Here is a 72,089-nt window from a genome sequence, read left to right on the forward strand (position 1 = left end):
TATAGGTGCCTGAATTGTAAGTCTAGTCAGTAATCTCTCTAACTTTGTCCACGTGCTGTGAAAAACCATGAGCCTGAGCACACACTGAAGTCCAGCCTCAGACATGACTTTAAGGCAACCTTTGGAGAATGCTACAGGAGAATATGGGAAACCATGAGCAAAATGCATCTGCAATGTGAATATTAACACATAACTTTTGCTTTCACTGATCAAATCTAGGATAAGAGCTTCTGCCATGCTCCAGCCTTGGTCAATGGGTCAATGCAGAGGCAATGCTTCCACCATTAATGGTGAGCTGGTTCATCTCTCACAGAAAGCTAAAAGTTTAGTATCTTTGCCAGCTGCATGGACAGTGGGATTGAGTGCACTCTCATCAAGTTTGCTTATAACACCAAACTGTATGGTGCAGTTGACATGCTGGAGGGAAGGGATGCCATCCAGAGGGACCTTGACACACTTGAGATGTAAGCCCATGCAAATCTCATGGAGTTCAACAAGGCCAAGGGCCATGGTCCTGCACCTGGGTCAGGGAAATCACAAGTACAGGCTGGGTAGAGAATGGATTGAGAGCAACCCTGAGAAGCAGCATTTGGGGTGCTGGTGGATGAGAAGCTCAACATGACCCAGCAGTGTGTGTTTGTAGCCCAGAAATCCAATGGTGTGCTGGGCTGCATCAAAAGGATCGTGACCAGCAGGTCAAAGGAGGTGATCCTGCCCCTCTACTCTGCTCTTGTGAGACCCCAGCTGCAGTACTGCACTCAGCTCTGTGGCTCCCAACACAAAAGGGACATGGACCTGCTTGAGTGAGTCCAGGGGAGGGCCATGAAAGTGCTCAGAGGGCTGGAGTACCTCTCCTGTGAAGACAGGCTGAGAGAATTGGGTTTGTTCAGCCTGGAGAAGGCTCAGGAGAGGCCTTCCGGTACCTAAAAGGGACTGACATGAAATCAGGAGAGGGACTTTTTACAAAATCGTGTAATGATAGTTCAAGGTTGGAATGGCTTTAAACTGAAAGAGAGTAGATTTAGATTAGATTTCAGGAAAAGATTCTTCACTAGGAGACTGCTGAGACACTGGTACAGGCTGCTCAGAGAAGCTGTCGCTGCTCCATCCCTGGAAATATCCAAGGCCAGGTTGGATGGGGCTTTGAGCATCCTGGTCTAGTGGAAGGTGTCCCTGCCCATGGCAGGGGGGTTGGAACTGGATGATCTTTAAGGTTCTTTCAAAACTAAACCTAACCATTCTATGATTGTATGATTCTAGGAGTGTAAGTTCTCTTGGATATTTTTCAATATCATTAGATAATATTTTCTCATGGAAAACAGTTCTTTAGTCCATTATTAATCAGAACAAAGTAGACCATGGGTAAGTTTTTAACTTTTTCTAAAGAAGACCTGGGAATCTAATTGCTAGCAAATTTACAGTTCCATTGAAAATTAGTTTCTTTTTTGACTGTTTAGCAAAAATCCTGCTGGGGATCCTTGTTATTTTTAATGATTCAGGGCTTGCAGAACATTACATTCTTAACAATAAGACAATTTAGTGTAGAGAACATTGTCTCATGGTGTTTTATCCTGTCCTGCAGGGTAATAAATCATATTTTACTGTCTTAGACATGGAAACTTTTCCCAGATAAAGTACTAAAAGCAAACGATTTTGCCTGTACATGACTGAAGTCACCAGTTTTGTCACTGGCTTCACCAAGAGAAAGACTGGAAACAGAATGAAAAAGTTTAACGGTAATTCTGTGGAGGGTGTATATTTAGAAGCCATTTAATTTCCATCAAGTCTTTCCTTCCTTATATCCTTGCCATGCACAGTGCTTTTTCAGTCCACTATCAGAAGAAATCTAGTGAACGGGTGTGAACTATGTGCTATATGCTGAATTTTTAAATCTAAACCAGAATGCACTGTTCCCAAAGAGCAATAAAAATGTTGGCATCCCAAGGGCATTTTGTGCTTGCATTTGGAAAATATTCCTCTTTTCACAGCTGTTACCCAGCCAAAAAAACAATGCGTGAGTATAGCCAACAACTTGGAGCAGAAAGGAGCTATTTATTTCCTTGCTGTGGTCCAAGGTGTTTTCAGGATTGCTGAATATATTTTCCTGTTTTTTAGACATTTCTTAAAAGTGGACCTCTGGGGAAGCAAATTATTCTGAAAGTTCTATTAACTTCAGAGTACTGTTGTTGATTTCCCTAAATTAGTCCTGGTTTACATCACTGTGGCTCAGTTTCTTTTGTATTTTATAAAACAACATGAAGTAACTTAATACACGCTAAAGTAGGGACATATCAAGTACTGCTGATATCCAATAATGGGAACAACTTCAATTTTATGAAGTCTTTGGACAGATGAGCATAACTGCAGATGACATTTGAGACAGAATCTGGTGTCCAAACATGTCTTCACCTTTTGCATTGCTCTATTTCATGACAAGAAAGAAGCATTTATTGCCAGGCATGTGTGTCCCTTTTGCCTTATTGCTGCACAACTTTTAGTAGGCTATTGGCAAGCCTTTGGAAGCCAAGCAATTTGTAGACTCATAGAATCATAGAATAGTTAGGGTTGGAAAGGACCTTAAGATCATCAAGTTCCAACCCCCTGCCATGGGCAGGGACACCTCACACTAAAAAAGGCTCTGTTCAACCTGGCCTTGAACACTGCCACGGATGGAGCATTCACAGCTTCCCTGGGCAACCCATTCCAGTGCCTCACCACCCTTACAGTAAGAACTTCCTCTTATATCCAGTCTAAACCTCTGCTGTTAAAGTTTGAACCTGTTACCTCTTGTTCTATACTACAGCCCCTAATGAAGAGTCCCTCCCCATCATCCTCATAGGCCCCCTTCAGATACTGGAAGGCTGCTATGAGGTCTCCACGCAGCCTTCTCTTCTCCAGGCTGAACAGCCCCAACTTTCTCAGCCTGTCTTCATACAGGAGGTGCTCCAGTCCCCTGATCATCCTCGTGGCCCTCATCTGCACTTGTTCCAACAGTTCCATATCCTTTTTATGTTGAGGACACCAGAACTGCACACAATAGTTCAAGTGAGATGTCACAAGAGCAGCGTAGAGGAGCAGGATCATGGCTTTCTGGGAAGACTCTTTATTGATAACCCACTAATTTATTGATAGTCTGTTAGGCTCTTTGACAGAGCATCTTTCTCAAAATATATCTCAGCAAATTTAAGGAGTTCTGGCATTTTGCAGAGCACAAATCTCTGAGCTGAATCAGAGATAAATTTGAATGTGTCACCATATTGCAATGTTTTAAATGAAGCCTTTTCTGCAGGTGATTACACAGTTTAAAATAATCCTAAATTATTAAGTGATATTTATGCACACAATTGATATTCTGTTCTCTTGAAGTGTAACACAGAGATATTACATCCTTTTTCATTTTGTTTGTATGATTGTTTTATTACCCCACAACACAGAAGTGCCTTTGGTCTGAGGTTTCTGCTGGTGGACTAAAAAATAAAACTTGGTTTTCATACTAAAGCAGCTCACACACAGGACTAGAAACAGACATTATGTTTTTTTCAGGTTCTGTGCAATTCAGGGCTCAGTATAGCTCCAACTGGGCACTAGGAAGCCTTTTCATGATATTTTTCCACACAGGTACTTTACCTGTAGTACCACATATCTATTGTCAGGCTTCATTAGTTACAAAACCAGGATGAAATTCTTGCAGACTTGGCACTGTAACAAGACTATAGCCCATCTTCTCTGTGCAACTTTCTCCTGAATTATATTTGGAATTCTTACAGCATTGATACTGCCTGAAGTTCACATAACTTCAGCTATAGCATGGCCTAATCGTTAACAATGACAGTTACAGTAAACACAGCCTAAATATAGATCAGTATATTAAATTGACCAAATTATGTTTAATAGTGATCAGGTTTAAATCTCACTAGGCACAGGGGAACCCCTGTTCTGTAAGCTTTACCAGTGAATTAGCTTGATTCCTGTATTTGGGTCAGTCACTCATGTCTTTATCTAAAAAACTATTCACATAAATCTGTTTATTTGTTAGGTCAACTTTTATTTTGGAATGTAAATATTTTAAGACCAAACAGGGACTGCTAATAGGTTGCAGTATTTTTAAAAATACTAAAATTCAACGAAAGATATTCTTGAAAGATGTTGCTCTTCAGGATGTTTGAATTCATGCATAATTCAAGTTTTACATTACCTGAAGGATTTCCTAGTATTTATGGAATCATAGAATCATCTAGGTTAGAAAATACTTTTAAGATCATCAAGTCAAATCATTCCCCCAGGACTGCGAAGTCCACCAAGGGCCTTGTCTACACGGTTTTTCTACTTCCAGGAATGATGATTCCACCACTTCCCTGGGAAGCCTGTTCCAATGCCTGAGCACCCTTTCAATGATCAACCCCCCATCAAGCACACACAGCCCTGAAGCCGGAGTCTCTCAGATCCAGCGCTCACCAGGATGACTGCTTTCCTGCAGCCAGCTTATAGAATTATAGAATGGTTTGGTTTGGAAGGAAACTTAAAGGTCATCTAGTTCCAATCTGTCAAGTTATCAGATAACAAAGAACTACAGAGCAAAAAACTCATCAAATGACAATGGTTTTAACTATTTTTAATACTGTGTTGCTTCCTTCTGTTAATATTCAATATCCAGTGGACATCTGAGGACAGTGCTGTCCTTTCAACAGGTTTGGTTTTCCTGCTTTCTCAGCTAACTTATGCAGACTCAGCACCCACAACCCTGAGGATCTGAGACTGTCCTATTGACAGAGTGCAGAATGGACCTTGAAAATGCATGATCAAAAGTTGGTGTTCAGTATTTTTCATTTTCATTACTTTTCTTAAGAAAAATGCATAAACCTTACACGCATACAGTTGTCCCACTGTTTTAGTAATTTTATTATTACCAGCAGTGCTTAATATTCTGCAATATTAAGCACTATTCTTCATTAATGTTCTGTAATATTATTAATATTCTCATTATCATTCTAATGATTTCTCATCACACTATGATTGATCAATTCTTATGAAGTAGAAAGCAATCATGTTACTGAGGAAAAAGTAAAAAATCAGAAAAAGTGGTTTCATGAATGATATTAATACCATAACATATTTGTTTAAGGGAATGACTGTTTTATTTTGCTTGTTTTACCAATCATCTGCAATTGAAACAATAAAAAAAATAGTCTGCACATCACATATTGTGAGGAAATGATAGGACTTCCTGTTCCCTCACATCTGGAACATTAGCAAGCTTAACCTCCAAAAAAATAGAGGCTAAATAATTTACCACGCTGTTTATTTCAAAGACCTCCTTCCAGAATTAAAGGAAATCTATTTGCATGTTTCTAAAGGCATTGTTCCTTCAGTCTGTGATGTTCATCAGGTTTGCTGCTTTTGTTTTTGTAATCTAAATAAATATAGTTCAATGGTTTGGAACTCCATGGCTATCCCAGTGGATTCCTCTATATCTATTGTGTAAGGCAGAACTAGGGGAAGCAAAGGATGACTAATTTTACGAACATGAGATGATGGAAGCAAGTGGAAATCTCAACATTCTGATACAATCTGCTACATTTTAAGACTCTTATAAAGCATAATGATCCAAGAGCTCCAGAATCTCTGACAACTGACTTTGTATTTTCCATTTTCATTGATTATCTCTACACTTTTGACTCATTAGTTGGTTAGATATTGCTAGAAATTTGGTGAAACACCTTTCATTTACTTGTGGTAGATACATGCACACAGGGACCTACCAAAACAACTGCTGGGTGTAAACTGGCACTTAGCTTGCAATAATATGTTCACAAAATCATAGCTTAAGCGAGAAACAAGTGTTGAGGTAAAGGAAAAACAACCATTCAGAAACAGTGGTTGAAGAGTGAAAGCCAAGGGAAATGCGACATAGTATGCTGACAGAAGGAGTTAAATGCAAATAGATTTAATTTCTCATATACTATATTTTTAAATAATTTTAAGATTGAAAAGAATCTGCAAAGCAATTACAGCTTAACTAAAGTAAGCTGTTTCAAATAACACCTAGTCCTTACTTGTCAATGGTTTTCACAGTAAAGCAAGTATCTGAGGTTTGTACCTTGAGCAGAGCTTTATAGGAATGAGATTTTTGATTTTGTGAAAAATTATACAAAATGTGTTTAAAACTGTAAGCATGGGATTTTAAAATTTGCTGTTATTTCTTGTCAATGAGCATGTTTCTGTATTTCCTACCAAAATGGCATTAAAACTGGTTTATACGTGCTGAATGTCACCACTTTAGCAAAATATAGAAAAAGATGATCGGGTTGATGCAAGCTGGATGTGGCCCAAAGGCACCACCTGTTCTTCCACCAAAATCAAGGTGACTGGGCAGGATCACACAGTGCACAATGCAGGACTGAGTCCAAGACTATACATGCAAAACCATGGAAGACAATGCATGACTGAAAACAGCTGTACAACAGCTGGATTTTTTTTAAGCTTGTCCCTTACACTGCCTACAGTCAAAAGAGAGAAACTGGCTCCTAAAGGTATTTCAGCCAACTATAAGACACACATCTAAAATAACTAGCTAAATCACCTTCAGAAGAGCCTTTCCTTCTACTAATTGTAGAACTAGCTTAGGCTAAATGTCTAAATTATAGAATTTCCACTTTTAAGACAGTTAAACTTGGAAGAGATAAATATTCAATTATTGTATGTTTTATTATTGAGTGAGATAGCTACAATTTCACCCAATCTTTTTGTGCACATTAGCTGTTGATGTTTATATATGTAGCTGCTGCCACCGAGAGAACTTCAGAGTTTCATAATATCACTGAAGACCAAATTCTTCCAGGGATTTCTAGAAAATATCTACAGTTCATAGCCATCCCCACGCTATCTCCTGAAAACACTTTCCAGAAGACAATGTTCACAGATATCTTGGGGAACTCTTTCTCACAATGTTGCTTAATGCAACATTTGTAATCATGAGAATTTTTATTCGCAATAAAAACGTAAAATGTAGTGGCATTTGGCTCCTATGAACACCATGAATAGCTGACTTAAAATTTGGTCAAAGCCATCACCACAGAATAGACATTGTATTTCAGCTTATAGAGGAAAGGTTTGGAACACAAAGGGCAAAGTTTGAATTGTCCTTAAAGCTGTGTGTAAGGCCAGTGCAAAGTGACTGAGGAGAAGGGTGGGACATTTCCATTTCCTTGAATAAGCCCATGATTTAGTCACTGAACTTTGGACGCTGAGAAGCTATGGGACTTATGAGCACAAAAGTGGCAGCAGGAATAGTTAAGATGGGAAGTAATTAAGGCATGAACAATATAAGGCTGGAAAGTACTGCAACAGGCCATTGGGAAATAGCAATTACAGTGTCAGCACTGAACTGCCAAATGTATTTTCTACTGACTGAAGAGGGACCCAGGATTTCTCTGTTGTAAAGCACAGTATTGCTAAAAATGAAATATTTGTCTCAATTAACAAATAAAAACTAAATAAAGTGGTGTTGCCTCACACCTTCTCAATGGACACATTTATGCTTTAGGTGGTTGTGGAGAGCAGCTCATCAGTGCTTGATTAATCATCAGACCAGGTTCCTCAAGGTAATTTTCTTAGTCCATGTTGAAGTGTTGCCCAAATGGTGAATACAAAACAAAGCAGTGTGCCTCAGCAACATGTACTGAAAATTCACTGGCAAATCAACACAGTATTTTTTATAAAAAAGGAATCACTCAAGGGGACCTTTCTCAAGACCAAAGTTTGTGCAATCTAAAACTTGGAAAGACATTTTGACTAGACTGAGCAATCTGCTGACCTTTCAGAGACATGCTCTTGATAAATTCATATGTACCAAAGGTACTGGAGCTGATTTACTATGAAGCAAGGCAATGACTGTTCAAGAAATGCCTCAGTTTCATGCAGAATGTAAATCTGCAATTTTTACAGGACCCTGAAAAAGCTACACAGCAATCTCATATTGTACAATCCTAATGTGCCATAGATACAAATTAGCATCACAGATGCTAAAATATTGACAGCATTCAGTCATCAAAAATGTTCTAGGCAAAATGTTAAGTTAAACATATGCTTAGAGGGAATGCTGGGGATGAAGGTGTCCCCATGTCATAGTTCTGTAGCATCAAAAGTTGTTCCATGGAGACAGACACATGCTCTGTAATAAAGGCATTTGGAGAAAACTTTCTTTTCCTCTGTAAATGAAATTTATCTTGTATCTTCTTACTGAAAAAATATCTTTAAGCCATTGTTCACACCCTGGCATTCAACATTTCAGTATTTTCTTTAATGTTTTCATGTCAATAATAATATTCTCAGTTCTCAGATGTAGCTACATGCATTCACAGAGAATTTACCACCACTTGAAAATGCTTTCCTGTTATTCAGTTGTCCCTAAATAAAAACTTTGCAGGTAAAAGCGAGTATCTTTAGAACAGATATCATGGCCACACCTCTTACAGTAAATCCAAATAGTTCCATCATAGGACATTTCATGAAGCCATGTACTTTTCCTTCTGACTTCTTAGATCACCTTATTACATCAAATTGATGGGAAGCAGTCCCTGTGTTCACTTCGGTGCAAGAACTGTGATTCAAATCACCCCTGATGTTGCAGCCTATGCAGGATTGAAACGTTTTTATCGCCTGCACCAGCACTGCCTCCCGTGTAAAGTTCTGTTTCATCCAGTTCACACAGGTAATGTCTCACCTGTAGGAGCTGGGAGGGTTCTGAGCTGCTGGTCCCACATCCCCAGTCCCTGCCTGGGAGGGTGCTGGGGCTGCCATGTCTCCCTCCCCATCACGATGTAGCTCCCATGGGAATGCAGCCAACCTAAGCCAGCTGGATAGGGCCTGCATCACTTCCATGACAGATCCAAGATATAAGGCACATAAAGAGGCAGCACAGCCCTTATTCTGCTAGCAGTTACCCAGACATCAAGCAATCTCTGAACTTCTACTGTGTAGAGATTGTATCTTGATGGGTAGAAGGACAAAGAAATGTGTCAAAACATACAGGCACATCTCTCCCAATATTCACATTTTTCTGAGTGTTAATTAAATAAGCTCAGATGGCTTTCCCTGTTTGTTTACACTTGAACTTTTCATCAGCTTAATACTCCATAATCCTGACTACACATGCTGCTCATTCATGGATTTTTAAAACGGGTGCATTTTGTTTTAAGATGCAAACGTTAGTATAATATAGTACTAAACAGATCTCTCAGTATGAATAAACAGGAATCTGTGTTTATGCATGATACAGAGAATTGTATAGGGAGTTCTCATTAAAACAGTAAACTAAGCCCAATTTAATTACAGCTTGAAAGCCAAAGGGAAGTATGTTACTATCTTATCTTGCAGGACAGAAAGTAATTTAGAAGAACAGTGCCATGCTAGTGATAACATAAACAGAACTCCAAAATCAGACCAAGCAGTAGTATTTGGCATGATTCATACCTGTAGATATCTTTTTTATTTCCAGTGATGATATTCTGACTTGGCTACTTATAAAAGAGATAAGTCAGTTTTTAAAAGCTGTCTTAAAGCACACTCCATGTCTCTCCACTACATAATACTGGAAGACAAACAGAAATCTGTAAAATATATATTTTTACTGTGAGACAGTTTATACATGTTCAAGATTAATGCTCTGCAATGAAACGCAAAGCACATGTAAAGACAACTACATTTTCTTTCTTATAGCAAGAACTTAGGAGCAAGAAATAAGCTTTCTGTTTCCTTGCTTGATGACAACAGGCTATAAACCAAGATATTAAGAAATTGGGCCAAAAATAAATCTGAGCACCAGGATGTGGAACTCATAGTAATGAACACTGCTGATGCTGTGAAAGGCAGAAGTTTGGACATGTGTTTGGTTTGCTTTATTTTTCTAAATGATCTTGTCTTTTGAAGGTGATTCCAAAGGAGCTGGTCACAGTTTGTGTCCCTTGCTGCTTAGCAGCAATACGAATTCACAGCCTAAGCAAAACCCCCTTTGAACTTTTAAAGCTAGATGTACAGTAAGCTATTCCTGTAAGTGGAAATTATGCACTATATTATTAGAATACTAGGTATCAAGCTTCTCCTATTAATTCATTCTCACCCAAAAGAATTCTTTTCTGGTTGAGTTAAAATACACATAATTTGCAAAGTAGGTATCCCCACAGTCAGCATATATTAATAGTTTTGAGACCAGAACAGCCTATGGTGCTGTTTAAGTTAGCACAATATCATTGTGGTTAGCAGAACCACTCTATAAATAAGCTTTGGGTTCTATGTTCTCAGCTTTTTCAGTCCCAGGAGGCTGAAAATTAAAGCCTGCAAATCACAGGGAAGTGCACTAGTCAGTAGTGGGGGAAGAAGTAGGATATTGTGGTTTTTACTGGCACACAATACAATAATCTAACTGTTCCCACCTCACTGAAAATTTTAAAAAGACCTGTTTTTATCAAAAGCATAAAAAAACAAAAAAATGGCTCAGGCAAAAAAAAAAAAAAGCAAAAAAAAAAAGCACCCAGAGTACACTTACTGAATTAAGCTGCTTACTGAATCAACACCCCTGTGAGTACAGCGGTTTATCAAACCTCACATAAACCAAACTTCAGATGTGGACAGCGTCACACAACCACATGAAAAAAAAATTACAAATATTTTTACATGCCACAAAATGAAACTGTAACCCCACCACTAACAATAAGGGTTCCCTTTACACCAGTGCAGAGGAACCAGAAACCACAACAGCCACCCCTAAGGCTGACACTTTGTTCTCCTGGCAAGAGTTAAGTCCCTGGAGTTAACAATGATTAATAACCATGCTGCAGGTCAGTACTTGGCCAGTCCCATCAAACAGTATTTACTTCTCTCTTATCTGGTCATACATTGTTAAACTTGGTCTCCTGGCATACCCCAAACAATTACCTGCACGCCATAAAAGTGTGTGGTTCATTGCTAGAGGCATAAAAGAGGTTCTATTATGTTTTTAAATTTGTGCTGGTAGATGGAGTTGGTAGACAGAGAGGCTGCCTTTCCTGAATGAATGGACTGAGTCTTCAATCTGTAATTCTGATCTGGTGAATGGAATGAAAATGCTTAACCAACCACCCGGACAGATGTGAGCAAGTTGTTATCAAACCTGGCCTGCTCCCAGAGCTCTTCAAAAACCACCAGTATCCCTTAGTGGTGAGAACTCTGTCTAGCAAGGGAATTACACTTTGATAGATCGCTATTTCCAAAGGTCATCTGCCAGACTGTTAACAACAGTGAGCATGCTGAAGCACATTTTAAGGCAAAAACACCTAATGTTATTTTTCCTTTCTCTTATTATCCAAAATCAGAATTCAGGGATTGTTGTTTCTCTTGGAACACCAGGCCCCACTGCTGCCTTATGGCCAGCAAGCAACAGGGCTGCAGTTTCTGCTTCAGTTACCATATGTGTGCCCCCGGTTCTCCTCAGTTCAGACTGCAGAGGTGCTGTGCAGGAACAGTGATACTAACTGATGTGCTGGCAGAGCTGACACCCTGCACTGAAAGTTATTGTGAATATATGAAACTTTATGCAATGATTTTAACAGCTTATTTTCACTATCAACTCTTTAACCATCAATAGAGAAAAAAATATTGTTTCAGTAGTTAACCTCAATTACTGCATTATACAACTAATAAACCTCAAGCTTCTTCTTTCATAGGGTATATTTACCTTACGGATTTCTGCTTCAGTACCTTTCAAATCCCTCTCACAGAGAAATCAGACCAAATAAGTCTGTCTCACATAGCAAAAAATAGGGGTAGGTGCTCTCAGCATTTTCAACTTCTCCATTCTTCAGTCTTTCAAAAGACAGAACCACCCTGATTTCCACCTGCAAAAGGGCAGCCCCAGAATGCAAACAATTTGTGTGTGCTGAATCTCTTATTGCTTTCCGTGAACTTGAGTTGACATGAAGTATTTGGCTGAGCAGACTCCAAAGGCCAAGCCCCCTTCTCTCTGCCAGGCACGCTGAGATAAAAACACAGATAACATTCGTTGTTCCTGTATCTTCTGCACCTGGGAAACATAAAACCTGGGCAGCGCTCAGATTCTTTTGGACCCTCTGAGTAAAAGCCAGCAGACCCAGAGCACATGAGATGTAAAATTCTCCATCTGGACTGTGTTCTATAAATTCATGATACGGAGATTATTAGTGGAGATTTGTATAATGTCCAAAGGGAAAAGACAATGCTGCTTTAATGCAAGGCTTTTTGCTCTCCCTACCTTTCATTTGTACCCATTCTCTACCACTTCAGCTTGAGTTGTGCTGCTTACATGCTTTTGTCACTGCATCTGCTTTATTGCAGCTGTCAAGACGTGGATGCCCAAAGCACAGACACTGCCAGGGCAGATAAGAGTGAGTTTATCAGTAGGAAGGATGGTGCAGGCATTACTGTACCCTTCTGATTCCTTATTTGTTAGTCATAGTTTGCAGATATTACAGGAAAAATAACCTTGCAACATCTTCAAACATTGCACACAGCTGAGGCATGTGGCACTTCTCTGCAAACGCAGGAATGTTTGGCCAGTTTTCCTCACTGCCCAACTGACTTGTACAGAGCACTTAACTAGCAGCAAAAGATTCCAGCTGTTCAGAACATACTAATCACAAAACCATGCTTCTGTTAATCAGGTCAGGCTTCAGCTCTGGTCCTGAGTTTCCTATAGGTTTTTGCTCTCTGCTTAATCCTTGGTAAACTCTGGGTAAATGCTCACATTGCCTGTTGTTAATCTTCTTTGCTTACATGATGATAGCTGGGTTTTGATCAGTGCCTGAACAAAGCCAACTTTTCTGGATGGGTCATGAGATAGGGTGGAATTTATGAGGCATCTCTCTCCAGATTATATTGCCTTCAGCTATGTTCTGTCAGAGATACTTTGTAATACTCATGCCCTTTCATGTCTCTGGATGGAACAAAACAGAAAGAAAAGCCATTTTCTCATAGGCCTGTCTTAAAATGGTATCTTTAAAAGTATCAGGATAATCTGTATCTTATGTGTGACAGGCAAAGATGAGCCTCTTGTTCTCCTGACACCTATTAGAGGGACAGTTAGACTACACAGCCCTTGTGTTGCAACTGCATTCTCTTTTCTTTTGAAAGATCCTTGCCAGCCAGCCTGTCACAGGAGGTCTTTCCAGGCAGATCGAGCATTTGAAGTAAAATACATCCTAGTCAATCTGCAGAATACCTGGCCCTAAAGGTTGCACTGCTATTTCTACTCATAACAGGTCTGGTCAGGCTTGTGCTTCAGCCTATGCATTCACTCTGGGTAGCAATGGACTCTTCTGTGTCTCTTTACACCTCAGCTTTCCTCCTAGCATTAACAGAGATCATCACAGGCAACAACACATGGTGAAACCAGTCATCTGCTTCCAATAATGGAATGCACAGGCTGTGAGCTAGGAAAAGAGTGGTGGTTTTTATGACCCTACCCATACCACTCATCTGATCTAGTGCAAATCAAGGACTGGAAAAAATACATCTCCACTGGAGCAAGAGAAGAAATGGTAAACAAGCTGATTTGTTGCTCTTTCATCAGACTTTATGTTTATCCTAGGGTTGAGTCCTTACCTATATTTTCAAACCACCATAAAGATATGGGCTGCATCCATCTTACCACACACAACAGGCAGAGTCTATTTAAAAGAGCTTTCACATTCCTCATAGCTTTCCCTACCAAGCGTGCTGAACAGTACTTTTCCTTAGTACAAATCAGTTCAAGAAGCAAAGGCTATACCAATAAGATGGTAATTAGATTATTAAAAGTTTTAACACACTGTTTCTGAGCATTTGGGTACTCATACAATGTTACCAGGATGTGGGTTATAAAATTAGTATGAGAGAAAAGGAGAGCTTGCCAGAAAGTTTTGATTTTTCATGATACAGCTGGAAGTTATGTATACAGTATTGTGCAGCACACACTAACAGGTTTTTAACGGCACACTGGTCACATATAAAGACAAATGTGTTCCCTGACATGCTTCACAGGATTAATAAACATGAGCCTGGCAAAAATACATTTCATTCCCACACAATGAAATGGTAATGAGTCACACAGATAAAGACTATAACACAGAAAAACACAGATGTCTTGCCAGAAGTTATATACAGAGTAAAACCCCTGGACTATCTGCTCCCAGTGTTCAGATGATCATACTGGTACTTTCACATTCATGTCAGAAGGTCCTCAAGATGTTTCCTCCTGTATTTGCTTCTCTTTCACTAACAACTTTGAAGTAAACTAGAAAGCCTACAAAGAAATGAATTAAACAAACCTAAAGTACTTGGTTAAGGCACCAAAATAAACCTGAGGCTGTTGAAATGGAAAACAGAATGAGTCATAATAGAAGAAATGCCTTAGGCTTGCCATCCTCTCAGTATAATATATAAATATTATCTACTAAACCTGATATTCAAAGGTTCAGAGTGCCCAGCATATGTCTTAGTCACCAACATGAAAACAAAGTGTGGATATGTATGCCCTTTTACTTTGGGGATAGAGATATGCTTGCTGGGTACTCCCTTAGAAGGGCCCCAGGAACCTTCACAGAGCATCACCCAGCCCAGCATAAGCAGGATTTTTAAGGAACCAGAACTCAGGTCGAGGGAAAACTGCCTCAAAGGGCAAGACAGGGCTAGGTCTCAGGAGTGGCCCAGAATTCAGAGTACTGCCTGGGTTGTTTTACCATATATAGCCTGGATAAAGCCATTGAGTACTTTGATATTCATGTGTCTGATTCTGCCTTTATTCCCAAAGGTTCAGCTCAAAAAGTTGGAGCTCTGACTTATGTCAGCTGTAGGACTAACAGGTTTCTTGATGGACAATGGGGGTCTTTACATAGAATTCTTTGTCAAAGAGGAAAAGAAGAAAGCCATAGAAGGAAAAGTGATAAATAGAAAGAACATGTTCATACACACACACATAAAAAAATAAACAGAACTCAGCTATAAATTGAAGCAGCCTACAGAAAACAAAAGGGGCAGACCTTCAGTTGCTATAAACAGAAGCAGTGGTGGCCAAGCATTTATTCTGATTATCTTTAAATTATAATGCTTGAAGGAGCCCATATCAAAAAACTAAATGCACTGTTTGCAATACAAGGGGGGAAAAAGAAGAAAGAAAAAAAAAGGCAATTTTGGGCTTTTTTCACATACACATGACAAAAAGAAGGGAAGTGAAAATCCATCTGTAAATTAACTTACTCACTGTGTGCCTGTCAGGAATTTTATATGCAGTTATAGATGTCTAACTATCAGAAAGACTGAGAGAAAAAATGGAAAGAGTCCAGAAAACAGCAAAAATGATCAGAGAGCTGGAGAGACTGATACGTAGTGAATGACTAAAATAGAACTGGATTTTTAAGGCCTTGGCTCTATGACAGTTAAAGAGATACAGCAATCTACAACTTGAAAGGCATGAATACAAAAAAAAAAGGGACTTTTATGGCAAAAGAGGAAGGGCAAATAAATAAAAAAAGAAAAATGTATTCTGGATTTCAAAAATACACTGAGTAGACTCCCAGGCATGGAATGTGTAAAAGATCTGCTAGCTTAGGACTAACAAAGATTTTTTTCTCCTAGACCTGTCTACCTAATTCCTGTTCTTATTAGTTCATCTTTCAATTCAACATTCCTTGTACTAAGATAGCATAACCAGCATTTTATTCAAGGATCATCTAGCTCTGGTCAAAAGATTGTGGAGAAAAAAATGATCCCTAGCCTTATCACTGTTCTGTGCTATGTCTCCTACCACCACTGCCCCATAAGCACGAACACTGAAGGAAAATTTAAGATGCAAGCATCACACACATATAATTTCTTTCATCATTTGTTGAACCCTCTTGGTGCTGCTGACTCATTTAGGCAAGAGTTTCCTTATACCATCTGTATCAAAAGGAGCAAGATCAGCAGGTCAAAGGAGGTGATCCTGCCCCTCTACTCTGCTCTCATGAGACCTCACCTGGAGTATTGTGTGCAGTTCTGGTGTCCTCAACATAAAAAGGACATGGTACTGTTAGAACAAGTCCAGAGGAGGGCCACGAGGATGATCAGGGACTGGAGCACCTGCCATATGAAGACAGGCTGAGAAAGTTGGGGCTGTTCAGCCTGGAGAAGAGAAGCCTGTGTGGAGATCTCATAGCAGCCTTCCGGTATCTGAAGGGGGACTATAGGGATGCTGGTGAGGGACTATTCAACAGGGACTGTAGTGATAGGACAAGGGGTAACGGGTTGAAACTTAAACAGCAGAGGTTTAGACTGGATATAAGGAAGAAATTCTTTACTGTGAGGGTGGTGAGGTACTGGAATGGGTTGCCCAGGGAGGTAGTGAATGCTCCATCCCTGCCAGTGTTCAAGACCAGGTTGGACAGAGCCTTGGGTGATATGGTTTAGTGTGAGGTGTCCCTGCCCATGGCAGGGGGTTGGAACTAGATGATCTTGAGGTCCTTTCCAACCCTAACTATTCTATAATTCTAGTATTTAACAGAAAGCTATGTGACATACCGAAAGTGAAAGAGCACACAGCCTTGGGAGAGAGAAGCCTGGAAAGAAAAACCCCAAGAAGTAGCCAAGAGAACGTTAAACACGGCTTGCTAGACTTTGACTGTGGATTTTGTACATCCTATCTGGAAAGTAAGTTTGCATTCCATCTGCTCCTATCTCCTCCACTTGAATAAGCTGGATAGAGCAGAACACTGTAATAGATATGCATTTGTACATATAATGTACATATATGCATAACTATTATATATACGTTTGTCATAATACATGGACGAGTTGTACGGTCACCACAGGGGCAAGTCAACTCATACTAGAGAAAAGTTACATGAAGGAGTAATGTAATCCAAGTGTACCTTCAAGAGTGGGAACTACAGTTATTTACCTCAAGATAGCTAGCAAAAAATATCAATTGCTCACCTGGGCATTTGTCTTCCATTCTCTCCTAATCTTTCTTCTAAGTGATGTTTTCAAAGTACATATTTTCAAACAGTATGCCCTTTGAAAAAGTATTTTGCAAACTCTGCTTTTTGCAAAGCAGCATCCATTTTCATAAAGGAATATTTTTACTGAAAAATCACTTAATATACTCAGAGAAGCCAAAATCCAACCAAGTTATCAGACTATAAAAACATAAATAAAGTATAAATAAAAGGAACAAAACCCAAACAATAGTGTTTGTGAACCTCTCCTTATGCAAGTAAAAGTCAGAGCCTTACGAATCCTAAGAGCAGACATAAGCAACGCCTTGGAAAGGAAAAACTTACGACTCTGTACTCAGCTGACATGTATATTTCTGGCTTTCCAGTAAGCCATTCTAAAACTATATGATCAATAAGAACAGAAAATATTTTTTTTATATTTCAGCAAAAAAAAATATTTGTTGTTTCTCCATGGTTTGAATAATTTATTGTTGAGAATGTCTTAAATTCCTTGGAGAATTTCTGGCTTATCAACATATTGCAAACAGTCCAAAAATGCAGTGCACTCTTAGAATAAGTAGTTTATCAGATTGTAAGAATTTCTGTAAAAGAACTGCACAACAGAATGACCTAATTCAAGTATAGCACGCTCAGTCTTCCCCTTCCATATCCAGAGCATGAAAAGAGTCAAAACCTGTGAGAAAATCAAAGCGATTTCAATATAGAAAGTTGTTACATAGCAAGTTGCAGACATCATCTGGAAAGCTTAGTGGTAGTAAACCCCTGCAGTGTGGTTTAGAAATGCATGCTACTCTAAATCAAGTGACTGTCACATTTAAAACCAAGATTCCAAATGGATGGCTTTTATAAACAGATTTGAGATTTATTTGGTCCAGCTGCTGAATGGACAGGAATTTGCATCTCCAGAAAAAAATATCTTTTTTTTTTTTTTATAAATTGTGGCAGCTACTGAAGAATTGAAGGCTTTGATTTTCATTGGTTTTTCAGTCATCCACCAATGACATCACTCTGCTTCACACTGCCAGTCGTCACCTGCTTCCTACTGGACATTAGCACCCTGTGAAGCAACACTCCATCAGTTGAACTATAAAACGTCATTAGTAGAATCCTAATTAAACCAGAGAATTTATCAATTTCCAAAGAATATGGTGTGCTCCAAGCTAAAGAGCAGGACCCTCCACCACTGACAGCTATGTCAATCAGAATGTTTGCAACAGAGAGTGGCCAAGCACAGTTACTGGTTTTATAATGATTTTCCATAAGAATCTGGTTTAACCATTGGATGTTTATAGAGAAATCATCTGGTTGCTCCTGCAGATCCCACCAGCAACACAGCTGTTTCCATATCTCCTCCACTATTCCCCTTTTTCTTTTCCATGCAGCAGGCGAACAGCATAAGATCTGAAACTCTGATCCACATTCAGGTTCTGCTTTTCACACTACACCAGACTTTAATGCCTTACTTTGCTCTGCTTATATAAATCATAGAATAATAGAATGATTAGGATAACCTGGTTCCACCCCCCCTTGCCATGGGCAGGGACACCTCACACTAGACCATGTTGCCCAAGGCTCTGTTCCAACCTGGCCTTGAACATTGCCAGGGATAGAGCATTTATCACTTCTTTGGGCAACCTCTTCCAGGGCCTCATCACCCTCACAGTAAACAACTTCCTAATATCTCACCTGAACTTCCCCTGTTTATGTTGTAAACACTTGGGTTACCACATTTTAACAAGCTACAACCAGTCAACTCAACAGTAGCAGCTGGCTGATTGACCACTGTGCTCCAAGGTCAAAGCAGATGATTTTCCTCTCTCCCCAGCTCTGGCAGGCCCAGAGCACAAACAGACTCCTGATCTGCCATCTGGTGCTGAGCAGCTCTCTGTACCCTAAATCCCTTTCCCAACCTTTCACAATGTGCAGCTGGCCCACTTAGTAGGAACCTGTCTTAAATACTTTCTCAAACCCCATTACAGTTCTTTATAATCTTTAACAACTTCTAACATCACAGAAAGCATCGATTATAACAGTCCCTGTACTGCTGTAACCATTGAAGTACACATATCAGATGTGCAGTTAGCCCCCACATCCTACCCTGGGACCTTTTTCACTAGATCATTACTTACTTCAGCATTCAAATCCAAGTTCAACTGAGTCATTGTGAGTTTTACCCTCTAACATATGCTGACATATTAATAAAAACTCTGTTGATACATCCCATAAACTGCAGTGAGAAGCAAAAACTGAAAAAAAATTAAACCAGACAAGAATGAATTATGAAAATACACTGAGGACATTTTCAGACTTCTGCTGATGGGAGAACAGAAAAAATAGGTATCTAAAAATGTCTTAGCCCATCCCCTTTGCTATTCCCCATGTTTTCCATCTGCTCACAAGGAATTGTATTCCCGTTGCTAATATTAAACAGCAAAATCTCTCACTCCCTCAATGGAGACCATTTGAGCACTAACTGGTAAACAACCAAAACAGTAACTCAGGAGACCTCATGGGAGGACTTTCTTTCCTCCTATCTCATATTAGAAACCAGAGACTATGCTGAAAGCTATTATAAATATCTCTATCACCACTAACCTGGCTTGGCTAAAAGAGATACAGACTATTTTTGCAACCAGTTTTTAACAGAATCATAGAATTATAGAACAGTTAGGGTTGGAAAGGACCTTAAGATCATCTAGTCACATTTATCACGTTATCTCTACTCTGACTCTCAAAGCAGCCTTTACCCTGACACATACAAAACCAGTCTTCATAGAAGCTTTCGGTTTAAGTTCAGCAGTGTTGGATACAACTGGGCAAAATAAATATAAATGTTCAGCTATGGCTTACGTTTATTTACATTGATTGATCACTGAAAATTGTGAATTTTACACTCCACAGGGCAGAAAAGCAACTACAAGAAAAGCAACTGAGAGCAAGGGAGTTTCCATGCACAGAGTCAGGATCTAATCATCCTGCTGTGTAGAACAAGAGTCCCTGCATCAGTGGTGACAAACTAGGACACATATGATATGATGCGCTCACTTTTTTCCAAAGCCTCCCATCAGGTTTTCTTATCCACACACTTCAAACTAGTTTTTGGTTTTTTTTTTCTTGTACAGATATGGCTACATAAGGAGAACATGTTGGAGTTTGCACTTTATACCTTTCTATATGTGTCAAATCTGAATATTCAACCTGCCCACTGTGAAAACAAGAAAAATCAGAATTCTAAACCATATCTTTAATCTACAAGATCGTTCAGGTTTTCATAGAATCATTAGGGTTGGAAAGGACCTCTGGAGTTCATCTAATCCAACCCTCCTTCCAGGGCAGGGCCACTTAGAGCAGGTTACACAGGAACACATCCTGGTGGGTTTTGAATGTTGTCAGAGAGGGAGACTCCACAACTCCCTGGGCTACCTGTTCCAGTGTTCTGCCACCCTCAACATAAAGAGTTTCTTCATAACGTCAAGGTGAAACTTTTACTTCATTTTAACTCATCTTGCATACCCCTAAACTCAGTTCAATACATCTGCTTCCTTCATATAGATTTACATGCAGGGGCGCATTTATCAGGAGGAAAATTGGGAAAAGGGGTTGTAACCTCTCCACTAACACTGCCTGGTTCCCTTCTTGAGATCTCAGCTGCCTCTCACTTCCACCCTCCTCTGCGTGCCCAGGTGAAGTCTGCAGCCACCATTTTTTATATCTCACTCTTAATGTACACAAATACTTCAAGACCACTTGATCTTCTGGTACCCCATAGTCTTATCTGTGAAATGGTAGGAACAAAAATTCCCCAGATATGTCATAGAGATATAAGGATAAAATAAAATTCTGTGAATTCATTAAGATTTTCAATACTGATCTTGAAAAGAAAATAACATTTGAAGTACAGGTCTGTTAAAACTCCAGTGAAATTAGCAGAGAAATGAATAGGATTCCTTGTCCTTTACATCTTTGAAGATGTAAAGTGCTATTTATATGATAATAATGAAATGATACTTTCAGATAAAGTCGCAATTATTTTTTTAAAGGGAAATGGGGGGAGAGGGGAGAGAGAGCTGAACTCATCACAGGTGAAATAAGATAGATGAGGCTCAACTGGCAATTATCTATGGCCTTGTTGCAAATAATAGGGAGCTTTCTCAAGTGGAAAGTATAATTGTGAAAGCTTTTGCCAAAAGAATATAGCTGAGATCCCTGCCATAGTTGGGAAAGACAGTTTCAACCTGCATATAAAGCACTCAACATGTTCAAAGATTAAGCAGGAACATCTTTACATCCTTATAAAACAAGTTTTGAATTTACTCCACATTACTTAATAAACTTACACATTGTTTAGACTCTAAATACAACAAATTTAACCCATTCTTCACCACGGACAAACATGAAAGCTTTTTTTGCTGAGAACTTCCCTCTCCAAAAATTTGTGCGTGAGCTGTTTCCTGGGATATCTCAACTATTTGTCCACCTCTATCATTCGTCCCTGGGCCTACATTTTTGATTACACAGTTTTTGAGAGACTACTTGTTCAGTGTTTGCACACTCTGTAACACATTAAGTTTTGACAGACTATATTAATGCAAGCAAGTTGTGACAATAAGCAATTCACCCTTCCATTTACTAAAATACAGTAGCAAAATGTATAATGCTTAGAAAATGAAGATAGATTATAGCTCTTCAATAGCTGATAGTACTGTCAAGCACAAGTTTAGCACCATAAGGAACTACACCTGAGTCAAAGTGTGGAAACACATATATATGCATGCATTTCATGGCACATGTTGTAATTCTTTGGCTGTTTCCTATACAGAGATATAAGAAAAATATCTATAAGATTCTATAAGAATAGAATCCTAGAATGGTTTGGATTGGAACGGACCTTAAAGATCATCCAGTTCCAACCTCTCTGCCATGGGCAGAGACACTTTCTACCAGACCAGGTTGCTCAAAGCCCCATCCAATCAGGCCTTGAACACTGCCAGGATTGGAGCTGCAACAGATTCTCTGGACAACCTGTTCCAGTGTCTCAAATGGATGTTAGACAACATTATAAGATTGGAGATTTCCACGCTATTTGTGATTATTGCTCTCTACTCTCACTTTTGTCCCTCAAACTGTTCTGTTCAGCCACGCTCACAAGAAAACTGAGCCTGGCAGTCTTGAGGAGGGAAACTGGAAAAATCCCACTTACTGCATATTGTATATGCCCACTTGCTTTCTGTACAGTTGCCAGAAAATTAAGGGATAAGAGCTTGACACCGCTCAGGCTTTGTCATCAACCTCATTTAATAATTCATACACAAATAATTTCCAAAACAACTACCAGAATTATTGAAAAGATAATATTTTGTGGGGTTCTTAATTAATAACATCCCAAGTCATACACAGCCTTGAGCTTTCAGTGCTTTGAAGCAGGCTTTTCATGAAAAATACTATTTTTTCAGGACCAATTGCAGCTTTATTTCAAATCCTGAGAGATTACAAATGAAAACTTATTTTTCCACAGTGCTGCCTTGATAGGCATTACATTAACAGCTATTACGATAGTGGATTTCAAAAGACAGATGGACATGAACAAAAAAAGTGCTGGTTTTTACACTGTCAGACCACTCTCCAGTAGCAGACAGCGATTTGAGTGATCTTACAAGAACCACCCATTAGCTTTTAGCAAAGCTGGAGCTGAGCAAGTAGAGCTGTGACTTGCTGCTCCAGCTGTTTGGTAGAATAAGACACAGCAGGAGTGGTTGGGAAATAATAGAATCATAGAATACCAGGTTGGAAGGGACTCCAAGGATCACGTGGTCCAACCTTTCTGAGCAAAACATGACCTAGACTGGATGTCCCAGCACCCTGTCTGGACAGATTATAAGTGTCCAGGGTTGGGAAAGAGCTGTTCAAAAGCAGGTCCCTGGTTGTACACATGCACCCTGATCCATGCCTCTAGTGAGGGGGAAGGTAGAAAGCAGTTGATATAAACCAGCATGGTCAGAATTCAGTAGCCAAGGGGCTAGTTTGGGATTCTCTGCTGGTTATTCCTACCTGGCTTTTCAGCAGAATCAAATCCAAATTTCCATGCCTGACTCAAGTAACTACCGGAAGCCGTCCGATTGACTCTGGCCTTCATTCAGCTCCCCATATGGATAAACTGAAAAACAAGAGTTGCTGAAGAGAAGCACCCTGAAAGCTGACTCTGGACCTCAGGTCTGTCAATTGGCCTTTTTATTCCTTCCACTCATGGGACAAAGAGGAATTGGTGGGGGGGAAGGTGGAAGGGAGAGCAGAAATGCAGCTCATAAGTATGCCTTGAGTCATCAAGCTGTTTCTTTGCTTGCATTTGAACCTATTGCAAACTTGTATTTGCAGCTTTTATATTTAATGAGCCACAGCTATAGTGCTGGATCCAAACCATTTACATGACGCCAGTACCACTAAACTCATCAGCATGGGAGAAAAAGGCATCAACACGAGTTACACATAGATGAGAAGCTTTTTTGCAGAAGTTATCCGGTCAAGAACAATGTAGTGCAGTCCGGAGCATTGTATTAGGTGATTTCCTACACAAACATTGCATAGTTATTTTTATATCACTTTCCTGTGAGCTTCTCAAAGTTTAAAGCTATCCTTAATTTGTGATGAAAATGAGAGAAAGTTACCAGTAGTAGCTTCCTTTTAATTTAACAATGGATCATTGATTAGTAATGCCACTTCTCTGAGTGACAGGTGATCATGGCATTGAATGCAGCATGAATTTACTCCTGACAGCTCATGAGCTCATGGTGTATATTGATATTATCAAATACTTTCAGCAGTCATTATAGCCATTTGTTCATTTTATATAGATCGCTCTTAGGTTTAAAACACGTTCTTAAATAAAAAAGAGGAAATAATTTGAAGCTAAAACCCAAGGCGGACACGACAACACCTTGTAATGACAGATGCAGTGTTTATCACAGCAACGATTAAGCAGGTTAGGGAGGGAGCATGGTACAAGTAATGCTGGAGTGTGACAGGCTGGTAGGGCTGGATGTGGCAACCTTGATGGGCAGATGCAGCACACCTTTCCTCCCCCTTTCTTCTCATTTATCCCTTACAGCTGCAGAGAAGGCAGCAGATATGACCCCATACGGCCTAATGCACATTCACCTCTACTTCTTTCCCCATCTGCCTACTGTCGCAACGCCACAAACGCTTGCTCCTACACATTTCAGTCATGCGTGAGGCCGCGGCGAGGGCAGCGCGGGGCCTGCTGGCCAGGGATCTGGGCTGAACAGGGATGCCGAGCACGTCTGGCGGCTCCCAACAGCCGAGGGTCCCGATCCATAGAGCGCCCGCCGAGCCGAGGGACGGCTGCGCTGCGGGCCGGCGCTGCGGACGGAGGTCTCCTCCCTGCCCGCTCCTGAGGATCCTCTCTCCCTCTTGCTCCCAGCCCCGGCGCGGCCCGTCCCGTGGGGCGTGTCCCGGGCAGCCCCGCTCCGCCCCAGCAACAGCCGGGGCAGGGCAGGGCCGGGCCGGGAGCCGCGGAGCGGCGGCAGCGCCATGGGGCTGGAGACGGAGAAGGTGGACACCCGCATCTTCATGGACGACGACAACTTCCCGGGGAGCGGCGGCCCCGCGCTGTCGGAGGCGGAGAAGGGAGCGGAGGACGAGCTGGACCGCGACCCCCATGGGATGAACGCCCACCTCCAGGTGCGCGGCCGCGGGGACCCGGCCCGGGGCGGCGGGGAGGGACGGGCCTCGACGGGACGGGACGGGATGGGACGGGGCGGCGGGCGGGGTGATCCCAGTCTCCCCTCGCCCCAGCGCCGCGTAACGGCCCCGCTGCTCTCGTTCCAGCTGGGCTTCGAGGACGTGATCGCGGAGCCAGAGCTAACGCACTCCTTCGACAAAGTCTGGATCTGCAGCCACGCTCTCTTTGAGCTCAGCAAGTACGTGATCTACAAGCTCCTGACCTTGGTCCTTGCCATACCCCTGGCCCTGGTTGTAGGGATCCTCTTTGCGGCGCTCAGCTGCCTGCACATCTGGTAAGTGCGTTCTGTTGCTCGTGGTGCGTGGGCTCTGCAGACAGCCCAGCAGTATTACTCCTAACTGTTGATCACCGCTTTACAGCCGGTAGTCAGATCTGCTTACGTTGTCTGCTTTGGTTTTAAAGGGAGAGAAATGAAAACAGTGTTTTCATTGTGATTCAGTTCCCTGCTGTGCTTTTGGTCTGTCATGTCTGTGGAAGCTCCTTGGGGCAGAGAGCCTTCTTTACCCTTTGAATGCCATCTACACAGTGCATTTCAGCCTCAGCTGGTCTGTGGACTAATAATAACGATTGCTTGTTCTTTTAAAACTGGAGTACAGAAGTTGTTCAAACATGTTTATTTGAAATGGAAGACTTGGGCAGAAGTGTTACTGCCACCTTCTCAGTATGGTTACCTCTTCCATTTTTTTCCTCACAGACTAAAGTAAGCTTTTGAGAGCCCAACTCACTCTTTCTTTGCTACTACCACAAAATCTACTGGCACTGCCTTGGATCTGGTACATGGCCATCTCTAGGTGCAGTGCCCCAAAGCACTTCCACATAAGCAAAGCCCTGGTGAGCACAGGAAAGCTGCTTCTGGCCATGGCCTTGGTTCACAGGCAAATATACTGGTACTCCAAGTCACAAAAAAATCTGATATGATTGAAACAGAATATACTGACAAAATATCAGGAAAGAATACCTGGAGACAAGGTATGATGTTCATGGAGATGATGTTCATGGAGGCAGATGATCATGGAGAAGGAAGAAAGGCAGGGAAAATAATGACGTTAAGGAAAGAACTGCATATTCAGGAGGCTGCAGAGGAAGGGATGAATGCAGATTATCAGTGTCATTCCTGCAAACCAGGATTTTCCATATACATGGATTTTGGGCAAAGCCTCATTTGATTTGAGTGTCACTGGAATCATCAAGAAGTTTTTAAGGAAAACAAAATACAATACAGAAACTAGGAAAAAAATCTCAAGGCAATAGGAATACATTGGTTATCTGAGCCCTGGGTTGCAGTATCAAAGGTGCAGATTTCTGTTTTCAGAAGTGGAACGGAAGTTTGGGTTGATGATACTGCCATAAGCCACTTCAAAAACCAATTAACTCAAATATAGGAACATTGAGTTGGCATCTCATCCAGGAGAGTTGCAGTGAAATTTAGAGCTGCCTACATGCTACTTCTCTGGTCCCTAAATTATGAACACTGTATAGTGTGCCTAGACTTTCAAGTCTGGAGCTGTCACTGCGCTGTGAGTACTGTGTGACTGCAGAAAGGTATGATGAGCATATCGACTTCCAGTAGTGAGATATCTATGGAAGAATTAATCAATCCCAGATTTATTAAGACTGTAATAAGTTTTTGTTCTTCAGTATGATCTTGTATCTGGATTTTACAGCCTGGATGTGTGGACATGAGTTTCACTGAGTCAGGACTCTGGGGTCAGTTTCTATTTATGCAAGTTGTCCCTAGTGACTCTCTCAAGACCTGTAGGTTCTCAGCATATCTGAAATAGGACTGTCCACATGTGGCCCTTCATTTGAAAAGTTTCCTTTGACTTTCTGTGAACACACTTGCTTCCCCAGCAACTAATTTTCTTTCTCTATGTTCACTGTCACTACAGATCTTTCATTTTGATCTTCCTTATGCCTGGGATGGGTGTGAAAGAAAGCATCACATAAATTGGTAGCATTACCTGCCCCCCCTTGGAACTCATCCAGTGCTACCATCCAGAGCCAGCAGTGCTTCATTTTCCCACAACCACAAATTGGATTTGTTCCAACACAAAAGTGGAAAACACTGCGACTAAGTTAGCTTCTCTGCAGCTTTCCATGTTCCAGACTTCTTGGTGTAAGGAGTTCAAAGTTTCTGCATTGGAGAGGGTAGCATAGATGCAGTGCAGGTGTAGAGACCCAAAACACATGGTAATGGCTCCCATGTAGCCCCATTGGGTCTGAAAAAAATAGTAACTCCTTGTTTTGTGGGTGAGAGGAAGGGATTTCCATTATAACTCTTGTCTTCAGCTGTTGAAATGTCATGGGAAAACCCTGGGCACACCCTCCCAAATGGCTGCCTGTAGGAGGTCTCATCAGTCACTGTGCCTCGTTTTCAGCATCCAAACCAATGACATGATGATGTTATCTATCTTAGGGGAGCCCTTCCTGAGGCTAAATTCAAACATGTTGCAGCAACTTTTGGAACTGCTCAGGCACAAAACCCTGTTGGTTGTCACACATGTAATTGAGGTTTTGTCAGGATGCTAAAAATCCACAGAAATCTGACTCAACATTCCTCGTGCATCAAGGGCACCTCATGAATTGCCCCTCTCAGACCTGATAGTAAATGTTGCCTTTCACCAGCAAAAAGGTTGTTAAAGAAGGAAGCAAATGTGTGAGACTTCATGGAAAGCAGAAAGAAAGCTGAGTAAGAAATACGTAATAATTCACTTTAACTTACATTTTTATCTATAAAGATGGAACATATCCTTTTCCTGTTCTCAAACTGACTGCGTGAGACAGAATACAGCATTGTACTAGCTGATAAAAGGTAATGATGGGCTGAAACTGTGCCAGCTAGCAAGTTGGTGACCTATATACAAGCCTGTTCAAGGAAGGGTACTTCTCTACATTTCTTCTCCTTTACTGATGACTGTCGTTCTCACCACAGACTATAAATGGCAGAATTTGTCACGCTGAGTTTTAACATCTTTCTGTGAATATTAGCAAGCTTTTAAAGATTTCCTTACATTGAGGCTGTTTCTGATTTTTGATCATGAGCAGAACACTAGTGGTTTTCCAGGCAACACATGCAAACTCATTATATTTACTATAGATCAGAGACTTATCCTTGATGTTCCAAGCCACATGTTTGCCACCTCTTGGAAATTAACGCTTGAATATCATATATGCTTTTTTGTGGTGCTGTCTGAATAGTTTTCTGTTATGTTGCATATGTGTGCTAAGAATGGCTCATTTGTGGATCCTTAACTTGAGTCTTGGATCTGAGATGGGGTCTAAAGCACAAGGAGTCGGGCAGCAATATGCTCTTGTCATCAGCTGGAGCAGCAGGTGCTCAGAGCTCCTGTTAGCTTGAGCTTCCATTCTCAGCGCTCAGATGCAGCCAAGGACTTACATGCAAAGTAAATATGGACTTGTATCACCTCTCACTTCTTTCTCCACAACTCCATTTATATAACTTATTGTTATCATACTCAATCCCAAAACGTTATCATACTCAACCCCAAAACCATCTCCCTGATGGCTGTCTGAAATCAAAAGAAATTACAGTACAGCTATGCCATGAAGACCCACCCTATGATGTGGTGTTGCCTTGAAGCCTCTTCTTTCACATCTGGCATCTATCCCTTGGAGATTAGCAGAAAAAAAGTAATGTGAGCAAAAGCAAAAAAGATTGATGGGTATAATTTTGTAGATGTCATGTCTTGAACAGAAAGAAGAGAAAATAGGATAGATGGAAAAACTGGGGTAATTTGCACTTTTCAGTTCAACAGTTCCCAAAAGAAGGGATTCTTTCTACTCAGTGAAAGGATGGGAATTTTATATTTATACATAGCAAGATTCAATGAGAGGTCATATAGGCAGTTGAAATATCTTGTCTATGCTTCAGCTTAGATGCCATATTCAACAGAGCTTTGATTTTCTTCCCAATGCTGCATATGTGGTGACATTACTAGTGTCAATATTGCAATCAATGTTGATATCCTTTGGATATGCCAACTTCCAGTGTTAGACATCACTTAAGCAAGCTGTTACTATCTCTGTGAATACAAGTGCAGATTGGGGTAAACTCACAGCATTGTGAGTAAAGAATGTATATGTTAATGTTTACTTGACAGATCACAAAAACAAATACATAGCTTCTAGTGGTCCTTGGTTATCTATGTTTCTAAGTGTGCCCGGTCTTTCCACAGAAGGCACATCATACCCTCTGATGATGTGGAAATGAAGAGCTAACAGGATGCATACTTAATACACATGTAGATACCTATATAGCCACACTCACATGTTTTAAAAGTTAGAAAATACCTTTTACTGCTCTCTATGTGTAAAGGGTTTCCTTCTCTGAGGAAAGGTGTTTGAGTAATTGTTATTTAGTTAGACTGACTTTTATTTTAAAGTTGAAAGTTGTTTACATTAATTAGCTTTGTTCACTAGTATGTCTCACATACCCTCCTACCAAGCTAGTCTACATTGTTTTTCACATGCATTTTCATATGCATTCACATGCATAAAACTGGCAATATTTATAAAACGTTACCAAAACTTTTAATATTTATTGTATTTAACATTATCAAAAGAGGTTGAGTTCTGGTATTGTCTGAATGACCTCTACAGCAGTTGCAGGTGGTATGATCACTGCTTTTCCAGCCCTTCCTAATGGCATCCTGGTGATTCACTGCATCTTTCTGTGAAACTTCTGCATACTGTGATGTTTGTTTAGTTTGTATTTTGTGTGATCCTGTCAACATAAGGTCCAATAGAAATGTCAGCTTTTCTGCTCCTCTCCAGTTCAGTTAGATTTAAAAAAAAAAAATAAAGCCAAATTTATTTTAGATGGCAGGAAAGGAGCGGTGACATAGCCTTTATAAACTAACCAAAATGGAAAAGGGATGAGGTCAACACAAGCTGAGTAGTCATTTCTGGTGTTTTCCCTGTGTTGCTTGGAGAGATATATTTTTTTATTCTAACAGCTGAAGCCCTACTTTTATTCTCTAGAAATTATCTATTCTATATGCAGTGATACTATAGGTAGGTTGTAAAGCGCATAATTTACAGGGGTCAGTTTAAAACTAGAGACACATTATTCCAGCAGCACTCACAGTTCTATATAGTGTGCCTTTTACTAGCTGTTTCAGCAGAGACAAAAGAACAGAAGGTTTTAGAAAAAACTATTCTTGTTTAAATCCATCTGGGTTAGTTTAGAGTGCAGCATAGACATGCTAGTATATCGCTTGCATTGTATGATAAAAGCTGAGAATCTGGTTAAATAAACACTGAAAATAAATAATTTATTTTAACTTTTACATTTCTAAGTGCCAACTTTTTTAAAATGTGCCAGTTTGACTTTGGTTTTATTGTTTGTTTTTGGTTTTTTATTTGTTATTCTGAGCAGTACTCATTGGAAGTACATGATGCCTGTATATTTTTTCCATAACTATAATGAAATAGTAAATTAAATATTTCCTGTCATCCAACCAAAGTCAATGAGAGTTCTACAATGGGCTTATGTGGATGTGAGACTTGAACCTTAAATTTTGAATGCAACAGCAAACTAGAACAGAGTTTATTCTGTATCAGGAGAATCTATAGGTTCCTCTACCTAATTTAGGAAATAAATATGTTATATATAGCACAGTTTTTTTTTAAAGCTTGCTCTAGTACCACTTCAGTATTACATAAGTTATTTATGCATTTAATTTATCTGCACCCAAGTAAGAACATCCAGCTTAGTGAAATGACACAGGATTTTGGCCAGTAAATGATTAAGAGAGTAATTTAAAATAGTGTAATAAGTTATCATGTATCCATAAGTTATGTATTCACTGGCCCTTCTGAGCTGCCCATATATACACTTCTGCCTCACCTCTGTTGTTAGTATGCCTGGCTTAAGCTACCCATAATGACTTTGCTTTGGAATTGGGACATATGGAGAGCATCCCCAGATGCTTACCAGTGCTCAGGAAGTGATAGCACAATACTTTCAAGTATGCACCCTGAGCAAATAAAAAGATCTTTCCCTGGCCAGTTTTGACCTCACTTTAGGTTAGTTTCTTACCCACAAATGAAAATCTTTACAGGATCCTCAAGGATTCCATTTTTCTGAGGTTTGGCATATCTTGGTACTACAGCAGTCCAATGTAACCAGATATTGCTTTACTGTTCCTGTTTTATTGTAGGGAGTTGCAACAGCCAAGTTAGGCTGTAGGAATGGGATGAGAATGGTGATGTTCCTATGCATTTGGGTGGGTGAAAGAAATGAATACAAGAAACACCAGAAGAGAGCAGAGCAAGAGCAGATTGTAATGAGCGCTGTTCGCAGTCAAACTGGAGAGAACATGGTGTTTCTGTCAAGCCCAAAGACCCACATTCAGATACAACCACAGGGCAAATGAGTCCCTAGGGGATGGCTCTGCTCTTCAGCCACAGCAGGGTGGCAGCAAGGTTGCCACATATCACATACACCAGTCCTTCCAGCATCAGGGAGAGGATAGCAAGAGTTCACCTCAATAACAGGCATGTCCACAAGTTAGCTTAGCATTGCCAATTAGGAAGCAGAGACATGATGACAAGAAAGCTGGCATCTCCTGTCCCTTGGGTTGCACACAAGTGATCCTGGCTAGAAGACTACATGCAGTAGTAATAGAGTATGCAGTATGCAGTAGTAATAGAATAACAGTATGCAGTTACATACAGTGCTTCTACATGTGCAGGTGTAAGGCTGTGAGTAAGCCAAATTGATGGAGAATGAGTGCAAGAGTGTAAAACTAACTTGTTTAAGAGAGAGTTAGAAAATCACTTCTTCTTCCATAAGTTCTCGTACTTGGTTATTCTGATTTCCCCATGCTGTAACAGAAACAATCATTAAATTTTCCGTCTTCTCTTTTACAGGATTGTGGTGCCTTTCGTGAAAACTTGTCTCATGGTCTTGCCCTCAATGCAAACCATATGGAAGAGCTTGACAGATGTTTTCATTGTACCATTCTTTCAGAGCATAGGCCGATGCTTTGCCATGGTTAATATACGCGTGGACCAAGAGTAAACATCAGGGGTGCAACACTGCTGTAATTGTAGCTGGTTTTATACCTCTTTGCTAATCTAACATACAAGCACTTACCATTCATTCCAAACTGGTAAATTGCAATGGCTGGTTTAAGAGGGAACATGCTATTTTTCCTAAAACTCATTTATTATCAGGGAGATCAGTTTAAGAATAAGTAGGCAGTTTTCATAACTCACTATTTTAACAACAGAGCAATCATGGAGTATGTTGGCAACACTTTATTTTAATGGTACATTGGTTGCTAGATGACAGGAGAATTCTTGGGAAGGTTTAACAGCCACCACAGTGATAATGATTTGCATTATTACTATAAAAATTTCAATGAGTAGGCTGTGGTAGCTTAGGAAAAAGTGATCTCTAAGGGTTCATACTGACTTTAGTGCAGTTCCACCACCCACTATGCAGAGTGATAAACCCAGTCCTTTATTGTCAGCAGTTAAAATGAATGTGACTTATTGCATAAACATACGGGAGAGAAACTGTTGTGTAATTCTCCTATACCAGAGGGAAAAGCTCCCTAGAAGTTTATCCCTTAAAATAAGGTGTTAGCTAATGATCTGGGACATCAGCTAATCTGTATATTTATTTTCTGAGAGGTTAACTTTGCTGTATATTTTGTACCTTTGTAAATGGCACTCGATAGTTTTCTTTGAAGCACTATTTCTATAGTTTTTAATTCTAACCAACTTATTAGGAAGCAGGAGTGAGACACTGCAAAAAATTACTTTAGATAACTAAAATTTCTGTTTCTAAATTATGTAGATTTTTAAGTGCTGCCATGCAACTCTAGTGTAATTATTATATATGATTGTGTGTAAAAGCAAAGATTATAAGTATTTTCATACAAGACCTTGCAAAACAGTTGGAAGTATCTGTTTATGAGAAATGTTTTTTTATTAAAAATGGGGTGTAGTAAATGCAACCCTGCCTATTTCTGTGTATTATCTGTGTGAACATTGTGATATTTAAAATTAAAGACACTATGCTAGCACTTTAACTAAGTAGCAAGCTCTTGTAGAAGGCAAGTGAGTGTAATTGATATCCTTGTCTAATTCTCCTCACCTATTGACTTAATTCCGCATGTTACATATTTACTACTTCAAAGCCTAACTGCTAAAAAAAGCCCTTCTTCCTTCTGCACTTAATATGACTTTGTAAACCGGAATAACAGAATGTATGCAGAGGTACATGAAAATTACATTAGCCTTCTGGTGGGCTTATGCTACTGTTTTCTTTAAATACAGATGGTAAGTTGCAATTGTAAAATGTTTGTATGATTCAGAATGTTATTTCCTAAAATGTTGTCACAGATTTCATATGAAAAAAGAGCTATATAATAAAATAATAAAATGTCAGCTTTTTCCCATTTTAAACTTCTTTTTTTTCATATTTCCCAGCTTTTTAAAAAGCTGCTTAGATAAATAGTGAACAGCATGGAATATGCAGTTCTTCCAAAATATAGGAAAGGGTAAAGGATGAGCATCAATACCGTTCCATTGTTATCAACTGCATTTAACATATTTATAGTAAAAAATTATGTATCTCTGTGTTATTAAGCCCATACAGAATGGTTGCTTTCTCTAAAACAAGTGTCTCTGCAGAATTTTGGCTACATTAAAAAAATGCTTAATTCTTTTTATTGGCACAAGCTTCCTTTACAGGTGAGCTGCAGATCTTTCCTTTTCTTGCTTATTTGCCTACAGAAACTAGCTGACCCTGTATATTCTTTGTACACTAAGAACATCTGTTAACATATGTTAACATCTTTAACATATGTTAAAAATATTTTTGCCATTTATGTCATTTAGAGAGGGATTCATATGGCTTTTGAAAACTGGATCTTAATGATTACTGCCCATGGAAACTTGTCTGGATTTTTTTTATTCTACAAGAAGTTAGCTTGTTGTTCAGATGTGTTCTGCAAGATACCTTTCTTATGCTGAAAATGGAAATATCTCTTTTGGAAATAAAAATTGGTCAGGCTAGGCTTGAACTCTTTTGAGAGTTATTTTCTTTTACAACATCCAAGAATTTTTACAAAGGTATTTTGCATGGAAAACAATATCCCCTTGGTGAATTCATTAAAGGAAAAAAGGAAAATAAATCAATCAGTACTAGTTCCTGTGTCTAAAAGGAGCCCTATAAAAGCTTTGAGGGAACTTAAGTCTGGATCCAAACTTTCAGAATGAGGCCATTCCCTAGAGAGAAGTGTATCGGTTTAGGTCATGAACTCCTGGATATATGCATTCTTAAGTAGCTTACTGAAATCATCTGGCTATACCACAAACAAATCTTGGTCTTATTGTGATTTACCCATGTCATTAATTAGTTCTTTTCACCATTTCTCTAGCTGTTACAAGACTCAAGCAAGCTTGTAATTAAGTAATTAAACCTGTTATTTTCTTACATGATTTATAGCAGTATCTTTCTCTGGATAAGTGCTAATTCTAAGTGCTCCTACTGTAAGAGTTACCAAATGTACTGTTGAGCTTATAGTAAAATATAAGATGCTTGGCAAATACACTTACTTCATCCATGAAAGAAGTTAAAGAAAGCATGATTATATACAGACTGTCCAGTGCATCGATGTGAATCTGCCTCAGGCAGCCTTGGCTGCACAGTATGCTCTGGATTTTATGGATTTAACAGTTAGACTCATGGAATAGTTAGGGTTGGAAAGAACCTTAAGATCATCTAGTTCCAACGCCACTGCCATGGCCAGGGACACCTCACACTAAACCATGTCACCCAAGGCTCTGTCCAACCTGGTCTTGAACACCACCAGAGATGAAGCATTCACAGCTTCCTTGGGCAACCCATTCCAGTGCCTCACCACCGTCACAGTAAAGAGCTTCCTTCTTATATCCAATCTAAACTTCCCCTGTTTAAGTTTTAACCCTTGTTAACCCCTTGTCCTATCGCTACAGTCCCTAATGAATAGTCCCTCACCAGCATCCCTGTAGGCCCCCTTCAGATACCGGAAGGCTGCTATGAGGTCTCCACACAGCCTTCTCTTCTCCAGGCTGAACAGCCCCAACTTTCTCAGCCTGTCTTCATATGGGAGGTGCTCCAGTCCCCTGATCATCCTCGTGGCCCTCCTCTGGACTTGTTCCAACAGTTCCATGTCCTTTTTATGTTGAGGACACCAGAACTGAACACAATACTCCAAGTGAGGTCTCACGAGAGCAGAGTAGAGGGGCAGGATCACCTCCTTTGACCTGCTGGTCACGTTCCTCTTGATGCAGCCCAGGATATGGTTGGCTTTCTGGGCTGCAAGCACACACTGGCTGCTCATGTTCATTTTCTCGTCGACCAGCACCCCGAAGCCCTGGCTGCTCTGAATCTCTTCTCTGCCCAACCTGTAGCTGTGCCTGAGACCCAGGTGTAGGATCTTGCACTTGTCATAGTTAAACTTCATGAGGTTGGCATCAGCCCACCTTACAAGCATGTTGAGGTCCCTCTGGATGGCACACACTGCAGCCAGCTCATGTTCATTTTCTCATTGACCAACAGCCCCAAGTCCTTCTCCACAGGGCTGCTCTGAATCTCTTCTCTGCCCAACCTGTAGCTGTGCCTGGGATTGCTCCGACCCAGGTGTAGGACCTTGCACTTGGCATGGTTAAACTTCATGAGGTTGGCATCAGCCCACCTCACAACCATGTCAAGGCCCCTTTGAATGGCATTCCTTCCCTCCAGCGTTCTGTCAGACATCTGAAAGCTCTGCCATAGCTGATACTGTCAATAGCTTACAGCATTGTTGGACAACAGGGACTGAATGAGCACTGGCACAGAACTGTAATCTTCAGTATAGTGTAGGTTCCTGGAGTTCTTCTGCAGTGCATTTGATATGTGGACAAATCATCCCAGCTGATCCCTTAACAGCAACTTTCACATGAGGATTTAGCTAAGAAGAGAATAAAGAAACTTAGTCTCTTTGTCTGCAACAATACAGAAAAAATTACACCTGATTCAGCTCATCTGCTTTGATACATCTTCTCCTCTGTGGAATGGGGAAAAAGTTTTGGCTCTTAACAAGAGTAGGCTTTCCATCATCATGGTAGAGTTAATGAGGATAAAAGCCTGCCTCTTGTTGCTGACAACCTTAGGTTTATCATCATGAGCTGTAGATTCAGGTCTGCAATGCAAAATATTTCAGTACACTGTTTTTCATGAAGAACACAACTAATAAACAGAACTAACTCCAAATTTGTGTTTATGGACTTTTTTCTGTCAATTCATAAAGAAATTTAACTGCTTTGTTACGAGATCTATTTCATAAAATCATTCTAATCTGACTAGAGAACTTTTATATTTGTGTCTTATCTCATTCATTATATACATTGGAACAAATTTTTAATAGAAACTTTGAAATATTGGTAAATGAGGAGTTTTGTCCCACCTATCCAAAAAGCTCATTTACACATACACTGACTGAAAAGTTCAGAACTTCCCTGCAGCTCTGAGACCTCAGACCACACACTCATTTTCAGTAGAACACAAAGTTCAAGACCATATTTTCACAGGGTGTGATCATTCCCCCACCTGCAGAGATAAAACTGCTGCTGTTAAGCTGTGTTAACTCTCTTTTATAAATATATGAAAAAATACATGTATTTTGTTACTTAAAAAAAAAAAATAGAAATGCAAATGGAACAAGGTCAAACACCAGACATTCTACCAGTATAGTTTGTTATTACACTGTGCTCATGAAAATTAGATCTGAAGGCCTCCAACGAATATGCTGAACCAGCAGTTATGCATTAAAAAATAAGGTGCTTTCTTTATGCAAGTGTTTACAAGCAAGGGGGGAATTAATAAAGGCTAATTTTAGCCTGGTGACACTAATTTTCCTAGGCTTATTGCAACAAAATGTCTTCTGTAGAAGCAATTCAGAGGAGCTAAGATAGGTTCCTGCTCTGAATCATCCTCCAGCAAAAACACTCTGCACTGATCAATGCAAAATGTTTGGCTTCACTTGGCTCCTTACCTCTTCTACACAAAAAGTTATATTTGGTGCAGAAATAGGCAAGGCCTATGGAAGCAACTAGAACTTCATGTAAGTAGAGGGGCAGGTGCTGTTCTACACACTTCTCTCACAGCTTGAGGTGGGTGTCACCTGTGTTAGGTGTTTGTTTTTTGTTGTCTGGCTCCCCCCTCCAACTGCAAGTGGGTGAAAGAAGGACCCTCCACAAGGCACTGAATCAGATACTGCTTCAGACACTTGAATGCAATAAGATGTAGACTCACACTTTAGTTTCAGACTTTCAGGAAAGCATGTCTGGCTTTGCCAGCTGGCTCAATTTAATAAGCACTGATTTTTCACCCCATGTACCTGCCTCACCTTGCTTTTTACTTTGCACTGTCAGAGCTATCGCAGTGCTACAACTATAAGCTCTGTTGGTCATGAAATGCTTAGATAGCAAAGCTTGTTGACAAAAAATCCCATCACAGCTGGGGAATTAGGGTTGTTTAGTCTGAAGAGAAGGCTCAAGAGGTATTTATCGCTCTCTACAACTACCTGAGCAGAGGATGGAGAGAGAAGGTGGCTGATCTCCCAAATAACAAGCAATAAGACAAGAGGTAATGGCCTCAAACTGCACCAGGGGCGGTTTAGACTGGATACTAGGAAAAATTTCTTCAACAGGAGGGTAATGAGGTATTGGAACAGGCTTCCCAGGGTAGTGGGAATCGCAGTCCCTGGAAGTGTTCAAAAACCTTGTAGATAAGGGCCTCACTGGCCTAGTTTAATGGACTTGATCATAAAGATCTTTTCCAACCTAAATGATTCTATGATTCTATGATCATACATAAGCCTCAAGGAGTGGGTATTTAAGTCTCATTAATAAGACTAGTTCTCGCAGGGTGATATTTCTATAAGATGTATGAACTGTTAATAATGTGCTAGAACTGTCAGAATGGTTCAGAAAAGTGTTGACATGGACCAGTGTTCATGGTCCACCTCAGTATTTATCAGGGAATCTGATACTGAAAAGAGTTGACAAAACGTGTCTTGATTTGCACAATGTCTGGCAGGATTAAAGCTTTCAATCTATTTACCACTCCAGCCAAGGCAATTACTAGCTATCTTGATCAAGACCTACAGGGACTAGCTCTAACAGAAGATGTACACACCTCCCAGAGGACTGGGAGTCAGGCATTTACATCCAAAATTGTAATCCCTGCCCAGCTGCCACCCAAACGGGAACATGTCTAAACTGAGAAGGCACCTCCCTTTCACATAACATTCCCTCAGTACCTACACTTTTACTTCAGTCATGCTCAGAACCGCCCTTACTTGGGCAACTTGGCATCTTACTTGCATCTAAGCCCAGTCAGAAACCCAGACTGAGTTTAGAAGCAAGCAAAGAGAATGCCTTGGACCCCTTAAAATACACCAACTGCACATCAGCAGAATAAGGTGCTTCTCAAAATAAGCTTTCCCAGGAGTAAGACAAATATGTTAACACACCTCAGAAAAGGAAAAGTTTATTTTGGGTCTATCAAGTGTTGGATTATTTCTACCCCTCAGGCTGTTGTGAAATGTTTTATGGCAGCAGTGCTTCCATGTAAAAGGAAATCACTCCTAGCTAGAGGTTGTGAGGATGAAGGAATGTGAATGGATCTCACAATTTCTCCTGGCATAACTCCTTTGATACAGGGAACAAACAGGCCAAATAACTAATGCATACGTAAAAGTGCAGTCCTATACATAGTGGTAGTGAGTGAGGGGCACCCATCTCAGCAGAAAAGTCCTGATTCTATGACTTATAATTTTAAATACAGAAATCCTCCAGAGGCTGGAGAAAGGATGACCACTGTCTGCAAACAATGGAATGAGTGAAACAGTGGCCTGCATGTCAAACCCGTCCCAATGCTTGTTACCATGAAGCAGGTGACGACAGCAGCATCACTGATAACAGCTCACTATCAGCAATTCTGGCAGCTCAGGCTTTCATCCAGCAAAACATCAAAAAACGCACATAAAACAAGGCAGTTAAGCAGTGGAACAGAAGACACTAAAAAAAAACCCAAAAAATGCAATGATCTTCCTCTTCTAAGCTTCAGGTTCTTAAATGCTCCGCATAAGGCAGGCTGCTTGCTGACAGTGTCTAGTGTCTTGACACCCTCACTGCTGTTGAAACTATACATAAAGAATACAGTTTCCCAGGACTGATTCTGATCTCGCTGACATTGGAATATATCAGAAGTATTGCTAATACCATAATAGGAATAATTACACAAGCTTGGGGAAAAAAATGGGGGGGAGGAGTGAGGAGTGGAAGGAGAGGGAGTGTTTGATACCACACAAAGACACTCAGTGAGTAGTCACGCACATTCCCTTCAGTTTCATGACTCATTTTCTGACAGTTTTTTTGAGGAATTTTGTCCAATCAAGTTTTTGGTTTTTTTTTTTTCTTGCGCTGTTTCCTACCCTTACCAAAACCTTTCCTCTCCTCAGAATGGAAAGAACAGCACATAATTTGCACACACTTTGTTCCATGTTTAGAGCAAGTTCTCAATTAAGATAATCCAGAAGTTTGAAAGTTCGGTTAAAACAAGACATTGGAGCTATAAGAACTTGTTAAAAATGGGCATGACATGCCTAAGGCTGATGTGATGGAGGAAGAAAGGCAGTGAGATGGCCAGCCAAGGTAGTAGGTAATCCTGTTCAACAGCTGACCTGGGCTTCAAAAGACACAGCAAAGCTCAATGAGGAGACAGTTTGGGTGGCATTTTCAAGACCAGCCTGTGTATCTACAACTCCTGTCAATTTTAGGCCACCCCTGGATAATCCATTCACAATAGCTAAGAAGAGGACCAGGACCTTTGCACTTTCAGAAGATTCCTGCAAGCCTTTACCAGGTCCTTTCCTGCTGAGCTACGCTCTTCTTCTGCACGCAATGGGAGCTCCTTGCAGAACTCCTGCACACATCTATACTGAGCCCCAGGCTGTTAACTTTGTTTGCATTTCCCATACAGCAGTGCTGGAGGCAATTGGCCACAATTCTACCCCATCCATCTCTGCAGAAGTCACTTCCTCACCCTTACAACTTAGTAGTACCCATGACATTTTCTCTGTAGGCTGTTGTCTTGGTATTCAAGCTGAGGTGAGCACTGCTAAGGTTCACTAGATGTGATGGTTCATTTGAGTTCATATGCAGCCTATTCTGGAATTCACCTCACCAAGTTTATAAATTCCACCAGCTTCCAATATTCTTCTAGTCGCAGCAGTGTTGTGTGATTCAGAAATTGCTTTTAAAGGGGACTGTGGTTCTGCAGAAACCATTTCAGGGCCAATTCAGCATTTCAAATTAACAAATATTTAATTTTTTTTGAGTCACATTAAGAAAAGCAGTAATAGTGAATGATGGATCAAAATCTTCTGATTCATGTGCAGGGTACTGACTAACTGCAAAACGTTCCTAGGGATAGAAACAAACAACTGTTTTATGGAGTTTTTTTTCAGATGGGTTGAAAAATTGCAGAGACTAAATCTTTCAATATACCCATTTGACTGTGTACACACTCAAACGCTCAGACAGATGAAGATACTTTAATGATGGCCTCTGTGAATTATTGCATCAATAAGAAAAATGTATTTTTAAAAATTACAACTAACTTGGAAAATTGGAAAACATCCACCCAAAGCATTTATTCTAAAGTTTATGAGCAATATAAACTCTTCAAGAAAGTTCGTTGCTAACTCATGACCATATCACTAATACATGCCCATGTGGACTGCATTTTCAACAGGTGCAGTTATTTACATCTGTGATTCCTACATCCATCTTAGCCACTGACTTTTTCGAGGTCATTTCTCTGTTGGGTTGGCAAAGCCAAATACACCACAGTTAAGAATTTTCTACTTCTGTTGCTGCAATTCTTTGCTCAGTGGCATAACACTAAGGTCACAATTTTTCTTTTAATATTATAAATCTTTCACCATGGTCCCATTTCCTAACAGAAAACTGATGGCTGCAAATACCAAAAAAAAAAAAAGAAAAATAGAGCAAAATATAATTCATAGTTTATAGATGTGTAGTGCCAATATGAACCATCTTGAATACAATGATGAATCCTTATAGCTTTTACACCAACATATGCCCCTTAATTTACAAAGGAACTCGAGAACAGAGTGTAGCAAAAGGTCAGTGTCCCACCATTCCCCTTTAAATCTGAATCCCAGTGGTTAATACTCATGGTAGACACGCATGGGTCAGTCTCCTCCCGGGAAAAAAAATCAGCACAGCTAAAGTGCAAAACTGTTAAATATTTGCATAGTTTTGAAATGAACCAGTTGGGAAAAATCACTTTTTCTTCATCCCAAGGATGTCCAAGTTTCCACAATTGTTCCCGGGGCAGCGATGACTATATGTAAACTGCTGTCAATGCCGGGAGGGGGGCGGGGGGAGCCCTACAAACGCCTTCTCTCTGGACGTGGATTACCACTGAAGTTTTCCATCCCCTCATTGCTCCCTCGTCTCCGTCTCGTCTTTGCCCCCTCTTCTGGTCCTGTCCGTGCTGGTGTCCGTGCCCGCATCCGTGTCGTGTCCCTGTGCCCGCGCGACGTGGCCCAAGCATCCGGGACGGGTCCGGCAGCTCCCAGGTTGCCGGGGCAGGGCTGCTTTCCCCTCCCACCCCCGGCGGCTCCCCGCCGCCTTGCTATATGCCGGGCCCTACCGCGGCTTGTCATCCACCCCAGGCAGAGGCAGGGAGCAGCCCCTGGCAGGTAGCCAGCCGTCTCCCTGGCAGCTACCTCCCCCTGGCCGGCAGCTCCGCAGAGCGGGATCCTCCTGCCTCCGGTCCCACACGTTATAGCGCAGAGAAACCCGCGGCAGATCAGCCAGCCAGCCCGGGACAGCATGTCCGGTACCAAATACGTAGACTCGGAGGTAGGACCGCCGAGGGGGGACGGAGCCGCGGCACTGCCAATTCCTCGCCGGCTGTCCTGCTGCCCGCCGGGGGGTACCTGCAGCGTCTTGGCCCCCCTGAGCTCCACGTACGCTGCAGTTCCTGCAGCGGGGCGCCGGAACCCCGCGGCCGGTGCCCAGGGGGGAGGGAGGACAACCGGGCACCTGCGGGCAGGGACGTAGGGGCAGGGGGACCCGAGGGGCTCGCCCACGCGACCGGCCGAGGGCGCCGAGGGGACCGTGGTGGCTGTCGTACGGTGAGGGAGATGTGTGAGGGGCGCTACGGAGAGAGAGCCGGGTTGAAGAGGGAGCGGTGATGGCCGTGCTGGCAGGGCAGTATAGTGAGGGCAGTATAGGGAGGACAGTATAGTGAGGGCTCCAGGGTGGAGGTGGCATGATAAGGGCACCGTGCTCCTGTCAGCGCGGCGAGGGCAGCGTGGGGAGGGCAGCGTGGGGAGGGTCCTTTGCGGGTCCCCCGGCCGCTCCCCGCACTGCCCGTTGGTGGCCGCAGCTGCTCCCTCCCGGCTCAGTGCCGGCCCCACTCCGCGCTGGGGCGGTGCCGCGGGGAGCGGACCGGGTCCCGGAGGTGCGGGAAGTGCGCGGCGCGGGGCAGGGGCCGCCTGGCGGCGGGAGCGGGAGGCAGCGCCGAGCTAGTACCGCGGGGGTGGTGCGCACCCGCGGTTATATAGCCCGGAGAGAGCCGCCCGCAGCGAGGATCCCGCAGCTCCGCACCCCGCGGCACCCAGCGCCACCTCCCGCAGCCCGCCCTCCGGCGTGGCCCTGCCCTACCCTGCCCTGCCCGACCCGGCCCGGCCCAGCCCTCCTGGGCTTTTCTCGGCTGTCCCCTCCCGCCCGCTCTCCCTCTCCCTCTCCGCAGGGCTTTCTATACACTGCGCCCGTGAGGGAGCAGGGCAACATCTACAAGCCCAACAACAAGATGATGGCAGATGAGCTGAGCGAAAAGGCAGTGCACGACGTGCACACCAAAGAGATCGACCTGGTCAACCGAGACCCCAAGCACCTCAACGACGACGTGGTCAAGGTGAGGGGGGCGAGGGGGAGACGGGGCAAGGGGCAGTGCGGGGCACAGTACTTGGGCACTGACGGGGCGACAGCAGTCTGCAAACCGCTTCCCTTCACCTGCTGCGTGCGGGGAAGCCGGGGAGGGTGTGGGGGGTGTCGTGTGTTTTTCTGTAAAGTAAAGAATAGCGCGCAGGAGGGGGCGGGCAGAGGGCCAGGGCAGCCCGCTGGAGCTGCTTGCAGCGCGGCAGGGTCGCATCCTCTCGCGGGCTGTCCCCGGCAAGCAGTCTGAGGGGCTGTGTGCCCGCAGGTCCGCTCTGCAGCCGGGATGTCCCACCCGAGACCGGCGGAAAATAAGTTGTGACCTTATGGAGCAGCAGTAGAGGGATTTTCCTTCCCCTGAGGGCACGTATAGAGGCAAGGAGGTGGCACCAGCCCAGTGCAGTCGGAGCTGCTGCGCAGCTGGGCACGGCCTGCGGGACAGATCACACTCCCTGAGTCAAGGGGCTGTAAGATCGGAGGTGTCGGTGGTCGTTCGGAATGTGTCCTTGGTTTGTTTTGTTTTCCTTGGTGTTTTTCTTTCCCTCAAGAAATGATAAATGGAAGCAAGCTAAGCAAAATCTGACGGTGCCCTTGCCTAAGACATTTTTGGGTCTTAAAACAAAGTTTGAGTTCTTAAATCAGAGTTCCACTGCTTTGACAAATCAGGGTTGATAGAGGTTTTAGCTTGAATTCATTTTGGTCAGGAAAAGAAGAAAGGTGCATTTTCTCTTAGCAGCGAAATTTTATGCTATGCATATGAAAACTGTGGATGCTGTCATCTGAGTTTGTCAGAACCTAGGAAAAAACAGGAGCTGCCCAGTCACAGTGGGTGACTAACTGGCTTATTTACTGTCCAGCAGTCAGTGTGTGCAGTTCATGATGCTTGTTAACCAGGAAGACCTGTTATTGAAAGAGAGAAATATTGCATTGTTTCCAGAGAATCAAAAGGTTGTATTCTAGTTTCTGAACGTATGTCAATAAAATGATGCATGCTATGTACAGACAATATAGCAAGGTCCTGAGAAACCTCAAATACCACGGACTTCAACACAATTTCAAGGTGCTGAATATGACTAACTATTGTGCTGGATCAGTACTAACAATTATCCCCCAGAGCAGGCTATATCTTTAAGGAGCCATTATCAGCTTTGTGATTGACAAAGACAAGGCATAAAGTTTTTATTTGTTTAGAAAAAAAAAACAGCTGTGTACCAGTGGTCCAAAACTTCCATTAAAATGGTTGATTTTAGAAAGGAGCAAGCCATTCTTTTGACTTCTACCCATGGAGGAGCAGCTGAGGAGACAGGGAATGCAAGAGCTGAAGAATGAGACTGCATTATGGCTTACTGCGTACAGCAACAGAAGAAATCCCCAAAGCAACCAAACCTTCTGAGGATGAGTCATAGGCCCCAAGCAAGTCAGAATCTGGGTGTCCACAAACTTAACCAGGGAAAGAAAGATCCTGCTGGGAAAAAAGGGAGACCACTGACGGAAGAAACTCCTAATGGACTTAAAAGAAGCTGAAATGTACAAAGCCCATTCTGCCCTCTCTGCCTCCCACAGGGGCAATGATTAAGAAAGTTTGTGATGTCCAATCATCTAAAAGAAAGTTGAAAAACAGGAATTACAAGAATGGAAAAACTAAGCTTTTCAGTTTGTAATTTTGAAGTAATCATGGGCCAGCATCTAGAATACTCAGTGTCAGCAAGTGAGCTCCTGGTAGTGCACGTATTCACATCAAGACACAATAATATACCAAAATGAATTTGATGTTAACCAGACAGGATCCATTTTGCATCATAAAACCAGCAGTGTTTGTAAAAAACTGTGGGTGTTGTAAAACAACACCTTTCTGTCTTACTGCAAAGATAAATAAGAATTGCTTTTATTTTTATAAGTGTTTCATAGTCCAACGTGAAAAGCAGAGAGGAATTTTGGCACAAATTGAGTTTATTTGGACAACACTTTCAAGTTCAGCCTATTAGACATAGCAATAAAGTTCAGACTCAGTGCCTGCGGGACAGGCTCTGACTGGGGTGAAGATACACAGATTCAGTTCCTGCCTCAGACATCAGTATGTGGTCCCCTTTTGTCACACATCTGCCTTCCTTACTTCAGCTGTAAATCATCCAGGCAGAGTGTAAAAAATATAGGAGTCCCCAGTCTGAGTTGACTACTGGAAGTCAGAGAAAAAAAACCTCTTCAGGAGTTTTGTGAAGCAAGAAATATGGCTCAGGCTTAACTCAGTTTTATTTAGAGCTGTTGCATTTTTCTAGATTCAGAACCTTCTGCTTTTTACCCAGTGTTTAATGCATTTCTTGCAACTTGACTATGAGGCACAATAGCATGGAAACTGGGGACAAACCAGTCAGCCATGAAATAGAAATGATGAGACAGAGAACGAGGAATCTGCTCCGTAAGCAGCTCTCTAAAAGGCCTCAGTGTTGTCTGCATTCAAATACTTCCCATAGCACATTTTAAAAATAACCCTTGCTTGTGAGAAGCAGGAGACATGTTGCCGTGATGTGCAACACAGAGCATCTGCATAGCTTCCTTGCAGCAGATACACAGTACAGGCACCAGTAGGGTGGGGATCCAGGCAAGAACTAGACACATGGAGCAGCTTTATACCAACGTTATTGGTGATCTTGACTTTGCTTTCTGTTTATCTTCCAATTAGCTATCAAGTGGCAGCTAGGTGTTGGGAGGTTTATGGGCAAACCATCAGGATTTCTGTTCAGAGAGAGATGGAAGCTAGGCCTTACTGAGCCTGAGGTCTGCAGGCAGTGGAGTTGGCAGCTCTGTGCTGGAGGAAGCACAATCTTGTAAAATCACCAGAATTTCCTTCCTGTTCCAATTCCTTCAGTGGGGAGCGGAAAGAAAGGAGTTTCTTCCTCATACAACTGCCCTCATGCGTCACCTTGTCAGGGAGAACGTGCAACAGTGCTCCCATTCCTTGAGGTGCATGCTTGTGAAGATGGCTGGTTATACAGGAGGCAAAAAGGAATCTAGTGAGGGAGAAACAGCCTCTGTGCACTTGGGACCTCTCCAGAAATCATTCTGGTGATTATACAGCTATTCTGACTCCAGTTGTTTCTATTTCATATGTCCTTCATTGGACAATTCTACTTTTGTACCTGTGTACCACAGTTTTTGTATATGTGTGATGAGCACAGCAAACAGGACAGAAAGTTGATAGTTCTTGTGTTTTTTTCTCTCATTCATTCATTCCCCAATGACCCAGGCTCATATGAAGGTGCCTGAAGCTCCTGTTTCCCAGCACAATATTTGTGTTTTCCAGAGTACAGCTAAATTACAGCCTTCCAACTCTTCGGAGTTCAAAGTTTCTCAAAGTATCTGCGGTCAAGTCTGCACAAAGTTTACTGAATTTGGAAGAAGCAGAGGAAGGAGCTAGTTCTCCTGCAGCTTGCACTTCCCAGTACTTCCTTGCCTCTTGCTCAGAATGGGAATGGACTTTTGCAGCTCACCCTGCAAAGTCTACTCCTTTAGGACAAGTGAAGACCAAACGAAGTCACATCTGTAGCCAAGGGACAGTTTTTTCCTGGGATGGTGTGCCAGGAGGAAAAGCCTGTGCCTGGTCTACCATCCCAAACATAATTATTGTTTTGCTCTAAAGTGCTGTCTCTCTGCTGTTTGTTGTTTAGGAGGCCTTTTCTCTCCGGAAAAAAATAATCCAGTATTTGGCTACAAATATAAGGATGCAGAGCTTTTGTACGAAGCTTTAAACAGTGATGTATTTGTGTCTTCTACTTAAAGCTAATGGAGTTAAGGGCAATTCAACTCATTGCAAGCAAAAGTCTGGAATTTTTGTCAGATGTTGACAAATACCATTGTCACCCTTATGCAGGCATTAGGGAGGAAAGTATTACTCAGACATTTTAAGGCCATTTACAGTTTCTGTCACTTTTAGATTAAAAAAAAAGGGTGCTTTTTTAAAATTAGTTTGTCATTTTACTTAATCCTTCATGATTATGGTGCATCCCTGTTGCTCTGATCATGGTGTAAGACACACAGAGAAATGACTAGGTGTAACACCTCCTGTCTCCACACCTCCTGGAAGGAAAGGCAGCATTGTGAACCGCTTTTTATGAATGGGAGGATTGTCACTCTGATGTGACAACAGATGTCAACCTGGAGGAAGAGAGTTCTGCTCTTCAACCTGGTAAAATAAGAGAAAAGCAGAGCTCAGTCTAGTGCTTTTTCTGAAACAAGGAATTACATGGAATTTAATGCAGACCCCTTTCTTTTCAGGTATGGTTAAAAGTCACGAGAAAATAGGTGAACATGTGAGTTTAAATACACCAATATAAATATATAAATAATATTAAATATGTCAATACATGCCCATATATATGTATATATATGCATATATGTATATAAATGTACAGTTTTAAAAACTGTATAATGTATATTAAAAACTGTATAAAAATATAAACATATGTTCCAATCCAAGCTTGTAATCTAGTCTCTAGCTGTTGGCAGTGATGGAAGCTAGATGCCTCTGGAGGCAGATTCCTGTCACAGAGTTTAAACCTAGCCATAGGACAGGATGCAGGGTCTTCTCAAGGGGCATGTTTCTCTCCATTGATGATACATGTAGCTATGTAGCTCAGACACAACACTTTAGTTTTTTATAACTACAGATAAATTATTCTGAAACTTTGCATGGGGTTTAGATTTAAAAGGCAAGAATATCTGAATGTTTGACTTTGCTATCCACATGATACAATTCTGTTTCAAATATTTCTTCCAAGGCTAGTCTTGGAGTGAGAGATTGAAAACTCAAGTCGTTATGAATGCGAGCTTATATGAGGACTGAGCAAGGTTTTAGAGTTCTGTAGAACAGTTTTCCTGCATGTTAATTAGGAGTTTCCAGACATGGAACCTCTGAATGTCCATAAGATTCCAGATAATAATGACATCTGTTCTAACAAAAGCTTCTTTCTCAAAAAATATTTGCGTTTAAGGTCATAGTATTATTAAAGCCTTATGTGTTGTCTTCTTGCTTAGCATGATGAACATGACTCATAACTCCATAGGAAAATGTTGATTTGATGGCCGTGGGGACAGAGCCAACAATTCAGCATGGATGCTCTTTTTGTTAGACTTTATTGGGCACTATCTCAGATTCACAGGAGACAAATAGTTTTTGTTTCAAATAAATCCAACAGAATTTAGAATTCAATTTGAATTCATTTTAGAATTTTTAGCCTACTCTATGGATAGAAATTGCCATCTTCTATTGCAGAGTGTATGGATGTCTGAAACAAACAAGCAAACAAAAATTGAAATCCGAAACTCTCAAGGGGAAGGAGGGATACATGTGTATAGTAGAGCTGTCTGCTCATGGGTTCCCCAATAAGAATGTGATCTTTGCTGTGTTTTAGACAACAGAGAGAAAATACAAATGAACTTCGGTGATTCTGTAAAACTTGTGATCTCAGAAAAGCTGAAGAGATGTATAGTTCTAAACTAAGATAAGTCTGTATTTATTTCCCACAACTCTCAAATACCTTTGTGATAAACAGACAGTGGGATGAAATCTACATCAGTAAATGAGGGGTTTTTAGCTTTTTGATCCAGAACTACCATCTGTCTTTTCCAGGCAAATGATAGTAATAAAACCCATCTTGGACTAAAAATGACTTGTTATTGTGAAGATGAAAGGGAAGTTATGCCATTTAATTTTTATTGATTTTTTTTTTCTGGGGGGAGGGAAGGTTTAGCTCAGTTAGTTTCTTTATATTTTACTTGCATATTTCCTATGAAAATGTCTTTCAACAGTTTCAAAACAAATTTTGAATTTTAGGCAGTATCATCCTTGTCAGAAATGTCATTGGGTTAGTATTCTAAAGGACAGATAGTTTCAGTACCATTATTCCCATTGTAATGAGCATATTAATTAATAAACCTTATGCCTAAGTTTATTCCAGATAGTCAAGGAGCTGTGCTAGAGGTGTTAGTGGGGCTGTACAACAGTGGGGTTTGTCCACAGTCTTCTGTTTATCAGGCCCATGTACTTTATTTTCAAATAAATGGGAACTGATAAATTCAGCTTTGTAGATAAGAAGTGAGAAGATGCTCTCAGAGCTGAAGGTGAAAGCACCACATTCCCTCTCCAAACTCCTGCTGTGCTGAATCTATACTCAGAGTCCCATAGAAATCTAAGGGAGTCTCATAGGCAGATTACAACACTTCCTCTGTCAACTTTGAAAACCCTTCTGGAATTCAAACAAATGCTACAAAAAAAAAAATACAACAAACCAAAAAAACAAACAAAAAAACAACCCAAAAAGCAACCAAACAAACAACATTTTTCCTTCACTATCAGGTTAATATCTCCTGTTGACCTCAGCCATAAAGTCTACTGGTGTTTTATGAAGTTCCAGTTCATATGTCTCTGTTCTAGTGCTGTTTATGACAAGATCAGATATGTAGACTAATGATATCTTGACTTTCTTGAAAGACTTAAGAAACAGTTACCAGTTAACTGGTAACAGTTTCTGTTAAGAAACAGTTACTTAAACAGTGTTTAAGGATTGGTAACTTGACATCTCCCCTAACAAAGACAACCTTCTAAAAGGAGAAATGCAGAGACAACTGTTGTTTTAAAGGAACAGAGAGGCAGCTGGGCATCACTGCACCCTCACTGTCAGCAGTAAATGCATTCAGGTAGAAATGAGGAAAGAGGTGAGAACAAGATACACGAATTTGCTAAAAAGAATTGTAGCAATGTACATGGATGTGTTTATATACCTAGTTAAGAATCTGCTCTCCTTAGACTGCCTTAAAAATTATAAAGAAAGCACCTAAAGCGTCCTCCAGAGGTGCCTGTCTCTCTAGCATGCTATTAAAGAGTCTAAGATCACTAGATTTTTATTTCCCGTTAGTGCCTAAATTTAGGAGGGACGAAGCTAGGGCAAATTCTAAAGAGTTCTACTTAGTAGCAGTTTATTACCTTACCAGCAGTCCGTAAACCTGCACTGAGAGCAATATAATATAAAATATTGCATTTACATATAGAATACAGCTAAAATAAGATACTGAAATATAACCTGAAATCTCTTTAGAAGGTATCTTTACTTTTATTAACATCTGTGGACTCTGGCTAACATCAGACCCCCCTGGAATCAGTAAAAAAAAATCCCATTATCTTTAGCATAGTCAAAACTTCACCCTGGTGTTTATGTTGATGAACATACATCCTTGAACATAACGGATGGACAGAAGTGTGTGGAAGTACATGCACACAGACATATCAGAGTGCTTTGCTAAAACAGTTGTATCAAACAAGGAACTGCAGAACATAAATAGTAAAGCAAAGGAAGCTTCTGAAGAGTTTCTCATTGAGAAAGCTGCAATAACCTCCCATCAGGCCAGTATCCAGGGAGGAAAATAACCACTTTATTTTCTGACTGCTTACTCCAACGACATCAGTGTATTTTCCAAGGAACTGGCTGACACGATATCCCCACCTGCACAGGAAGTTTCTCTGTGTTTCAGAGGAGTGCAGATCTCCTTGAAGCTGCTAGTCTTTTCTTCTGCTGGGCTATATTGAGACGGGACAGACAAGTGCTTCAGAAAGAGACCTCTGCAGAATGAGTGGTTGCTACAGTGCTGACCCATTGGCATCAGTTGCATTTTTCTCTTGAGTACTTCCGCAGATTTTGACGACCCTGCCCATCTCCAGGTCTTTTCTGGTATGCAATCAGTAGTTCCGCATGGGCAGGGAGCAGCAGGTTGTTCTCTCAGTAACTAGTAGTAAAGTATTTTTGACTGTTTTCATTGCTTTTCAGTTTGTGAAATGGTGATCTGCAGTCACAACTTTCTTTAAGTCATGTAATTAAAATTTTTTGTAGTCCATCTGAATATTTGTTATGTGTGCAGTAAGGATCACTTTTGACAGGACTGGTCTTTCTTCTCTGGCTAGAAGAGTGTAGTCCTTCAACTCTACTTTCCAACATGAATATCATTGTTTCACCTCTCCTATGAAGACATGTTGGGAGAGTTGGCCTTATTCAGCCTGTAAAAGAGAAAGCTCAGAGAAGACCTCAAAGGAGCTTCCAATGCCTAAAGGGGCCCTATAAAAAGCTGGAGAGGGACTTTATACACGAGCATGTAGTGACAGCACAAGGGGGAGTGGCTGTAAACTAGAAGAGGGTAGATTTAGATTAGATTTTAGGAAGAAGTTCTTCCCAGTTAAAGTGATGAGGCCCTGGCACAGGCTGCCTAGAGAAGCTGGAAGAAGAAGGATGGGAAGAGCACTTCCCATCCCTGGATGTGTTCAAGGCCAGGCTGAACGGTACTTTGAGAAACCTGGTCTAGTGGAAGGTGTCCCTGCCCATGTCAGGGGGTTGTAACTAGAAGATCCTTAAGGTCGCTTCAAACCCAAGCCATTCCATGATTCTATGAAGTCATGATGCCAACATTATACACTTTTCCATCATTTTCTGATAAACTGTGGCAGTAATCAGGAAGACACCACCAGTGAATGTGGAAACATATTTCAAAGGGTCAAAGAAACGTTTAGATATTTAGCTCTTGTCACTGATTTAACAGAATGGATGTGAGCTTATTGCCTAAGGTCTTTTATGCTGCTGTGATGCTTTTGTTCTCCAAGCACTGTAACTGGCAATTTTTAAGTTCCAAATGGTATGTAGAAGTGCAGAAACTAATAATGATTTCATACAATGTATTTTCTTATTTTTAATAGCACACATCACGGCCTTCTCCAAAGCTACTAGTGCTGCACCTGTCCTGAACGCCATCTCTCAAATGTGACTCGTGCCTTTGAATGGCTTGTCAGTTTGTGATCTTGTATACATTTTCTTTTGTTGAATGTTTCTTTAAAGGACATTGAAGACTTCAGGAAATTTTACAAATTGCATTTATCACAGCATAAAAAAAAAGGCTGTTTTTTTTTTCCACGTCTGTTTCAAGTGTCATAGGGACACAGTATAATATGGTGAAAATACAGTCAGGGAACAAACTGATTAAAAACAACATGGGCTACACAGTACAGACATTTTCTGCATTCTGCGCTAAAAATGTAAAGAAAACCAGATTGGGCTCTTTTTTACATACATATACATTCATACTTGACTATAGCTCTGGTCGGAGAGCAGACTGACATCAGTAAGACAGTTCACGTTTTTCAGGTTGCATGCATATTTCAGTGGTTTGCCTGACTGGAGGTGTTAGTAGTCAATTGAGAGAGATCCAGTCAGGATCTAAGTATCCTTTGACTGAATCCAAAAGATACTGATGGCATTAAAAAATGCTGGCATCCTCAACACTTGTTTGGGTTTCTCCTAGGTGGAGTAGAGGTGGTACCTGTCTACGCAAATTGCATGCTGTGAACACAATAGCAATGTACAGCTACCACACACCAAGATTTTAATAATGGTAGTTACAATCACAGAAATCTACATTAGGTCAAAGTTCCCAAAAAATGCTGATGGCATTAATAATATTTTTCTGGTAGCCCCAGCACAGTATATTTTTCTATGTAATAGATGTTACATACCTCAAAGAACAAACTTTTGAAGAGAAGTGCAGCTAGGCGATTTGAGGTTGCCATTTAGTACACCTTTCCAGCCTGCCAGGTTTTGATACATAGGGACTAAAGTGGCAAGGTCAACCTTTTTCATATATAAGGCTTATATTCTTGAGTCATCTGGGTTTGTTGGGTTCTTTTTAAGCAAAAACAGTAACTTCACACTGCTAAGCTTTTAATTAATAATTTTTTCTTTAAACGGACTTTGAAAAAAAGGGAAAACAAATTCCCCATACCATTTCCCTTTCTTGTAAATAAACCTGTGAGAATCAAAGCAGGTTCCTTAATTTCCTGATAAGAGTTTAATAAACATATGCAGAGCAAAAGAAGCTGCGGTAATTCTCATAGCAGAATCAGACAAAGGCTTCAAGCAATGTAAAATCTGGCTTTGCTGAACTGAATAGTAGGAAACAAAGAATAGCTGAAGTCAGGAAGTGTATTGTAGGCATGGAACAGGAGTTGATAGAGTTTGATAGTGTTTGGCCGAAACAGAAGGTTGTAATGAGTTATTAGCATCCTTTAGAGGGTCAAAACAAATTTTCTTTACTTCTCTCCTTGTTGCAAGTGAACCTTCCTGTATTTTCATTAGCTTGGCAAATAACTTGGCATGATTTCACAGCACAATTTTGGAGGAACAAACCGAATGCTGAAAATGCAGTCTACTGAACTAACCTGTGTCTAACCTGAGCATGCCTTTGTGTAGATTAAACAGAGCTCTTCACAGATCTACATGCACGTGATGTTTTGGCAAAAGTGGCCTCAAGAGCAATACCCTAAAACAGGTACCTTATCCTTGCAAGCCAGTTAGACTCATTTCCAGAAGTTAGAGTGTCTTTCTTCCCTAGGATCATATTTCTGGCCCCTTCTCTTTCTCCTGTCAGTCCTATTTTTACTCCACTTAGTTCAGTTGAACTCCCATTATCAGTCTGATGACATTCACCGTCATTGGGTGCTGCTGAACTAAAAACCAGAGGAAAGTAATAGAGCAAGGAATGAGTAATCTGAGTAATGTAAATGTAATCCATAGCAAGGCAAAATGCATCCAGTCACCTATTGCTCCTGCTGCCTGTGGAGGACTGATCCCTAGGAGTTAAAAACAGGATCTTTCATGGGAGTGGTTCAGTGCAGGAAGAACCTGGGTGATATCTCAGTTCCTGCAGTATAAAGACTTATCTGTACAGACTGAACAGTGAAAAAAAATAGTGTTTCCCAGCCAGTGAATCTGTACGTGATCTTTTAGCAGCTGAGAAAAAAATCCCCAAATTACTTCAGTTCCTTGCCTATCTTTATTTAGACAGTACAGTGCTGCAGCTGACTCTGAGTTTGGACAGTGGAAGTTCGCGTTCCAGTCATACCTGGACTCTCTTGACATCTATGTAATTTCATGACATTCTTATGGCTTTCAGGGAGAAAACAGCTTCATTTTAACACTATTCAGCTGAGAGATTTTTGAGTTGCCAGGCTGTTTTTCTGTCTTTCCACTTCCAAGTTAGGTTTGGCATCACCTCCATTATTCAAACTGGAGCTATGTGGAACATGGGACTTGAGGAATATTGAAATGGGAGAGGTTACGGTAGTGAGACATCAGATATGGTTCCTACAGGACCATGTATTCAGCTTCTGTGCATCGGTAGAAACATTCTGAGAGCTGTTGAAATTGCTCCAAGAGAGTAACCTCTTGAAAATTATTGGTGGCATGAATACAACTATAATAATCTCACAGAGAGACTAATTCTTGAATACTTTTAGGATGACTGTGTATGACAGGAGCTGGGAAATCCTGGCCAAAGCTATATCATAAATATTCTAATATTAGCATCATCTCCTGGAATGAGGACAGGGCTGTCCATCTGGAAATGTTATATGGCATTATTCTTTTATCAGCAACCCAGGATTAACTCCATGGACATCTTGGAGCACACAACAAGCTAAAACAGTTACTGAGAATCACAATTACAGACGTTTACTATTTGATTTGAAAACCAATGAGTTTATTGGCTTCCATTTTTCAATAAAACGTTCATTACAATGAATTATTTTGAAAGGAGTCAAATTATGTGCCAGTTCTAAGAAACTGACATTAACCTATGGCTTCTTTTTGCATGCCAAAAATATGCTTTGCTGATAAAAAGAGGTCCCACTTAGCTAGATTAAAGATGTAAGGGTTGATGGAGCTCAGGGCTAACTTGCCTTCCTGTTGAGATTTAGTATTCCCCTTGTCAGACAAGTGAAAAAATACAAGATGGACTACACAACTGAACTGAATAAAAAGACTTCAAAGTTGGCCTTGAATAACCCTCTGTGTATTGAACTGCTGTGTGATGGCTGTGTGCACAAACTGGATCTGCCAAGGATCACAGCATCAACTGGTGGGAAGCATGCAATAAATTGCCAGAAGTTTTAGGGCTAACCATGTAATCTTCATATAGTAGCATTTTTTTGAGAAGCAACTTTTTTTTGCTGTTATCATCTTGGGCTTTGCCATCATCTGCATATTTCTGTTACCTGATTACAAGACAACTATTGGTGATAAGCCAAGAACACACATTCACTTTGAAGATGAGCTAACATGGGATATGGGCTACCATGAAAAGTTTGCTTTTGAATAGCTGCAGAAACAGATACTGTCAGCATGCTTGCTTGTGTATTCTAGAACAAAAATATACTTGCTCCAGAAACTCAGGCATATGTTTTGCAACATGTACGCTCAGTAGAATGAGTAGAATGATTTCAGTGAACAATATACAGACCTTGAAATAATCTTTTGTCAGGGCAGGAACAGATATCAGATAATTAGCTGCCACCACCAGTAGATATCATTGACTTCTTCATATATACATCTACAACCTTTTCTTCTTTCTTTCATGATGCAATCCTAAAATTCTGTGACTGATACAGGGTTATCTGATTGTTTCATTTGGTAAAAAGATCACAATACATCCAGGAAAGCTCCTTGCTCTGTCTTACCAAACTGCATCTAACTTTTAAGGACTGATTCATGTAACTATTTTATGGCCAATGTACTTTATAAAGCTAATATTTTGTCAGCTGTAAACTTTTATATCTAATAACCCCACAATGAAAATAGAGCATACTGCTGCTTGTGGTGCCTTCCCCAGAATTAGTTTTCACCAGAGCTTCAGTCTCCCTATCACTGAAATTGCAGACCCCAAATAATCTCAGATTTCCTGTCTTCACTGAGCAATGAATGTAGTGTACATTTTGTACTATCTTTAGGCACTGATTTAAAGGAAACTGCTTTCTAAGTTTTGTACCAAGAATTTGTGTGCATGACCTACAGAAGTAGAGGTTATTACATACATGTAGAACTATCGCAGAAGAAAATGGTAATTCAAATTCTCTTTTCATTTTCTCATTTTGTAATTATCATTTAAAATAATGCTGTTCAGTTTCAGAAAGTCCAGACAGACCTTTGGCTCTGCACGCCTTTACAGACAAGTGTGCAGTGATGAGGTGTATTCCTTGGGTACTCTGCCAATGCAGTCTGCCATTGGTTTCTGTGGAGATAGAATTTCAATCCAAATGCTGCCATTAGGTATAATGGTGATGATGATAATGAATTCCCAATCCAAAGAATCATAGATCACTTTCAGATCACTAGAGCCTAGTTCAGACTAGCAGATAAAGAAGAGGTTTGTAGTTTGTGTTGTATGACATGTAGGGAGAAGCACTGGCAGAGAGTGATGTCTAGGCCCAGTAACCTGCTGAATTGAGCCAGCCTGATGTTAGGCATTCAAGACATTTCATACAACAGCTGATTCAGAAATTTCCTCTGAAGGACTTCCAAGCCCTTCAAGTAACTTGCACCTAGACTGTGCAGTTTTGCTTTGGAATTTTATGTTTAAGAAACTGGCTTAAGAAAGTAGCTTTATAGTATTTTTCACTTTGTCGATAACTTTTGGTTGGAGGTGATTAAAGTTTCAACAGGAGAGAGGAAGGAATTCTTTCCAATTATTATGTATACTTCAGATTAAAAGAAGTGATTGTGAGCCTTTTCCCACATATATGCAATGCTTAATCTGAGCATATTTATGTTCACCTCCTTCCAGCATGATGAGGTACTGCTGCTTGATTTTCTGAGCCCACTAGCCAGTATCATGCTTACCAAGCTTCTGTAAATCTTCACTTACAGCAGCATTATCCTCTAACTTTGGGATCCAGTCCCAGGAATGTAATTTCTTTTTTTCTTTCACCTGATTTAGACAGTCATTTAGTTTCTTGCAGAAGAATAGTGTTGTGATATTCTCTTTCCTGTTGAATACAGTACCTATACAATTAGTTATGCTAGTTAAATTAAATATCCTGTATTGTGGGTTATATCAAACACATATTTGTATGACATGGAGCTGAACTATCATCACAATTCTGTTAATTTTCTAATAGAAATGTTATGACAATTAAGTTTTGTGAACTTAAACAGAGAGCAGTAAAATAAGCCTGTTGGAATGCAGTGTTTCCTTAGGCGACATTTTGAAATATTTATGAATAGTCAAAACTATGAAATATGTGGAAAAGTGTGTTCCTTATAAATATTAATATGTTAACCTGGCCATGTCTTTTATGAACAGGGTGTTATGACATAAACGGGGTATTTTAGAAAAAAAGAAACCAGCTACAATGTGAAGAACCTTCTTATGTTTAGGAAGATGAAAGAGCTCCTAAACCCTTTCAGACTAAGGAGCACCTCCACCTGATGCAGCTCTAAATCCAGTGTTTTATTTTTCAGTCTACTAAGAACTTTCTATACCTGTTTTAAAGTATATATTTAAAATACTTAGCCTCACCATTTATTCCCTGTCAAAATATAGCAATTGATATACAAAGAAGGATGGGAAAATTTAGACAAATAAAACATATTTTATTGATACATGCTTGAGCTGTGTAAAAAGCCAAAGTAGTGACTGCATTTACTCCATTCATAACTATGTGAAACAGGCAAATGAAAGCAAAATTATTCTGTTCACCTGGTTTGTCCCTTAAGTAGAATTTAAGGGCACTGCACACCCTTACGACTGTAGGAGTTGGGGAAAATATATGCAGTTTTTGGACATCTCCACCTAGAAGTTAGATGTCTAATCACTGAGGCTCCCTGGTAATCTCTGGAAAAAGATAATTACTAGAAGATTCATGGCTTAAATTGATGTGCTAAGATGGGTTGAATCATGTTGGAATGTAGGAAGTACATGCTTCAGTGTTTTGTTGCATGGGACCATTGTTCTCCAGGAAAGGTGCTTCTGGAATCCACCCTTGTTACAAACATCTGACTGACCTGACTTTGTGTTCTTTGCTGCAGATTGATTTTGAAGATGTCATTGCTGAGCCAGAGGGAACACACAGCTTTGATGGGATTTGGAAGGCCAGTTTTACCACCTTCACTGTAACGAAATACTGGTTTTATCGTTTACTGTCAGCAATCTTTGGCATTCCTATGGCTCTCGTCTGGGGCATCTACTTTGCCATTTTGTCATTCCTGCACATCTGGGCAGTGGTGCCGTGCATAAGGAGCTACCTGATTGAAATACAGTGCATTAGCCGCGTCTACTCAATCTGCATCCACACGTTCTGCGATCCAATGTTTGAGGCCATAGGCAAAATGTTCAGCAGCATCCGAGCCACAGTACGGAAAGAGATTTGAGGGACATTTCAAGGAAAGCCATCAGCCTAGGAAGAGGTCGGGGGTTTTGTGTTTGTAGTGTTTTGATGCCAGTTTCGTGTTTCCCAAAGCAACATACAGCAACTGGTGGTGGATATACTGGCCCAAAACAAAGAATCACTTGCTCAGTTTCTTTTTCTACTGTTTGTTTTTACTGGACTACTTCTTGCTTCTTTTTTTTTTCTTCCTTCACTCTGCGTTTCAAACTAACCTTAAATGGCTATTCTTCCATGCCAGCTGTATATCATTTTGCTGGCTGTTCATTTCAGAGATTGAAGTGTTGTTGGATGCCTTTCTATCTCACCCTTCATTCCTTGTGAGATAAATCCACAGTGATACTAAAGAACGACAAAAATGCTTTCCAACACTATAAAGCCATTCATTTTATTGTGGCCAAAGAGCGTAGAGCTATTGCAGCAGGATGAACGTGACCAGCTGGCAGGTTTTAGCAGAATGTTCTTTTTTCAATTGGATTGTCAGTTGACTGCAGCTATTTACAGGCATGGTCAGATATGGTGCACTATGAATTCATTAGTTAAGTAAACAAATTACTGAACTAATATATGTCTCAAAAATCTAACAATTTGTCAGGTTGGACATATTGACACATGAAAGCTTTTCACATGCATGAAAAGCTTCAGTCAGTGCCTTTCTGTCTCATCATTTTGCATCCAGTCATTTCTCAACCCTTGTGAGGATTGCAGAAGCAAACTGCAGCTGAGAACTAAAACTGGTTATTATGGAAACGTTTTCCTGACTGTGACTTATGACACATCCTTTAGCAAGCATTTAGGTGCTTTTGTCGTAGGCTTCTGCATTTTTTTGCGAAGTATTCATATAAATACATATCGCAGATTTGCCAGAGGTAACCCCAAGTTACAAGAAAAATGAAGGTGTGCCAAACACAAGCCACATGCAGCCAAGGAGAAGCTTCCCCTGAGAGAAACTTCTCTATCAGCTGTCAAAACTTCTCTGTCAGCAGAAGTCAGCATGCCACTAGCACACAGATTGTTTTCAGGATGCTTTGCTGAGTCTAAACTAATCCATCACAAGAGATGGTTTAGAAACTTCACATTTGAGGGTTGGTTTGTTCATTTTTAGCTGAGCTGCAAAATCAGGAAATCTTAAACAGAGGATGTTGTGTGAAACTACCGTGTTGCAAAGTACAAGGCCCAGAAAGCAAAGCCTTTGCAACATGTTCTGATGCTGTGACCTGCAAGAGCTTTTTGCCCTCATGATAGTACTGTGTTCAGAGATGCTCTCTGCATCCTCATAAGGTTTGTGTGAAGCATTTGGAGAAATAGTTGTGAGGCTAATCAGCTGTATTGTAAACCAAGCTGGGGCCTGAGCCTGCTCCGCTTGGAATCTCCAGCAAACCAGTTCTTGACCTTGGAGAGTGCATGCCCTTGGGATGAGCATGAAGCTGTCTGGTACACCTACAGCTTTTATATTTAGCGCTGATATTTCACATATTGCTTTACCTAACACAGGAGTGCCTTCAGTTCAATTTCTTTAGGAAATGCTGCATTTTTTAAGGGGGAAGGGAGGGAACAGGGGAGAGGGTGCACGAAAAGAATTACAAAGCTATTAACTACTATTGTTTGCATTTAAAACAGACACTGGTATGGATATAGTTTTATGTTTTTCTATGTACATAATGAAGAGTGTACTATTATAGATTTTTTCACTATTGAAAACAAGCGAGATTGTAAACAAGAAATATTTTATCTTTTTATGAGGAAAATCACTCTGAAGAAAACCTTTTTGATTTACCATATAAACTGTATATCCTGAAAGATGTCTGTTCACTTAGAGTCATTAGTCCCTAATCCAAATACATTGCTGATCCAAGACATTTATATTGTTATACGCTTACAGATATAACTGACACTTTTTTTAATTCTGCATGTACATTAAAGACTACAATAAAAAGATGTTTAATGGTAGCTGCTGTCTGACTTCTTTTTCCTTGAAAGTCATGTGGACAGTCTCATATTATTAGGAAGAAAAGCCCAGTATTTCTTGATAAAGAAGCAGAAAGCAACATCATTTGTTTCTCAAGAAAGAATGCACAATATCATCTTGATCTGTGGTTTAGGATCTGACTCAGAAAAGTTCTTCCCAGCAAAAAAATGACTTTTTTTTTCCTCCTAAGTAAATATTTCCTACTACTAAATTAGTAGGCAGTAAGACTAGTGAATACAGTGTTGAACAAGGAGCCTAAGCTGGTTTAAATGCTTGGTGTTCCTCAGTTTTCCTACATGTCAAATTAGGATAATGATGCTTACTTGTAGACAATTTTAATCTCCAATAACCAGAATATCATAATATAGGGAGTTGTTTCTATTTCATTTTATGTTAAAGGCTTTGGCCACCCAGAATTCAGTCCTGGATTGTCCTGATGATAGCTCCTCAGTTAAAATCATTTAAGCTTTCTTTTTCAGTCCAGTGGAAACAAGATTGCTCTTAATAAAAGCTCATTAGCCAAAGCATTTAGTGTATGGAAATATAGGATTGACAGCTTTTATCCTACTCTCTGTAGACTAACACATGACAGGTCAGCTCTTTTCTACGGGGCTATTGCACAATACTTGTCATCATTGAACTGCTACACAAAAGTATTACATTTTGGCCTACAAATCTATTAATTGTAGTTATATGTTCAAATAGTAGATACCGGCTTAAGATAATCTGACATACATTTTCCAGTGGAAGAATGGTGTATTTAATGGCAATTAATAGTCCAGTGGTAGCAAGTAGTATTTTGAATTCAACTATGTAAGAAAATTAAAAATATTTTAAAAGGTAAAACAGAGGCTGAAATGTGAAAATAAAGCAAATGAACCTTCCAGTATTCAAAACCAACTTGCTTTTGCAAAGAGCTATGTAGATTCAGAAGAGACATATCTATTCATCTTAACCATTTATAATGTCACTTCTCCAAGACTCTTCTACAGAAGAGATGTGCAGGTTCACCCTGCAATTGCACCGTCACTGGTGATTCACTGGGCAGTAATCACTGGGCTTTTCAGTGGATGAATCTCACCACCCCATGGCAAGATCCAGGTTTGTCTGCTAGAGGAATAGACATGGGCTGTTAGACAGTGGTATCAGGCAGTCTCCTGTCATGGCTACTGTGGTGTAGACAGTCTTACATTGCTCTATATGAAAGTCAGTGTCATAAGCGGCCTCAGGACCTGTGGATCCAGGTGGCCTCAACACCACTTTTTTCTCCTACCAGAAAACTTTCATGGGTGCCATTGGTCACCTTTCTCATTCTCTGGGTCACCAGTTCTTAAATTGTGCCATGTAGTTTTAGCTATTTTCCTTTGAACACCCTGAGACAATATATGGGGGAGCTGGACACTGCAATTAAACCAGCTGGAGCATCCAAGCTGTGGGAAATAAGAGCGTGAACTGCTTGGTTGTGTGGTTGACCCCTCTGAATTTGATTGTTTAATCATAGAATAGAATCATAAAATCAACTAGGTTGGAAAAGACCCTTAAGATCATCGAGTCCAACCTTTACCCCAGGACTGCCAAGTCCACCACTGAACCATGTCATAAAGGGCCTTATCTACGCAGTTTTGAACACTCCCAGGCACAGTGATTCCACCATTTTCCTGGGAAGCCTGTTCCAATGCCTGATCACCCTTTTTCCTGATGTAAGAACTAACTAAACACAGATATTATTTTTAAATATATATATTTATTGTAATGCAGTTGCAATAACATTATCTGACAGTAGGAAGCATGATACAGGTTATGCTGTTTCTATCTTGCTTTCTTCTGCAGAATGCTTAATTAAAATTTCAGTTGTATAGTACAGCTAGAACATCCTGTTTTCAAGGTTCTTTATTATGGCCTTCTGAAGGAACAGTAATAGAATGTTGCACATTTGATAACTATGGCAATATATAAATGCACAGTATTCCCACTAAATTTGTAACTGATTTTACTAAGGATGGCAAAAGTGGGAAGAGACTGATTAGAGTCAATACAAGCCTGTGTCCTCTCTCATAGTCAAGGCATTTTTCAGTGTTAATTCAAGACACAATCCGCAAAAGGCCCTAGGCTCAATGCCAATAGGTAATTTGCTTATGTTCTGAGAACCTATGTTTACATAACCCTGCCTATACCTGAATTTTCATGGCACATAATTGCCAGTAAAACTTACCGCAAGGGTGCCAGGTCACACCTACACAGTGCTGGGAGGTACAAATAAGAGGTTAATCTGGCTTCCACCGTCTCCTGCAGGAACTGGAGATAATAGCTATTCCCAGTGATCACTAACAAGAGCTGGGAAATTATGCCTTTCTGAGGCTTCTAGTCTACCATCTCACTTCTTGAGACAGAGGAGACTTAAACCCCTCACCCTACACTCCTAGGTGTAAACTTATGCTACTCACCACCCAGTATGCTGACAACTATGTCAGTGCAGAGGGAAATAAAGGTGTTACAGTCTCCAGCTGTAGCACTTCTAGAGGTGATTCTATTTTCCAGCTTGAAACACTAGGAACCTAGCTTGAAGCTTGTTTTGTTTTCTGCAAACTGACAGCATCTATCAGGGGTTATTATAGCACCCAGGGATTAGCTTAAATCTAGCTGTCATAGCTGCTACCTTCTCAGTTGATTGCATCTCTGAGCCTCTATCTAGGATATGGAGTACACCTACAGTGATGTAGGCACTGACAGTCTTTTCCTGGAGTCATTCTGAGCTACAAAATGCATTACACCAGAGGATCAGCTCAGAGGAAACTTCAAGGACCAAGGGATCTGTAGTTGTGTAACTTTTTGGCAGCTATCAGAATACAGGCGTTCATCTGTGACTATTACTCATCAAAACAGCCTGCCGATCTCCCGCAACCAGAGCTCCAGATGCAGCTTGCCAGATGTACACATGGCCAGAAATCATACCAGCAGAAAATCCCAAGTGAAAAATGTGACATGGAAACTGAGTAGTTGGTGCTAAGAGAAAAAACAAAATGAAGAACATCATCAGAAGGAGCAGGTATATTCTACAGAGCAAGGGGATGAGAGAATCTCAGGGGTCTGCTTTCATACTCGAGGAATGAGAAGCTGTCCACAGCAGGTGTGTTTCCATCTGAAAGTGATAGAAGGAGATCTTTGAAAGCAAAAAAGGAGAGGGGGGACTTTACATACCTCTCTTCAGTTCCTACCTGTAATGTTTTGCAGGTAAATTCTGAACTGAAAGGGACTCATTAGGGAGAGCAAATATGAACAGTGCATTGATAGGTACCAGTAGAGCGCAGCAATAACCAAGGCATTAATGTGTCCTCAAGATGTGCAAATTCCTACTTAAGTGTGGCTTGCCTTGAAGTGGAATGACTGTAGATAAGGTCACATAGAGCTGGCTTTAAATGGACACTGAGAAGCAGGCTGGAGAATAACTCCATGCTGTCAGCATCAGCCTGACCCATGCATGAAAACTCTCTGCATGTAGTCCCAAAGCCCAATCCCAGTGTGCTGGTGGGCAATACTTAGCCTGTGTTCCCTGCAGTAAGTGTATGCTGCCTTTCTAGACTGTGCATTTTATAAATATGTTCAATCTCACCGACAGAAATCCTCTGTTGTAGTCTAGATTCCTCACAGGACAGTAAATATCCCAATAATAGGAACTGACAACTGAATAGAGCATGAGTTCTTTTAGGTTTAGAAGAGTGCCTTTGACATTTGTTCATAATTTGTCATCTCCTGACTTGTAATCTTCTGGCTTGTACAGTATTTTATCTTTGCATTTCATGATGTGTAGACTCTGATTCAACTGTTACAGACATCTGTCAATTCAGCTGCTTTCTCCTAGGAAGAGCAATTATTATTAGTCCCTATTAGACAACGACTCAAATACATTCAGAAGCAGATAAAATCCTGCCTGTTTCATCTGTGTTCAATTTCTGAAACAGTCCAAAGAAGCCTGGAACAAAGATGCTTAGGGACAAAAATCTGGAGCTATTTTTGTCAGATTTTAGCAGGATTGGATCTTTTGGTCTGAATCTGAGTGTCTTTGGAGCATCAGTTATATAGTTAAAAAAAGGTTTCCTTGTGTCTCTCTAACAAGCATCCTTTGAGGAAGGCCACTGAAAATACAGATTTACTCCTCTAGGCTGTAGGTTTGTCTGACCAAATACCAGTATTCAGCACAAAGAGGTTAAAGCCAGCATTGCTCTTTAGGTTTTGTTGCAGAGTTCCTAAGAACCTTGGACCTCTCCATGTATCAGTATACTTCTCCCTGGCTGAGAGACTAAAAATTCTATAGTTTAAACTATTGTGTTGGTGGATAATAATTCAAAATAAGAAAAAAAAAACAAAACAAGCAAGAAACCAAACTGAATTGTCGATGACCTGTTGAATCATGGATTACTGAGACTGAAACACAAAGCCACCCTGTGGTAATGGAAACAAGAACCAGGCTTTAATGCAGAGGGATTCTTCATAGCACTAGCAAAAGCCTCCAGTTTGACCTCTTACCTTGAATACTGGGGACACTGAACCCTGGCTCTCTTGACAAGCAATATTTTTCATTCAGAAGATTAAGCCTGTAGAGAGAGAAGGGAAAGTAAAATAAACCTGGGAAGAATTAGCAATGCAGAATAAATTAGTTGTATTAGCAATGATTAAAGGTGCATGCTGTACTTCTTTGCACTAAGATTTTACTCAGTTTCACTGCCACAAACATGATACTTGCTTCAGCTATTGCGTTTTGTAGTCATTACTGTCATTTTCAGCTAGCCCTTCTCCCTATGTCACCATCAGTGGTCACATCACCATGATATCCAGGAATCCCTTAATTTACACAGATATGTCACTAACTCAAAGGGATGCTCAACAGCTTCAGCTCAAGGCATTTCTTTCCCTCCAAAGCCACCTCTGAATTAGCTAATTATAATGCCTGCAGAACTCTGGGGGTCTTAAAACAAGTCCATGCTCTGTTTCTGTCCTGATCTCTGTTCCTCTCTGTTTTCTTTCAGTATGAGCATCCAGCAGTTATGTAGATGATCCTGGATAGAAAGCTTAAGGAAATAAAGTCACTCCCCAGCTGCCCCCTCTCCCTGTTTAATAATATTTAATTACCTTCTCCTAGATGGATCTCGCATTTGTTTTTGTCTCTGTTTACAAACAGCAGCTAGAAACAAAAAGCCTTTATTCCTTTAAAGAAAAACACATTTGAAGTGGTAAAAACTACAAGCTAGCCATTTTATTGCTCTCTGCTGAGTCCTAGTAAGATGTTTCCAAATGCCCATCACCTAATGACCAATGTCATCAGATAATGACCAATGTATTAGATTCAGTTCTTCCAGTTCATGATGCTATTTGCTGTGGCCCCATGAACACCAAGTATGTCAAATGCAATTTTAAAATAGCTCCCCAAAACTAAGCTGGGTTACCCAACATTGCTACTGATGAAAGTCTGTTAAGAAATGTCATTTCCATCTTAAGAAGTAATAGTTTATCTGTCAACCAAGGATTTGTGGATAGCTGCAGTCCAGATGAGCAGCAATGCTGATCCCTTTTCATGGCACATACTATCAGATTTCAGTATGTATAAACACTAACTGATTTTTCTGAGGCAGAACGTAAGCCCCTTATGAGCTTTACAGTCAGTGACTTAATTTTGCATAAAGAATGTAACAGGTGCAAATAGTTGGCATAAGGATTGTCTGAATATTTGTAAAGACAGTTCAATAGTCTTGGAAAAGGGCATGAAATGAAATAGTTCTTACAAAACAAGTTGTCTGTATCCAGCATAAATATTGCTACACACAACAGAAATAAAAACACTTTCATATTGTCCTGCAGAAATGTCTACCCCATGTCTCTTCAAAGGGCTGGTTCTCATGGTAAAGAAATAAACTGAAGGATTCTTTAGTTCCTACTTCTTCCTACACTGACACCATTTTTCTGATAACTTCTGTGTTGTGTGGGCCTAGGATTGAAACTGGATCCATTCCTGCCATGCAAACCCTGCCGTAGTCAGAGGGTACCAGTGCAATCATCGTGAAAGATACTTCTAGTTCAAGGCTGCTAATCCATGTAGGCACCACAGCTATTGTATAAAAAAACCTTGGGCTTGTGTTCTAACAGAAATGTTAGACCAAGCCACCAAGTCATGTGGAGGTTGTACAGGGCAAAAGCAAATTATCAGCTATAAAATATCTCCCAATCAAAACAGTAACCCAGTCTGACCATAAGTTTGTCTTAGTCAAGAATGGTCTCACATAAATTATTGGGAGAATTTATGCATTTGACACTATGTAAAAGCCTCTGAAAATGGGCCTGATTCATAGAAACCTTTGGTCATGGTGCCATTACCATTCTGTAACGAATTCTGCATGGAGGTTGAAGGTGGAAACTGAGACCAGAGCACGTGTCAGCTGTCCACTGGAGGATGCCTCAAAGTTTGTGCCTCCTGGCAGCATGGCATAACTTTTAGACAAATGGAAAACACAGAGCTCTTGAGGAAGTCAAATCCAAGCCCAAAGGATGAGATCAGGCCCCTTGCTACTCCCACACAGCTCTACAAAGTGCCTGAGGGGGGAAGAGGGCTCCCCAGGAGGGCTGATGGAAAGCAAACCAGAGCCTTCCTGAGAGCTGTGTCACTGTGTCAGAGCTGCGCCTACTTGATAGATCCCAGTAATTCCTGTTCACCACTGCTCTTCCACAGCCACATGTGCTGACCAGTCCTGAGCAGGGGTTTAACACCTTCTTGACTGAAAATGCTGCTGCCACACTGATTAACCCCCATGGTGAAATGCAGTGTAATTTAGGATGTAATTTTCTGGCTCCCATGACATCAGAACCCTTCTGCTGCTGTATATAATTATAAAAATGTCCCTCTGACTTCTTGTTGCTGAAAATACACAGGCTGTTTTGTTTTTAAAAAAAACAACATGTTCTCTCCCTCTTGTTTTTCTATTTTTGGCAGGTTCTACCATGAAAACTGGCGATTACTACAGCTGAAAGCTCAAGTAAGACTTAAGATTACACCTTTTAGCATGGAGCTTTATTAAAGTATCTAGGCTTTAGTTTCCCTTCCAGGATTAATACTGGGTCTCTTTTATTTATATACTTCTTCTAAGCAGAAGATGAAGCACACTAGTTGTTTGTAACTGGTGCTGTCTAAGGTCTTACTAGCCTTAACCACAGAGTAAACTACTGCAGCAGAGGGAGATGCACAGCAGCAGAGAGGGAGTAGGCACTGAAATACACCATGCAGGAGCTTGAGTAATGGGCAAAAAATGGGAGTGTAACCCTATGACCATATTTAGTTTCCACATGTGAATCTTGGCGGGCTGAAGCTTACCCTGAATGCCAGTGAAGCCTGAGAAGCTGGAAATCTTTTCCTCTGTGCACACAAGTAAAGTCATGACTCACACAGAAGAGAAACAGTTTTCTTTTGCGAGAGGAACATTTTTCCTTATTGACCAGGGAGTCACCCGAAAATAGCTTTGCTTTCTGAGTGATTCTGTCAATTCACAGCAACGCTGTGGATGTATGAAAACCAAGGAAGCGTTTACAACTCCAGGAATTTGCTCATACAAGGTAGCAATCTCTGTTTAAAGACAGCCAGCCAAATTCACTATATATATATATCAACTCCTTGAAGACAATGAATTAAACTGAGGGTGATTCGGACTGTCCGATAAATTTCAAATGTCAGACAAAGGAATAAAACGGAAGACTAAATAATATTAATATAAGATATATAAAATGCTGTACAATTTAATCTCTTCGAGTTGGAAGCTCAGTGTATAATCCCATTTGCACTGGGCTTAATTTCTGATGCAGTACATTTTCAGTGTGAAAAGTGAAGAAGCATTAAACATCTGTGAAAGATAGAGCTCTCTTGATTGCAGAAGAATGATGTATCTTGGAAAGGAAGAACACTTCCGAGAATCCCAGATTATTAGAGTTTGTTTCCACCAAAGATGTTGGAATTTTCCAAGTTACTTCAATGGAAACTGAAATAAGCCAAGGAAAATCCCATAAAGAAGGAGAACATTGTTACAAGGTATCAGTAATCAGAACAAGGGAAACTGGACTTATTTCAATACTTGCTCTTTTCTTTCCTGATTTGTTCCAGTGACAATCTTCTAACATTTTTGACTGATACTGACCTAAACCACCTGAAAATTAAGCCCTTGACAACTGAAATGAGCTCACTAAGTCATACATGGTGTTCACCTTGCTGCCATCTCTCTTTCTTTCTGGTGCAACATCCACACACGATAGCAGCAGGCGGAGCAGAGCTTCAGAGGCAAGGCAAAACCTTCCCCTGAGAATACCCCTTTGTTTTTTCTTTAAATCCATGACAACACACGATACGCAATACTTTATTTTTATGCTGAAGGAGGGGGAATTTCCACTTGGAAAACGCCCTAAGAAAAGAGAGCGTCATTGCAATGCCGAGGCTGCCACCTCCTGGCGGCACCTCCAGCTCCTGCTGGTGCTAAGTTGGAGCTCAAAATTGATCCTGCTTAGACTCATCGTTTATCAAAACAAGCCGATGTACATCTAGCCGCAGGGCTCTACTGTACTCCCTCGGAGTTAACAGGGAGGGTTAACGATGCATTTAAAATTAAGCATCAGCCTACGAGATTTCTGTGATAAAAATGCTTCAGTGGCTAGAAGCAATATTCTAAGATGGGAACTTGATTCTAAATATGAGAAATCAAAATAGGAAGTAATATGCCATTTCCAGGAACCAACTTTGTAAAACATGTCAGTGAAGTTACCTCCACTCACACTTCACCTGGTAAAACTGTTGATCAGTGGAAATGTGCCCCCTGTGCTCATATTCATAGAACAGTTTCAAAAAGTCACCTGTGTAGAGGGGAAGCGATTGAATTAAAAAAATCCTTGAGGAGAGCAAGAATAAACCCAGCCATGCAAACTATTGTTTGACTGAAATCAGTACCAGGCTTTTCACAACAGGAAAGTGCAGTCAGAAAGAGAACAGGGAAGGTAGAAGATCAGACAAGCAGACCTCCCACCTGCTAATCACTGACAGGAGAGGGATCAAGCCAGAGAGAGCTTGAAAAGAGATTTTATTTTTCTTTTCCTGCCTGTCTTCCCTGGAAATTTTGTCTGGGATTGAGCTGAGCCAGATGCCCCAGAAATGGCAGGTAGTCCTGTAGTACTGTCAATGCAGCAGGTGAACCCGCTTTATTCTTGTGCTGTGCTTACCAGCACAGCACAAAGCAGCCACCCTCATGAATCCCATGGAGTAGATAGAATTTATTTCCCAAGGGAGATAATAGTTTTACCTGTAACTGCTATTTTTTTTCCTTTTGTAAGAATGCGTGACTCTGTAAGGGAATAAGAGTGTTCAGCAAAGCCCAGTCCTGTGCGTCAGAAGCAGCAGTGCTGCCAGCCAGCAAGCTTAGACACTCCAATGTTTGCTTAAGTTTTAGAGGAGTAACAGGCAGGATAACACTGAGCTTGAGTTCTTGCTGGCTAACATCTGGCTGTTTCATGCTTCCAATATCACGAGGCAGCCCTCGGCCTCAACTCGCCGCCTGGGTTAAAGCAAGCCAGCAGATCCTCTGTTTTCAGAGCCTCACTAGGCATCAGGAGCAGATTGGTGACTCTGGCACAATATCTATTAATAAATAAAAGCATCAGGCTTTGCATTTGAATAGGCCCTTTTCTTTGGCAGATCTCAAAGTAATTTCTAAAGAAGGGCAAACATTATCTCCATTATGGGGATAGGTTATATGACAAGCTCACAGTTGGGGACTGGGTGAGATCTTGGCTCTACAATAAGCAACAGCTGCTCTCCTTGGTTAAATGCCACACACCAGCAGTCCCAAAAGTTGTCAGGTCCTGGCCAAGCACACAAAGCCCCTTGGCCAGATGGGCAAGAACAAGCACTGGAAAGCTGGTCCCATTACTCAGTCAGTTCTTGAGGTAACTAAAACTTCACAGAAAACTTGGCCAGAATGGCAAGCAAGCAGTGATAGTTTTTAACACAATCTGCCTTTTGTTTAGTTTCTCTTGCTTCCCCGTACTCAGCTTTGAAGTAGCCCTCACTTTTCCTCAGGAGGGATCTGCATGGACCTGCTGCAGGGGAGAAATATTATTTTTTATTTGAAAATGTCCTGTTAGAGAAAGTTCTGAACATGTTCCCATTTTATAGGTTTGCTACAGGCTTTCAGATACTTCTACAATTCTTGAAAACATGATATCTTTGCAGAAAGACTACCTGCAGGTAGGCTGCATCACATGCATGTTTCATATCTAAGCACCACATATAAACACCATAGCTGATCTTTTAGGTACTGGGTCACATTATATGTTAAACAAGCACTTGTTGCAGTCATTTCTGATTCTTAGTCAAGTTATCAAGCCAGCATCTCTCCCAGCTCCCTTTTCAAAACATAAATAAAATGTATTTCTAGTTAATAGTTAATTAAATTACTTTAACACATACATATTAACTTGGCCTTTCAGCTAGTGAGCCAGAGCAATGCAAACTATGGTTTGCAAACCATGGCGGAGGATAATATTCACCCTTACATGAGCCATTCTGTACATTCATTAGCAAAAACAAGAAAACCACTTCCCAGCACAGGGGCTACACATGCACGACACAACATGTACACACAACGACAACAGGCTCCTGCCGTTGGATACTGGCATTCATTGCCATCTGACAGCTGCTCGGAACCAGATGGGAAACAGCCATTCCAGTTCTGCTTTAAGCCACATCCCAACACCAGCATCACTGCAGACTCCCAGGCTGGCATCTCAACTGACAGGCAAGTGGACAAAGGAGCCAAATCCCCCCTCCTGCCACCCCGCCACTGATGCCATCCCTCCAGGAGAGGACTGAGGCATATTTGGTGTGGAGAGAAGCAGGGAGCAATAGGCTTTTAGATGCTGCTCTTGGACAGCTATGACCACATTCACTCTGTATACAGGGAACTTCTGGGACCAGTGTTGACAATCTGGCAGTGACTGAAAGTTGTCGAGTTAGCTCAGATGTGATAAACAGAAAGGGAAAAAAAAAGTAACAAGTCAACACCAAAAGCCCTACTTCCCAAGCCATTAACAAGCCTTCTTAGTGAGCCATGACAGCATTGAAGATAAGATATAGAAGAGAGAGCAGAGGTACTCCTGAGACTGAAGAACAGAAGAGAGAGATTTCTTAAGTTTATTATGTTTCTTCGCTCTTTTTTTCACTCCCAAGTTCAAATCTCAGAGAAAAAGAACATGCTGCTTCGTGGTGAGGAAAACAGTGCTATAGATCTCGAAGGCAGGGACACTGAGGTGTCACGGATCATGGGATGATGGACGAGTGAAGGAAAACAGTGTATGATGAAAAACTACAGTTAAGAGGCATGCCTAAAACAGATTGGGGGCTACTGTCCTGAAGGTAAAATATATATATATATATATATATTGATCTGAATAATTTTCTAATATAGAATAGTAGGATCAGCCATATGCAAAATATTCTTATCAAAGAAGAAGAATGGATTCTGTTCCACCCAAAGCCCAGTGAAACCCCCGGAGGAAAAAAACAAAACAAACAAACAAACAAACAAAAAAAAAAAGAAGAAGAACAAAAATATTCTCAGCCTTAAAAATAAGCATTGTCAGTTTTTTCCCTATTTCCCACAAATTTTACTATTCTGGTACCCTGAACAGAGACAAACTAAGCTGATAATATATAAAAACTCCCACTTAAACAGAGAGGCTTAAGAGAGAGAAACATAGGAAAAGTCCACTTCTATATTTTTTATGCATATCAGCAACTTGGTATTAATCAAAAACCTAAAAACCTTGCTGTTCTATAAATAAGTGCATTTCTCCTGATCTGTCAAGTTACTGGTTGTCTCAAGCATAACAAAGACAAAAAGGTGAAAGCTCATCTCTTTCTCTTTTGTTCAAATTTGAATGGCCTATTGACCCTTTTGGTGTTCCAGTTCCACTAGATAATAAACACCTTCTAGTTTTGCTTAGTCAAAATCTGTTTTATGTCTTAACAGCTGCAAAAAGTAACTGCAGCACTGATGTCCTGTTTGCCCAGCAGTTCCAGCT

The 72,089-nt window shown here is 40.8% G+C and overlaps 2 protein-coding genes across 2 annotated transcripts; both read left to right on the plus strand.

Moving 5' to 3' along the window:
* Window positions 1-24,505: 24,505 nt before the first annotated feature.
* Window positions 24,506-34,092, plus strand: CAV2 (caveolin 2). The gene is made up of 3 exons (XM_034063003.1): window positions 24,506-24,674; window positions 24,822-25,009; window positions 31,630-34,092. The coding sequence occupies exons 1-3, from the start codon at window positions 24,525-24,527 to the stop codon at window positions 31,778-31,780; spliced, it is 489 nt and encodes a 162-aa protein (XP_033918894.1). The 5' UTR covers window positions 24,506-24,524; the 3' UTR covers window positions 31,781-34,092.
* Window positions 34,093-41,541: 7,449 nt separating this feature from the next.
* On the plus strand, window positions 41,542-59,959 carry CAV1 (caveolin 1). The gene is made up of 3 exons (XM_005146069.3): window positions 41,542-41,694; window positions 42,590-42,754; window positions 57,666-59,959. Exons 1-3 carry the CDS (start codon window positions 41,665-41,667, stop codon window positions 58,005-58,007), a joined length of 537 nt encoding a protein of 178 aa, XP_005146126.1. The 5' UTR covers window positions 41,542-41,664; the 3' UTR covers window positions 58,008-59,959.
* The last annotated feature ends 12,130 nt before the right edge of the window (window positions 59,960-72,089 follow it).

This window comes from Melopsittacus undulatus, chromosome 5, assembly GCF_012275295.1.
Source record: "Melopsittacus undulatus isolate bMelUnd1 chromosome 5, bMelUnd1.mat.Z, whole genome shotgun sequence".
Lineage (NCBI taxonomy): Eukaryota > Metazoa > Chordata > Aves > Psittaciformes > Psittaculidae > Melopsittacus > Melopsittacus undulatus.

Excerpts from the sequence above, each read along its gene's own strand:
- CAV2 (XM_034063003.1), top strand. The coding sequence starts at position 24,525 with ATGGGGCTGGAGACGGAGAAGGTGGACACCCGCATCTTCATGGACGAC. Across the intron at positions 24,675-24,821 it reads GGATGAACGCCCACCTCCAG|CTGGGCTTCGAGGACGTGAT; the intron begins GTGCGCGGCCGC and ends CTCTCGTTCCAG. Across the intron at positions 25,010-31,629 it reads CTCAGCTGCCTGCACATCTG|GATTGTGGTGCCTTTCGTGA; the intron begins GTAAGTGCGTTC and ends TCTCTTTTACAG.
- CAV1 (XM_005146069.3), top strand. The coding sequence starts at position 41,665 with ATGTCCGGTACCAAATACGTAGACTCGGAG. Across the intron at positions 41,695-42,589 it reads CCAAATACGTAGACTCGGAG|GGCTTTCTATACACTGCGCC; the intron begins GTAGGACCGCCG and ends CCCTCTCCGCAG. Across the intron at positions 42,755-57,665 it reads TCAACGACGACGTGGTCAAG|ATTGATTTTGAAGATGTCAT; the intron begins GTGAGGGGGGCG and ends TCTTTGCTGCAG.